The sequence below is a fragment of the Ovis canadensis genome, chromosome 5 (genome assembly GCF_042477335.2).
Source record: "Ovis canadensis isolate MfBH-ARS-UI-01 breed Bighorn chromosome 5, ARS-UI_OviCan_v2, whole genome shotgun sequence".
In the NCBI taxonomy this organism is placed as follows: Eukaryota; Metazoa; Chordata; class Mammalia; order Artiodactyla; family Bovidae; genus Ovis; species Ovis canadensis.
The window spans coordinates 55,035,183-55,107,271 of NC_091249.1; the positions used below are offsets into that span (position 1 = coordinate 55,035,183).

Below are 72,089 nucleotides of genomic sequence, written 5' to 3' on the forward strand. Positions count from 1 at the left end.
AAAAAAAAAAAAGAAGAAGAAAAGAAAGAAAGAAAATCTGCCTGTCAATGGAGGAGACATGGGTTCTATCCCTGGGTCAAGATGATCCCCTGGAGAAGTAAATGACAACAAACTCCAGTAACCTTGCCAGGGGAAATCCCATGGACAGAGGAGACCGGCAGGTTACAGTCCATGGGGTCCCATAGAGTTAGATATGACTTAGCAACTAAAACAACAAACAAAATACAAAACTTATCAGAACCATGTTTAAGTGTACAGTACAGTAGTGTTAGGTATATACATAGGTGGTGCAACCAGTCTTTAGAATTTGCAAAACTGAAATTCTATGCACATTAACAAATAGCTCTCCATTTCAATCTACCCCAGGTGTTAACAACTACCATTCTACTTCCTGTCTTTAAATATTTGACTATTCTGTGCAAGTAATATAAGCAAAATTATCCTGCGTTTGTTATTTCGTAACTGGCCTATTTCATTTAGTATAATTTCTGCAAGTTTCACCCATGTTGTGGCATATGTCTGAGTTTCCTTCTGTGAAAGCCTGCATGACATTCTCTTGGGTAGATGTGCCACATTTGGCTTATCACTCATTCAGTTCAGTTCAGTCACTCAGTCGTGTCCAACTGTTTATGACCCCATGAACTGCAACATGCCAGGCCTCCCTGTCCATCACCAGCTCCAAGAGTTTATACAAACTCATGTCCATTGTGTCGGTGATGCCATCTAACCATCTCATCCTCTGTCGTCGCCTTCTCCTCCTGCCCTCAATCTTTCCCATCAGAGTCTTTTCAAATGAGTCAGCTCTTCGCATCAGGTAGCCAAGATATAGGGGTTTCATTTCAACATCTGTCCTTCCAGTGAACACCCAGAACTGGTCTCCTTTAGGATGGACTGGTTGGATCTCCTTGAAGTCCAAGGGACTCTCAAGAGTCTTCTCCAGCACCACAGTTCAAAAGCATCAATTCTTTGGTGCTCAGCTTTCTTTATAGTCCAACTCTCACATCCATACGTGACTACTGGAAAAACCATAGCCTTGACTAGGTGGACCTTTGTTACAAAGTAATGTCTCTGCTTTTTAATATGCTATCTAGGCTGGTCATAACTTTCCTTCCAAGGAGTAAATGTCTTTTAATTTCATGGCTGCAATCACCATCTGCAGTGATTTTGGAGTCCAAAAAAATAAAGTCAGCCACTGTTTTCACTGTTTCCCCATCTATTTCCCATGAAGTGATGGGACTGGATGCCATAATCTTAGTTTTCTGAATGTTGAGCTTTAAGCCAACTTTTTCACTCTCCTCTTTCATTTTCATCAAGAGGCTCTTTAGTTCTTCACTCATTAAGATTTTAGTTTTTACACAGATCAGGCAATGTGCTAGGTGCTAGGGGTCTGGCAGGACAAAGATAAACTAGATTGTCCCATTCCCTGACCTCATGGAGGTCACAATCTTGAGGAAAGGGGGATAAATAATAAATGTTTGTATAGAAGATAACCAGGGTTGTGATATGTTCAGCATTGGATATTGTGGGTACCAGAAATAGTCCTTGACCTAGTGTGGGAGAGTTCTTGGGGGAGCAGGCATCTAAGTGAGGACCTGAAGGATGATCAGGAAATTACCCAGATAAGGAAAGAAGAGGAGAAACATCCAGACAGAAGTGACTGCATGTGCAAAGATCCCAAGATAAGAATGTATGACAGGGTGGAGAAACTGTAAGTGGTTCAACAAGGCTGGAAATGAAGTGTACAGTGATGACAAATGGAGAGATTCCAAGTGAACTGCATCCCCCAAAGGTCAACCACCCCTTCCCTGGGCCAGTGAGGGTAAAAGGGCATATAGCAAGCAAAAATGGGGGCAAAATGGGTGGGGGCAAAAATGTGTGGACAAAAATGTAATGAGGGTCTCTTGTTGGAGATGGTCTCATGTTGGAGAGGTGGGTATAGAAGGGTCATTTCTAATCAAAAGGCAAGGAGTTCCTTTATAATAGAGATGACATTTACGTCTGAATAGAAGATTAATAAATGTTCACCTGATACAGAGAGAATGGCATCTCTAAAGGAGCCCCACATGGACAAAGAAATCTGGGGTTCTTTCACCTCTCCTTAATGTGTACATTTTTGTCTCCAGGTTTTAATGGACATGGTCTGAATGAGCCTCCTACAAGTAAATATCTTTGCATCCATCTTTCATTTCAGCCTCCATGGGTCTTTTGCCAAGCTTTTCTTTTCACTCAGAAAGGGAGCTTTCCCCAAACTCAGACTGGTCTCCTGAGTGGAGCCAAGATGTCAGTGGGAGGAAAAATGCTGAGCCTTTGGTCTCTTTTTGCAACTGCAGCAATGGTACTGGCTTGTCAAATTTTATTTTCTATATTTTTCTGGCTTAGAAGGATATATTTGAGCAATGATTTCCTACAGAAATGAGTTGAAGTTCTATAATGAGCTTATAATTTATGACTCCTACTAACAAAATTTCCTCTGGGTGCCGCAGAAGTATCAAGGTAAAGATGTAAACACTGGTGACTATTCACTATTAATGGTGAAATTTGCATTTTTTATTCAATGCCTCCCTAATGTATTTTTCAATCCATTTTTCTATCCTACCATTATCTGTTCTCTCAAATACTAATCTCCCTCTCTCATTCCTTCTTTTCTTTTTCCTTCATTTCTTTCATCCATCCAAATAACCGTTCACTCGTTTGTCCTTCTTTTGTTCTGTACTTCCATTCATCTCTCAACTTTTCTTCCTGGTATTTATTCTTCTTTCCTCCTCTTTGGCTCTCCTTATGTCTCTTCCTTCACCCACCCAGGTATCCCATTTCTCTTTCTCCATCTATCTGTCCTCTTTGTTTACTCTCTTTCTTGTTTACCCACTCACACTCTCTTGGATTCATCTCATTCATTGTGTGAATAAGGGGCTTGCTTTACTCACAAAATCACTCCTATTTATACAATCACTCTTTCCCTCACTCTGATTAGTGGTACACCTTTAAATGGTTGTCCTTGGACAAATTTCTGGAACTCAGGTGAGCCTGGGGGGCTTTCTTCCATTCTATGGGGGACTTAGTTTTTCAAGTTGATTAAATTAATTTTTTTTCTTTTGAAATCTGGTTCATTTAGTACCATATTACCATATTTAAGAAGCCAAAAGGTCAAGAAGATTTACTCATATGTTTTTTTCCCCAGGGCTTTATATTTTTGTCATTTAATTTAGGTCTTTATTTTCAATTAATTTCTTGTAAGTTGTAGGTTGGGGGACCAACTTCATTTTTTTTTTTTTTCACATGGATATCTACTTGTTGCAGTGTTTTTTGTTAAATCATCTATTTTTTCCCTGCTGTCTTGAAACTTCTATTGAAAATAAATTGTCTATAAATGTGTATTTGTTTCTGGACAAAAAATCCTACTCTATTGATCTAAATGTCTATATTAGGCAACTGGGTTGGGAAGATTCCCTGGAGAAGGGAAAGGCTAACAGCTACAGTATTCTGGCCTGGAGAATTCCATGGACTGTATAGTCCATGGGGTCGCAGAGTCAGACATGACTGAGTGACTTTCACTTCACTTTATGCAAGTGGAATGCTCTTTTGATATCTGTAGCTTAGTAGCAATTTTTATAATTGGGAAGTGGAATTTTCCAAGTTTATTATTCTGCTTATTGGTTTGGCTTTTCAAAGTACTTTGCAATGTTATATGAATTTTAGGATCAGCTTCCAAATTTCTATAGAAGAGCCAGCTGCAATTTTGACAAAGATTGTATTTAATCTGTAAATTAAGTTAAGCAGTGTTTCCATCTTAATAATATTAAATCCTTGATTTATGAATATGAGATGCATTTCTGTTTATTTAGGTCTTTCTAAATTTTTTCAACAAAGTTTTGTATGTTTCAGGTATGAATCTTAACAGTAGTTTTGTTCAATTTCTCCCCAAATTCTTGATATTTTATTCTTTGATTAATTATTTTTTAAATTTCAGTCTCAGAATGTTAATACCTGGCATTTAGAAATACAGTGTTTGCATATTTGTCTTATATTATCCTGAACTAATAGAATTCAGTAGTATTTACTTATATTTCTTAGAAATTTTAATATACAATATCTTATCATTTGTGAATAGAGAGAGATTAAGTACCAGAATACCTTATCTGTCTCCTGAGAAATCTGTTTGTGGGTCAACAAGCAATAGTTAGAACCAGACACAGTACAATGGACTGGTTCAAAATTGGGAAAGGAGTACAACAAAGCTTATATTGTCACCCTGCTTATTTAACTTACATACAGAGAACATCATGTGAAATGCTAAGATGGATGAATCACAAGATGGAATCAAGATTCCTGGGAGAAATATCAGCAGCCTCAGATATGCAGATGATACTACTCTAATAACAGAAAGAAAAGAGGAATTAAAGAGCACCTTGATGAGAGTGAAAGGACAGAATGAAAAGGCTGACTTGAAACTCAACATTATAAAAAAAGAAAAGAATCTTAAAGTCATAGCATCCATTCCCATCACTTCATGGCAAATAGAAAGGGAAATAGTGAAACCAGTGACAGATTTTATTTTCTTGGGCTTCAAAATCACTACAGATGGTGACTGCAGCCATGAAGTTAAAAGAGGCTTGCTCTTTGGAAGGAAAGCTGTGACAAACCTAAACAACGTTTTACAAAGCAGAGACATCGCTTTACCAACAAAGGTGTATATAGTCAAACTTATGATTTTTCCAGTAGTCATGTGTGGATGTGAGGGTTGGACTATAAAGAGGGCTAGGCACCAAAGAATTTATGTCTTTGAACTGTGGTGTTGGAGAAGATTCTTGAGAGGCCCTTGGACAGCAAGGAGAGGAAACCAATCAATCTTAAAAGAAAATCAATCCTGAATATTATTTGGAGAGACTGATGCTAAAGCTGAAGTTCCAATACATTGGCCACCTGATGTGAAAAGCTGATTCACTGGAAAACACCCAGATGCTGAATTTGAGCAAATTCTGGGAGATAGTGGAAGACAGAGGAGCCTGGCATGCTGCAGTCCATGGGGTCACAAAGAGTCAAAAATGGCTTAGTGACTGAGTAACAGCAATTACAGTTATTGCATGAACTACGTTTATAGTTCAAATTCCTTCCAGGTAGGATCCATGCGTTACTCAGATTTTAAACTAATTTCACTTATTTTTTAAAAATTATAATGTAATATAAGAAATGTTTAATAAAATCATTTCCATGAGTAAGATATCATGCTGTGTGACCATTAGCTCTGGACCTAAAGAAAGGCCAGTTCTAGGGCAAGATACATTGTTGTACAAGGCTTAAGAAAAGCATGAGGGAGAATGCTCACCTCCTACTGGAAGGGCCCTGCACTGCCTATCAACTCTCTCAGGGATGAATATGGGATGATACATCATGGCACGAAAATCTGAAGAATAATATTGGCATGAGACTATACATTTCTGATGTACAGTGAAGGAAAATAAACCATTACTACAAAAATGTCTTACTTTACAGTATTGTGACAGATCCCATGTTTAACATTTTCTTTAGAGCCCCTGTGACATCCTTATTCCTAAGACTATAGATTAAAGGGTTAAGAACAGGAGTGAGTATGGTGTAAAATACAGATACAAGCATATCCCTCTCAGGGGTGTGGTAGGAACTGGGGAGCATGTAGGTATAGACTGCAGCTCCAAAGAACAGGATGACCACAGTCATGTGGGAAGAACAAGTAGTGAAAGCCTTCTTCCTGCCCTCTGCCGAATTCATCCTGCAGATGGTGAGGAGGATGAATAAATAAGAGCTTGAAATGACTGTCACAGGGATGAGGAGCATGAGGACACAGCACAGGTACATGAGTGTCTCATACAGGGAAGTGTCTGAGCAGGAAAGCTTCATTACAGCAGGGACTTCACAGAAGAAGTGATGGATCTCCCGGGATCTGCAGAAGGGGAAGGTCATGGTGACTGGTGTGAGCATGAAGCCATCCACTGATCCCAGGAACCAGCAGCCAGACACCAAGAAGTGACACACTCTATGGTTCATGAGAATAGAATAACGGAGTGGATGACAGATGGCCACATAGCGGTCATAGGCCATGGCAGCCAGAAGGAAAAATTCTGAACCTACTAGAGTCAAATAGAGAAACATCTGTATTCCACATTCAGAGGCTGAAATCTCATTCACACCCATGACCTGGTCCATGAGCATCTTCGGCACAGTGACAGAAATGTACATCACATCCATGAGGGACAACTGACTGATAAAAAAATACATGGGAGTTTGGAGATGGGCATTAGAATGTATCAGAAGGATCAGGATGCTATTACCAGACAAGGCCATCAGGAAAATCACAAAAATGACCACACAAAGGAGAGCTGGGTGCTTGGATTGACTGAAGAATCCCACGAGGATGAAATCCAACTGGCCAGTGTAGTTTGCCACCCAGGTGGAGTTGTCCATAAAGTTTCACCTAGATAAGCAAGGAGAGCTTTGTAATTAATAGATTGCTCATGCAATGTGACCACCTGATATTAATGTTTAGTGAGCTTCTGCTGCATGTGTGTTTGTGTTTTTGTCTGTGTGTGCACACACACCTGCATGCACAGCCATGTATACAATCCAGTTGTGCTAATAAGAGGAGATGTCATGGGGTTGTAGATTTGAGGATTGTAAGATTCCTGCAACTAATACATTCTTTGAAAGAGAAAGAATTCAAAACTTGTCTTTCAGTGAATATATTGTGGGTTAAATTAATCAGTTACTAATAGTAAGTTTGCCAAAGTTCAGTGTCATGAGATATCCTGATGCAAACTCTACATAAATACATATTTAAGCGAATAAGAGTATATAAATATAAATAAGTACAAATTATATTTCCAGTTTTAACTGTGGGTAAGCAGAGTTTCATAGAGAATCCCATCTCTGTTTTATCTAGTACATGCTTCTGCAACATCATCTCCTTACAGTTCCTACCATTTGTTTCAAATATCAGGGAACAGAACTAGCATTTAGAAGGTCACAGCCATTTACAAGACAAGGCATTCATTGTTTTGCAAGCATTATCTGCTTTATTGCCTACAGCAATCAAGTTTTCATGGAAAAAGAGATGCGTAAAGAAAAACTGAAAAACACTGAGAAGTCTCTGACTCCATGTAATGTTCTGTCCCCTATCTTGCTGCTCACAGTACATATCTGCATTCAATGCTGAAGAAAAAAAAAAAAAAAAACTTGGTTACACTTAAGGTCATAATCAGTCGATGAGGGAGAAATATTACATAAATATGATTTAAACTAGAATATTAAAAGACATACAAAATAAATTATTAAGAACAGTAGGAAAAAAAATACACCTGAACTTTCTTAAGAGAATTCGTAGTTTTTTCTAAAATTTCTACCAGGCAGATTACATTTTGGATCTTTTCATTTTCTGACATGTTAAATGTTAAGTTTTATAAGTCCTTATCAACAAAAGGAAATATTGGCTCTACTTTCTGGAAAGAGTTTAGAAATGCTTATGATGCAGTAATATTTCAAGTAGAATTTCCAAGTTTCAAATATATTTTATGTTCTCGTGATAATCCCAAGACTAATTACAATATTCAGTTTATTAACAATCCCATGTTCTGGAGTGATGAAGCTGCAGACAACTTTGAAAGTGAATTTGGTGATTTAATATAGATATACAACAAATTTGCCACAAATTGCATTAACATATATTTCTGTCAGTTTCTACCTTCACTGGCAGATGAATGCTGAGCTCCATCTGTGTAAAATTTTAAAACTGTACAATTAAGACAAAATTACACCTGTGACTGTCTATTTGTGGTCAGAATGAAGGACCAGTACAGTGGCTGGTACAAGTGAAGACCTCAGATCTATTTGTTGAGCAAATAAAAAGAGAGTAGAGGGCAAGTGGGAAGTGGGACTTTCATTTCTTTGGTAAATGAAAGTCACTGTGTTCAAGTGACACTGAATACCTAGGACACCAGACAGATAAGGGAATTCTGTTTGTACCACAAAACACAATTGGCCTCCCTATTCAAAAGGGAGGCCAATTTTTTTCTTACTTTTCTCTACCAAATTGCCTGAGCTCAAAATCAACAAAAACGGTGCTTATTAAACTTAGTAATTAATAACAGTAATAGTAGAGTAGTAACAAATCTTACATTAATCTGGCAGCTTCTAAGCAATTGTTTTATTGCATTACTGGGCTTTTTGTCCCCAAGAGCCTAGGAAGTACTTACTCATCTTATTTTCTCCTTTTACAAATTAAATAATTCAGGTTCTTGGGGCATCTGCCTAGACTTGTGTCTCAGCTCAGGAGTTGGGACACAGAGTCTGTAATACTGCACAAATACTGTAGAACCCACTGTCCCCTCCACAGTCTACAATTTGGGTATTAGCCACCAACTGTAGATTTCCTCTAGGAAACAGATACGATTGAGACATTTATTTCAATGTTCTAACATCCAGAAATAACACCCATACCAAGTAAAATTAGTCCCTTTTCTTCTATTAATTTCAGTCTCAAGAAAAGAAATTACAATAATGTAGGAGGGTGTGTATTCTTTTGTCTGTATATAACTGGAAATCAAAACTTGTATCCTAATATGTTGCAGTAAATAAATGTAATATGAAAGATTCAAGAAAAAAAAAAACATTTGCTTCTCTCCAGAGAAATAGATGATAATGAAAAATATTAGAAATAAGTTCAAACATTAACAGAATGTGACAGAAACCCAAGTAAAAATGATATTAATTACCCTTTTGATTCTTTTTTCCTGTCTTCTTATCTGATTGACCCCAAAATCAGATGATGCCGAAAACCTCATCTAGATGGACTAATGGGAAGTGGCCACAATTAACTATATAAAAAGAAACTGGAGAGTGACATCATAGCTGGTTTTACTATGCCCATTAAGGGAGTGGAACATGGGCTTCTATAGATAAATTCCCTCTGGGTCTTTGTAGAATAATGAAATCAAGAGAGTTAAAAGTAACAAATATCTGTACTGCAATTTCTGATTTTTTTCTCATTTTTAGCCACTTTTATTATTAAAGTAGAACTCTTAACCAATATTAACAATAATCTTAAATCTTTACCATCATCAATAAATTATCTATGAAATAGATATTAGCTTATATATCTAATATAAGCCTTAGCCTTTTCACATTAAAAGTATTTCATGTATACATATATCCCCATGTAATCTTCAAGAATATTTTGTGAAGTATCGGTGTTTGCCTTATCTTTCACAGATATAGACCCTGAAACTCATAGTCTAATTGATATGTCAAAAAGAGTACCAATAATCAGTAATGTAGTTGAGATAAATTTGAGAGGGTCTCCTTTATATCTTCATCTGGATCACTCTTCATTATTAATGCTTTGCTGATTGTGTTCTTTCTTTTGTTACTCAGCTGCAATCTGTGTTGCATTGCATTTTAGCGTATTTTTTAAAAATTGAAATGTCAACATCTTGTTTATAGAAAAATATATATAAAAAAAAAAACAGAAACCATTACAAAGAAAATATTTTAAAGGGGCCATAATCTAATCTATCAGACAAACATCATGCTTTAACAGTTTTATTTTGCCTTGAGATTACAAATATCTTCAAATTGTATATCACACACCAGGTAGTTGGGATAAACAAGGCAACAAGAAGCAACCCCACCATCATGAAACTTGCAGGCAAATTCTTCTGAACCTTTTTCTATATGTGTGCCCTCAAACTATGTTGATTATTTTTCCATGCAATCTTTTGTCCATGACATCCTTGTCTAGAGAGTGACTCCTGTTTAAAAGGCCTACGCTCGGGGGCTGGAGCCTCCCACATCCTCCAGGGTTTCAGCCTGAAAATGGTTTATTCTCACCACTTTGTCACATGGTTTCCCAGAAGACTCTGATGGTGCAAGCCCTGGGAGGCTCTAGATAGTGAGAAAAAAGGAAGAAATTGCATCTTTTTTCTTGTTTCCGATGAATATCTCTGGCAGCAGCTGTAAGCTATTGAGAAACATGCAGGAACTGGAGGTTCCAGTATCTCAAAGGCAGTTTCAGTGTTATTAGTGCAAAGCAGGACTGGGCTGCAGCAAGGAAGGGTCCCCTCTGTAACTAGAGTATGCACCATCTCAGTCGGCTCAGTAGTGTGGGGAGTGTGGGGCTCCAGTGTTTGGCAGACTTGACATTTCCTTCACTTTTCCCCCAGCTTTCACTCCAGTCCATGGACATCCCCATAACCAATCCCCTGAAGTAAATTTCTTCACTTCAAAGTGTGTAAAATAATGAGGTTAAGGTTCTATCAAATGAATATACATTAATTACAATTCCCCATAATATTGAATACTTGTGTTTCATTCACATTCTAAATTACAAGTTACACTGTGACAAAGATGATAAAAATATATATATATAACATTCTCTGAATGTAATTTCCCCTGAGATAATTTATCAGAGGGTATAGAATACTTGTGGGCTTCCCTGTGAAAAGTTATTGCTGAATCACGCAAAGATGCCAGGATTCTTGGCCTCCAAAGGAGAAAAATTCAATCCGGGGCCAGAGATGAGGCTTGATCGCTCAGAGCTTTTGTGTAATAAAGTTTTATTAAAGTATAAAGGAGATAGAGAGAGCTTCTGACATAGACATCAGAAGGGGGTAGAAAGAGTACCCCCTTGCTAATGGTAGCAATGGAGTTATATACTCTCCAATGAATCCAAAGAATGTCTGGAGGTTGTAAAGACCACACCAGACCTACACCCATAATTTACATTTTAAGATAACAGAATTAGCTGGAAGGTTTAGTCCAGAGACTGCCTTCAGGCAGGATACATTATTATATAATCCTTGTAAACCTACTCCCATAATTTACATTTTAAAATAACTTGATTCAGTTCAGTTCAGTTCAGTCTCTCAGTCGTGTCTGACTCTTTGTGACCCCATGAATTGCAGCACGCCAGGCCTTCCTGTCCATCAACTCCCGGAGTTCACTCAGACTCACGTCCATCGAAACAGTGATGCCATCCAGCCATCTCATCCTCTGTCGTCCCCTTCTCCTCCTGCCCCCAATCCCTCCCAGCATCAGAGTCTTCCAATGAGTCAACTCTTCGCATGAGGTGGCCAAAGTACTGGAGTTTCAGCTTTAGCATCATTCCTTCCAAAGAACACCCAGGACTGATCTTTAGAATGGACTGGTTGGATCTCCTTGCAGTCCAAGGGACTCTCAAGAGTCTTCTCCAACACCACAGTTCAAAAGCATCAGTTCTTTGGCACTCAGCTTTCTTCACAGTCCAACTCTCACATCCATATATGACCACTGGAAAAACCATAGCCTCGACTAGGTGGACCTTTGTTGGCAAAGCAATGTCTCTGCTTTTGAATATGCTATCTAGGTTGGTCATAACTTTCCTTCCAAGGAGTAAACATCTTTTAATTTCATGGCTACAATCAGCATCTGCAGTGATTTTGGAGCCCCCCAAAATAAAGTCTGCCACTGTTTCCATTGTTTCCCCATCTATTTCCCATGAAGTGATGGGACCAGATGCCATGATCTTCGTTTTCTGAATGTTGAGTTTTAGGCCAACTTTTTCACTCTCCTCTTTCACTTTCATCAAGAGGCTTTTTAGTTCGTCTTCACTTTCTGCCATAACATGATTAGCCAGGTTTAATCCAGAGACTGTCCTCAGGCAGGATACATAATCCTAAGGAATGTAGAGAAAAAAAAGAAAGTTTGTCCTTTCTTCCTCCTTGAGAATTCCCCTCTCTCCTTGGGGACCCCTAGACTTCTTATCAACTTGCCTAAGAAATGACTCTCTCACCTGGTAGTTCAAATGGTAAAGAATCTGCCTGTAGTACAGGAGACCCAGGTTCAATCCCTGGGTCAGGAATATTCCCTGGAGAAGGGAATGGCAATCCTCTCTAGTATTCTATCCTGGAGAATCCCATAGACAGAGGAGCTGGCTGGAAATACTTCACGTTTCTTCATACACAACACAGAACTGCTTTTCCAGAAATGTCTTCAAATGTGCTATGATATCAAATTTCACTTGAACTACATTAAGTTGTATGTGCTTTTCCATCTCAGTCAATTTGATAGGCATATAATTAATACCTGCTACATTGCTGATCTTGTTTGTGACACCATTTGTCTTGCTGTTCACACTATTCACACTGTTTGCTGAACCCAGGGTAGACAAGGCATGAGCTAAGAGGCTAGAAGACTCAAGGAACCATAGGAATGGCAGACACACTTATTCTCTCCTAGCTGGCACAGCAGCCATAAAACAGCATCTCTCCTTGCTGAAGCAGCAGCAGTCATAACATAACACAACATAACCACACACAACACTGTGAGCAAGTGTGTACCTTGTGACATGCATGCACAATGCTATAAGCAGTCTCAGCTGTTACACAACCATGCAAAGTCATTGTTTACAGAACATGGAGCAAGAGAGCCTGACCATGCCTTATTGGCTAATTTGCCTTTATCCACACCTGCCTTTCTTGATTACTAATGTGGTAACTTTACCATATGGTAACATAACTTTTCATATGTTTATCCATCTAACTACTGCTTATGTGAAACATGTTTATATCTTTTGCACATTTAATTTTTAAAAGTTTTTCTTTAGAAGTATGAAAGTGTTACTATATTAAGAATAGTAACTCTTTGTGAGTAGTGTTTTTTTTTTCCTAAATTTTTGATTGTGATATTTTATCTCATCAGAATATTTTATTTAGTTTAATGTGTGGTTTATTTTAACATTTTTGTATTTAGGAAGTCCTTACACAGTTTGGAATCATTAAAAATAATCAATTTTGCATTTTTTTTAAAAGAATGAGTTTCACGGTATTTTTGAACAGTTAATTTCTAAACCAGCAATAACTTCTTGGGGGTGTAATATGGAGTGGATTTCTAATGTGGTTTTCAAGTAGAGACTAACTTCAAGGACTAAAGAATTCGATCTTTCATTCACTCATTCCAAAAATATATATTCACTACCATTTATGTGCCAGCTGCATTTATCTTTCTCAAGATTGCTTTGGCTTTTCAGGGTCTTTGTGTTTCTATAAAAATTGCAAAATCTTTTGTTCTAATTCTATGAAAAAATACCATTGGTAATTTGATAGGAATCATACTTGTTTTGGGTAGTATGGTCATTTTCACAATAGTGATTCTTCCAATCCAAGAATATGGTATATCTATCATTATGTTTGTGTCGTCTTTGGTTTCTTTCATCAGTATCTTATAGTTTTCTGCACACAATCTTTTGCCTCCTTAGGTAGGTTTGTTCATCAACAGGTGAATGGATAAAGATACAGTATATATGTACAATGAAACAGTATTCAAAAAATAATGCCATTTTCAGCAACATGGACGGACCTAGAGATTCTCATGGTGATTGAACTAAGACACAGAAAAACAAATATCATATAATATCACTTATATGTGGAATATTTTAAAAGGGTACAAATTAACTAAGTTACAAAACAGAGCTGAGTCACAGATGTACAAAACAGACAAATGGTTACCAGGGGATGAAGAGAGAAGGGATAAATTGGGAGACTGTGTTTGACATACTCACACTGTGTGCATGTATGCCAAGTCACTTCAGATGTGTCTGACTCTTTGTGACCCTATTGACTGTAGCCTGCCAGACTCCTCTGCCTAGGGATTCTCCAGGCAAGAATACTGGAGCAGGTCACCACGCCCTCCTCCAGGGGATCTTCCCTGACCCAGGGATCGAACCAGCATCCCCTGCAGCTCCTGAATTGCTGGCAACTTGTTTACCACTGAGCTGCCAAGGAAACCCGTATACACACCATTATATAAAAAATAGACATCTAATAATGAACTGCCATTTAGGACAAGGAACCCTACTCAATACTCTGTAATGGCCTCTATGGGAAAAAAAATAAATTTAAAAAAAGAGTTGATATATGCATATGTGTATCAGCCTCATACCTGCCAAAGATCCTCGAAGCACTCAAATAAAACCTTGTGTGCACCAGGACGCAGAGACCCCACAGAAACTGAGCCAGACCTGCCTTTGAGTGTTTGCATGTCTCTTGAGACAGCATGGATCAGCACTGGCCTGTTGCAGGGACAGGGCCTCTGGCTACAGCAGATCTGGGAGGTGTGACATGTGACATAACTCCTCTGAGAGGAGATTGCCATTAGTCCCACCATACAGCCACCAAGCAGATTACCCACAAACCGGAGAACAATTATACCAAAGATATTCTTGCACTGTTGCAAAAGTTCTAGGGCCCATAGCAGTTTTCCCAACCTGGGGATCCAGCAAAAGCACTGAGAACCCCCAGAGAATTTGAATTTGAAGACCAGTAGGATTTTATTACAGAAATTCCACAAGACTGTAGAAGCACATGCTTGGAAGGCACAAACAAAACCTTGTGTGCACCAGGACACAGGAGAAAGGAGCTGTGACCCCACAAGAGACTGATCCAGACTTGCCTGTAAGTGTCCAGGAATCTTCAGCAGAGGTGTGGGTCGACAGTAGCCTGCCAATGGTTCAGGGGCACTGAATACAACAGTCCTCGGAGCTGCAGCATGCTGACATAAGTCCTTTTGAAGGAGGTTACCATTACTGCCATGACCCCTACCATAGTTTGTTCTCAGGTCAAACTACAGGGAGGGAACAAGCCCCACCCATCAGCAGAAAGTTGAAGTAAAGATTTACTGAGTATGACCCACCCCTCCGTCAGAGCAAGACTCAGTTTGCCCCACAGCAGGTACCTCCCATCAGGAGGCTTCCACAAGCCTCTAATCCTTATCCATCAGAGGACAGACAGAATGAAAACCACAGTCACAGAAAATCAACCAAACCGATCACATGGATCACAGCCCTGCTTAACCCAATAAAACTATGAGCTATGCTGTGTAGGGCCACCCAAGATGGACGGGTCATGGTGGACAATTCTGACAAAACATGGTTCACAGGAGAAGGGAATGGCAAACCACTTCAGCATTCTTGCCTTGAGAACCCCATGAACGGTATGAAAAGGCAAAAATATATGACATTGAAAGATGAACTCCCCAGGTCAGTAGGGGCCCAATAGGTTACTGGAGAAGATCAGGGAAATAGCTCCAGAAGGAATGAAGAGGCTGAACCAAAGTGGAAACAATGCCTAGTTGTGGATGCGACTGGTGTGAAAGTAAAGTCCAGTGCTGTAAGAACAGTATTGTATAGGAACCTGGAATGTTAGGTCCATGAAACAAGGTAAATTGGAAGTGGTCATACAGGATATGGCAGGAGTGAACATTGACATTTTAGGAATCAGTGAACGAAAATGGACCAGAATGGGAGAATTTAATACAGATGATCATTATATCTACGACTGTGGGCAAGAATCCCTTAGAAGAGATGGAAAAGCCCTCATAGTCAAAAGAACAGTCCAAAGTGCAGTACTTGGGTGCAATCTCAAAAATGACAGAATGATCTCTGCTCATTTCCAAAACAAACCATTCAATATCACAGTAATCCAAGTCTATGCCCCAATCACTAATGCTGAATATGTTGAAGTTGAACAGTTCTATAAGGACCTACAAGACCTTCAAGAACTAACACCAAAAAAACAACAATCTTTTCCATCATAGGGTACTGGGATGCAAAAGTAGGAAGTCAAGAGATACCTGGAGTAATGGGAAAGTTTGGCCTTGGAGTACAAAATGAAGCAGGGCAAAGTATAACAGAGTTTTGCCAAGAGAATGCACTGGTCACAACAAACACCTTCTTTCAAAAACACAAGAGAAGTCTCTACACATGGACATCACCAGATGCTCAATACTGAAATCAGATTGATTATATTCTTTCCAGTCCAAGTTGGAGAAGCTCTATTCAGTCAGCCAAAACAAGACTGGAAGCTGACTGTGGCTCAGATCATGAACTCCTTATTGCAAAATTCAGACTGAAATTGAAGAAAAAAAAAGGGGGGGGGAACCACTATACCATTCAGGTATGACCTAAATCAAACCCCTTATAATTATACAGTGGACGTGACAAATAGATTCAAGGGATTAGATCTGATAGAGTGCCTGAAGAACTCTGAAAGGAGGTTTGTAACATTGTGCAGGAGACAGTTATCAAAATCATCCCCAAGAAAAAGAAATGCAACAAGGCAAAATGGTTGTCTGAGGAGGCCTTACAAATAGCTGAGAAAAGAAGATAAGTGAAAAGCAAAGGACAACAGGAAATATATACCGATCTGAATGCAGAGTTCAAAAAATTAACAAGGAGAGATAAGAAAACCTTCCTCAGTGATCAACGCAAAGAAATCGAGGAAAGCAATAGAATGGAAAAGACTAGAGATCTCTTCAAGAAAATCAGAGATACCAAAGGAACATTTCATGCAAAGATGGGCATGAAATAAAGGACAATAAAGGACAGAAATGGTATGGACCTGAAAGAAGCAGAAGATATTAAGAAGAGGTGGCAAGAATACACAGAAGAACTGTACAAAAAAAGATCTTCATGACCCAGATAACCATGATAGTGTGATCACTCACCTAGAGCCAGACATTCTGGGATGTAAAGTCAAGTGGGCCTTATGAAGTATCACTATGAACAAAGCTAGTGGGGGTGATGAAATTCAAACAGAGCTATTACAAACCCTAAAAGATGATGTTAAAAATGCTTCACTCAATATGCCAGAAAATTTGGAAAATCCAGCAGTGGTCACAGGACTGGAAAAGGTCAGTTTGCATTCCAATCCCAAAGAAAGGTGATGCCAAAGAATGTTCAAACTACTGCACAACTGCACTCATCTCACATGCTAGCAAAGTCATGCTCAAAATTCTCCAAGCCAGGCTTCAGCAGTACATGAATCATGAACTTCCAGATGTTCAAGCTGGATTTAGAAAAGACAGAGGAACCAGAGATCAAATTGCCAACATCCACAGTATCATCGAAAAAAGCAAGAGAGTTCCAGAAAAACATCTATTCCTGCTTTATTGACTATGCGAAAGCCTTTGACTGTGTGGATCACAACAAATTGTGGAAAATTCTTCATGAGATGGAAATACCAAACTACTTTACCTGCCTTTTGAGAAATATGTATGCAACTCAAGAAGCAAGAGTTAGAACCAGACATGGAACAACAGACTAGTTCCAAATGGGAAAGGAGTATGTCAAGGTTGTATAGTATCACCTTGCATATTTAACTTCTACGCAAGGGCTTCCATGATAGCTCAGTTGGTAAAGAATCTACCTGCAATGCAGGAGACCCCAGCTCGATTCCTGGGTCAGGAAGATCTGCTGGAGAAGGGATAGGTTAACCTCTCCAGTATTCTTGGGCTTCCCTTGTGGCTCAGCTGGTAAAGAAACCACCTGCAATGCAGGAGACCTGGGTTTGATCCTGGGGTTGGGATGATCCCCTGGAGAAGGGAAAGGCTACCCACTTCAGTATTCTGGCCTGGAGAATTCCTTGGACTGTATAACTTGTGGGGTTGCAGAGAGTCAGACATGACTGAGAGACTTTACTTTCACTCTCACACAGAGTACATCATGTGAAATGCTGGGCTGGATGAAGGACAAGCTGGAATCAAGATTGCTGGGAGAAATATTAATAATCTCAACTATGCAGATGACACCACCCTTATGGCAGAAAGCGAAGAAAAACTAAAGAGCCTCTTGATGAAAGTGAAAGAGGAGAGTGAAAAATTTGCCTTAAAACTCAACATTCAGAAGACTATCATCATGGCATCTGGTCCCATCACTTCATGTCAGCTAGATGGGGAAACAATGGAACCAGTGACAGGCTTTCTTTTCTGAGCTCCAAAATCACTGTAGATGGTGACTGCAACCATGAAATTAAAAGACGCTTGCTCCTTGGAAGAAAAGCTATGACCAATCTAGACAGCACATTAAAAAGCAGAGACAACACTTTACTGACAAAGGTACATCTTGTCAAAGCTATGGTTTTTTCAGTAGTCATATATGGGTGTGAGAGTTGGACTATAATGAAAGCTGAGTGCAGAAGAATTGATGTTTTTGAGCTGTGGTATTGGGGAAGACTCTTGAGAGTCCCTTGGATTGCAAGGAGATCCAACCAGTCCATCCTAAAGGAAATCAGTCCTGAATAGTCATTGGAAGGACTGATACTGAAGCTGACACTCCAATACTCCGGCCACCTGATGTGAAGAACTGATTCACTGGGAAAGACTCTGATGCTGGGAAAGATTGAAGGGAGGAGAAGGGGACAACAGAGGATGAGATGGTTGGATGGCACCACCGATTCAATGGACATGAGTTTGAGCAATCTCCAGGAGTTGGTGATGGACAGGGAAGGCTGGCGTGCTCATTCCATGGAGTTGCAAAGAGTCAGACACAACTGAGTGACTGAACTGAACTGAACTGAGCTGAACTGAAATGGGAATGCAAAAATGAGGTTCAACTATCTTAAAATCCTAACTGCCCTTTGCATAGCGCAGAAAAATTTGAGGTAAATATATATATATATATATATGAGATAAGGTATTTCACACAAAGTAAAGCTAAATAAAGTTGGTTCATTGGACAAATTAGGGGAAATTCATTAATAAATACAAAGAAAGTTACTTAAACATAATAAAATGTATGATAGCCTGTTAAAATGTTTTATAAACCTAATAAAATATCCCTAAAACACATCAACTGGAGAAGGCAATGACAACCCCCTCGAGTATTCTTGCCTGGAAAATCCCAAGGACAGAGGAGCCCAGTTAGCACCAGTCTATAGGGTTCCAGAGTCAGACACAACTTAGTAACTAAACACAAAGACAATATATCAAACAAAACAAAAAACTACAGAGAGAACAAAATAGCAGGAGGGGGATTATAACACATTCCCTTCTCTATTATAGACAGAAGAAATAGATAAAAATTAATAAAATTTGAATGTCAGAATTCCGAATGAACACATGAAAAACATTACACTCAATGACAGAGGAAAATATAGAATTTTCACCAAAAAAATGATCACATAAGGCCCATAATATAAGGTGTAAAACACTTCAGAAGATTAAATCTCTATACTCAGAGTTTGAATTCAGAATGCATTAAAACATAAATAAGAATGTCTCATGTGTTTGTAGATGATAAAATATTATTTTAAATAATATTTGGGCCAAATAAAATATTCACATATCAGACCTATAGGATACTTCAAAGGCACCAAGTAAAAGGAAATTTAGAGGCTTAAATATGTATGTTAGCCTATTTTTTTTAATTCAATGACTTAAACATCCTTTTAAAAAATATCATATAGCACTGAAACATGTATATTATCATATGTGAAATAGATCGCCAGTCCACATTCGATGCATGAGAAAAGGTGCTCAGGGCTGGTGCACTGGAATGACCCTGAGGGGTGGGATGGGGAGGGAGGTGGGAGGGAGGGTCTGGATGGGGAACACATGCACACCCATGGCTGATTCATGTGACTGTATGGCAAAAACCACCACAATATTGTAAAGTAATTAGCCTCCAATTAAAATAAATTTTTTAAAAAACTAAAAAAAGATGTGTATAACGGACCTTTGGACTCAGAGGGAGAGGGAGAGGGTGGGATGATTTGGGAGAATGGGAATTCTAACATGTATACTATCATGTAAGAATTGAATCGCCAGTCCATGTCTGACGTAGGGTGCAGCATGCTTGGGGCTGGTGCATGGGGATGACCCAGAGAGATGTTGTGGGGAGGGAGGTGGGAGGGGGGGTCATGGTTGGGAACGCATGTAAGAATTAAAGATTTTAAAATTAAAAATTAAAAAAAAATAAATTAAAAAAAAATAAAAAACTAAAAAAAGAAAGTATGTCATATAATGGCAAACATAAACCAAAGAGAGTAAAAGAAACAAAACATACAATAAGGCACTTCAACAAACTAAATGATAGTTCTTCGAAAAGACAAACAATACTGATAAACTTATGCTGAAAATGATCAAGAAATAAGAGAGAAACCACAATCATAAACTATTATCAGCAGTGAAAACAAGGACATCAGTAGGGGAGCCAGAAAATTACATGATACTTACTGATTCTGTAAACTGTTTATTGATTATGGGATATAAGAATTCATACCGCCAGGACACATATACAAAAATAGCAGCATTGTTTGTAACTGCTAATAAAATGAAGACAATATATGTATTCATCAGCACAAGAGTGCATGATTAAAGTATAGTCAGAAAATTCTATTTTATACAGCACAGAAAATGAATAAATCCATGATTCAACAACATGGATGAATTAAACATAATAAAAAGAGATTCTAAGAGAAAGGCAAAAATACAAGCAACATGATTAATCCATATGTAAACCAAATCAATTGACATTGTTAGATACAAAAACAGGTAATAAATCTGTGAATAAAAACAATAAAATGATTTTTTAAATAAAATTCAAAATAATGACTACCTGGCATCAAGAGCTGGTCTTGAATAAACAGGTTGAGAGCTTCCAGGCACCAGAGTAATTCTCATTCTAGGTTTGGGGGATGGGCTCTGGATGATTCATTTGCAAATATTCCATAAGATGCATCCTTAAAGTCTTTACACGCTTTTCAATACTATTTTTTACATTAAAATTTTGTTATAGAAATTATGCAATAGATTGGAAGAATATAGAAGGCTAGAGATTAGGATGATTTGCTTTATTCTTTAATAAAAAATATTGTTCAATTACTTCACAGATGGAATTGTTAAAAAAGAGAAAAGCTGGGGAAAATTTTTAGGAAGACCTTTCAGAAATCTTTCAGATGGTTGTTTATGCAAGTAGGGTATCCCATATCTCACCCTTGAGGATGGACAACCACTTTCTCTTAAGTATGCCTGTCTCTATCCTTGCCCTCCTTCAATCTCCAGGTACTCTAATTTTAGAATAAATATTGTAAAAATGTTTATTAATATACTTAATATATATTTAATTTTATATAAATTAATAGTTCAGTTCAGTTCAGTCGCTTAGTCGTGTCCGACTCTTTGCGACCCCATGAATCACACAGCACGCCAGGCCTCCCTGTCCTTCACCAACTCCCGGAGTTCACTCAAACTCATGTCCATTGAGTCGGTGATGCCATCCAGCCATTTCATCTTCTGTCATCCCCTTTTCCTCCTGCCCCTAATCCCTCCCAGCATCAGAGTCTTTTCCAATGAGTCAACTCTTCACATGAGGTGGCCAAAGTACTGGAGTTTCAGCTTTAGCATCATTCCTTCCAAAGAACACCCAGGGCTGATCTCCTTTAGAATGGACTGGTTGGTTCTCCTTGCAGTCCAAGGAATTCTCCAGAGTCTTCTCCAATATTGCAGTTCAAAAGCAGTATATGAACATAATTATTGCACATAATTTACTCTGCATTTAGAGTAATCAAAAATTGAATGATATTAAGAATTTTGTATATGTTATGTATATAATATATGATATTCAAATAATATGCATATAATATGTAAAATATGTGTTCTTACAGCTTCCCTGTTCATGCCACTCTACATGCATATTTAATTCCACTGTTTCATTTATATTCATATTTCCTCACAAGCATTTCCTCTTTGAAGTGTTCCTTTGTCTCTTTACAAATATATATTCTTTATTTTGGAATCACTGTTCAAATCTGGTGTCCCCTACTAGATGCTGTAAGGTTCTCATAGTTTTTATGACTGGGATCCCAAATCTGCACAGCTCTCTTCTCTACTAGGAAATAAAACCCTAGATATAAGGGCTTGCATTCTGGCCACTGCTGTGTCCCTCACAAACTTCAGAGTTTCCATAACATTGCAAGTAATCTATAAAGGTTTAATAAATGATTAAATAAGCCAAGTGCCTAGGAAGAATTTCAAAGAGTTTAATTAGCAGAATGACACTGATATTAAATGAAAGAACATTGGTTAAATACTAGACTTGTGATGAAAAGATAAAATAAATGTTTTACAAGATGGTTTTATAGGTTAACCAAGTACTTACATTGACCTTTCTAAAAGAAAGATTTTAAAAGGCCAGCAATACTGTTCTTTAATTCAACATCAGCTCACGAACTTTCCTCATGAGACAGAGTCTACACTGGCTCCTTCATGCTCATGAAGAAGCAGGGCCAGGGCTCTGACATACAGAGTCAGAGCCAGGGGTAAAGCCACGTTTATCCAGTCGTACCTAAGAGGGGACAACAGACCGTTGAAGGGACTGAGCCCTGGACTGGACAAGTGAATTAAATTCACTTACTGTTCAAAGTACCATGGTGATGTTCTGTTACTAGTTCTATTAGTGGTAGAGAAATCAAGATAGTGGGGTGGGGGGGGGGAGGAATTTGATATTAAAGCTGCTGTGTAGCAAGCTAGGATTTAGCTAGAGGTCTCCTTGATCCTACACCCTCTCTCACAGCTCCACCACTTGAAGGCAAATAAAAAGAATAGAAAATACAGAGGTGGGAATAGAAATCAGTTTGCAACAGGTATTAGGGACTGCCTGTGCATATTACCTCCATATTTGTCAAGGAACTTGAATAGCAAATTTTGCTTTCCCCATCTCAAAAGTGATTATAAGGCAACTGTTAGGGCTTGGGCAGGTTCACAAATGCCACATAGCTCTTGAGAACTAAAGAGGCAGATTCTGAACTAACCTCAAGACTAATTCTTTTCACTTTATTGCATCTAATCACAACAGTCCCTCTATTTGTGGGTAAATTCAAAATCAATATTTGTTTTTCTTTGCACTTTGTGTTCCCGGATGACAAATACATAAATCAAACACTCATTAAAAACAAAAATCAAACTGATTGGAAAGATAATACCTAAGACTTATCTAATGATATTGTTAATAATAAGATTATTAAAATTGTTTAATTGATAGTATCAGTTTGGGCAGTTTTGCTTGTTTTATCTATGTAATCACAGCAGTGTCTAAAACTAAAATTTTACCTGCCTCTAGATAAAGCTCTCACTTTTTAGGTACAGGTTCTTTCCCCTCATTGGTGGAGTTATTTCCATGTTCAGACAATTTCCTTATGTAACACTATAGGAATAATCATAAACGAGTAGCAAAAGCATTGAGTTGACATGCCATGTAAAGAAACTGCTTGTCAGTCTATTGACATGCAGCAGGTATGAGGTATGAGAATACCCAATGTCTAACCTTTGATAGCAAGATAAAGGTTCTGTTCCAAGTGGTGGTACCTCAACAATTGAGAATCCAAGTCTCCTTCTTGTACGTTAATCAGAGGAAATGTACATTTTCCTAATTTCACATATTCCCAAAACACTGTATCATTTTGTTCATGAATATAGTAGTTCCTGAAGACTTCATAGTAATTCATTTTTACTGCTATTGTTCCAAATCAAGTCTCATACTAAAATGATTGATAAACTTGGGATGTGAGATGAGATAGTTTATGTCAATGTTGACAAAAAGGATGAAAGGACTCATATATAAAAGGACCGTAAGAATGTTACATTTAATGTGATAAATTAGGATGAATAAACAGGATGGAGGAGAAACGTCACAGGCACAGGAAAGAAGAAAGACATGACTAGACTTAGTTTGGGGGACCCTGTAAACAGCAGACAAATGAAAGCAGAAGAAAGGAAAGGAGGGATAATATAAAAGCTGAAAGAGTTGTGGTCATTCCTAGACTTTCCCCTTTACAACTTTCTCTAGGCTCAGTCCTAATTGCATCCTGCTCCTCAGAGCCCCTGTGACTTCTTTATTGTGGAAGCTGTAAATGAGGGGGTTCAGCACAGGGGTGATGATGGTATAAAAGGCTGACACCATCATGTCCTGCTCAGCTGTGTGGTAGGAATCTGGAAGCATGTAGGTGTAGATGGTGGCACCAAAGAAGAGTAACACTACAGTCATGTGTGAGGAGCAGGTGGCAAAGGCCTTCCTGTGGCCCTTGGCTGAATTAATGCTGTGGATGAGGTGCAGGATGAGGGCATATGAGCTTGAGATAACCACAATGGGGATGAGGAGCATGAGAATACAACATAGGTACATGAGCATTTTATACAGGGAGATGTCACAGCAGGAGAGCTTCAGCAAGGCAGGAGCCTCACAGAAGAAACTCAGGATTTTTCTGGAATGACAAAAGGGAAAGCTCATGGCTATGGGTGTGAGCAACAAACCATCCACCATTCCTAGGAACCAGCATCCAGACACCAGGCATTCACAGACCCTCTGGTTCATCAGCAAAGGATAATGGAGAGGTCTGCACATAGCAGCATATCTGTCATAGGCCATGGCAGACAGGAGAAAAGTCTCAGCTCCAGCGAGCATCAGATAGAAGAACATCTGTATCCCACAACCTGAGGGAGAGATTGTATGATCTCCTGTCACCTGGCCCAGGAGCATTTTGGGCACAGTCACAGATATGTACATGAGGTCCATGAGGGAGAGCTGGCTGATGAAGAAGTACATGGGGGTGTGCAGGCGGGGCTCCAGGCGGATGAGGATGATGAGGAGAGCATTCCCAGCTAGGGCCATCAGGAAGAAGATGAAGGTCGCAGTGTAGAGGAGGAGGGCGTGTTTGGTTTCACCAAAGAGCCCCACAAGGATGAAATCAGTATTCAACGTTTGATTCTGTGAATTTTGATTTCCTGAGCACATGGTTACAGTTCTCACTGAAGAAGAAAAGAAGAGCCATCACTTTTAGAAATTTCATATGCACATATTTGTTTAAGATTTTTCCAAAAAAGTACTTAGAACTATTTTTTTTAATATGAGATTGTACTGATGTAAAATCAAATGTTCAAATTTCTGAAAGGCCAGGTTACACTTTGGCCATAAGCTTTGAGGAGATTATGAAATGGACCTGGGGAGGTGACAACTATACCAACAGACAAGTTGTTTACACTCTGTAAATTACTTATTTTTCCCCCAAACTGAGAATATAAAAGGACTCATCTCATAGGATGATTAGAAAACTAGAGTAAGAAACACGCAATAAGTTTTAACACAATATGAATATAGAATGAAATCATTCACTAAAGCTCCCACTCCACTTTTGAACACAGTAGGCCATCCAGGACTCAAAAATTGAAGTCAAAGCTGGTGCGAATGTCAACATTAATATTGTTAATTGTACTAATATAAATTAAGTTTACTGAAATTTGAAATACCATTAAATATTCTTCTGTCATGTTTCCATTAATTCCACTTCCCTTACTAAACATTTCAATTTACTCAACTGTTTCTTGCACAATGAAGCTCCATAAAGCAGGACCACCGTGGGTGTCAGAGCAGAGACTGCCCAGCCTGACTGTGGAGAGCAGCTCTAGGTGAAGACCTCTTGCAGGACAGAAAGCAAGAGGGGATCAGTCTTATACAATACGGGAGCCAGAAGATGTATAGATTTGGTGCAGCACAGAAGGGTACTCAGTGTGCAGACCTTGTACAGAGCAAGGAGGGCAATCAGGATACAGAGATGATAAAGGCCAGGAGTCCAGGAATGTCCTGCTTGGTCCCCTTCAAAGCCCCAAGATAACATCTAAGGCATTTAATATGTTAAGTTTCATTTAGACAAATGATTTTTACAGGAATTTTTTTAAAAAGTAACATATGTCCTGAATAGCAATTATTTTAGTTAAGAATGAATTGAATAACATTTTTTCTCATGCCATTTATTCTCCCCAAACAGTGTCTAAAATATTAGATATTTCATGCACAGTGAATGAGTGAGTGATAGGAGTTAATAAGATTGGATGGAGTAGCTGATTTAACCACACTCAAAGCTGCAACCTAATCATGATCCCTCTAGTCCTGTATCTCAGTTTTCTTAGGAAACTAATAAAATTCTCTTGTCTAAAAATTATCAGTTTTGTTCAACAACTGCTTTGCCTGAATATTTCAGTTTTCAACTTTCTGAATTATACTTAACCTAATTATCCTATACTTATTTAAGTTAGGGATAGTGTTCCAGGTTATGGAAAGTTCAAGTGCTCAATGAAAGACTTTTTATCACTCTCAAGGTTAGAGAAATTTGTATAACAGTTTGAAGAAATTTATAGAGGAAAAGTTCACATAATATCTGAAATACATGGATAAGTAAAGAGTAATGTAGTGAACTTAGAGCAAAATTTAGAGTTTAGAACTTAGAGCAAATAAGTAAATAAAAGTGTGTGACTTCAGGAAATCTAAAATCAGAATTACATTAAGGATAGCAACAGAAATCAGATGTCTTTGCTCCTTACTTTGTTTGCTCCTTTATCAATTTCTGAGGAAACATGCTGGCAAGCCACATCCCAGGAATGAGACAAGCGAATAATATAGTGCATATACCTTTTAAGTCCTACCTGTTCCTTCAGAGAGTAAATCTGAGCCACACCAGTGAAGCTGCTTTTACAATTCCAAAGCCAAGGCAATCATATTTAAATTCAGGAGAAAAAGTGGGAAAGTTACATCATCAGTTTTTTCACATTAGGGAATTGGGATAAAATTTTGTTCTTCAGCCCTTCATAGCATTAAACAAGCATAAAAACTAACAAGACTGGAGAAGCAAAGAGGAATTTTGAAGTTTCTTATTTATTCATATTACCCACCCTCAGCTCATCCTTGGAACTCTACTTTTTTTAAGGCACTCTCATAATCCACCATTTTGTTTTTTGTTTTTCCATTTGCTTTACCAGTTACATTGTATATTTCCACTCCTATACATGGGAATTGAATGTGTTTCCCACTTGGGTGCTGCACCTATCAAAAAGCAATCTTCCTTTTCCAAAAGGATATTGTACATTAAGTTTAAAATATACTACTCAGATTAAAATCACATTTTTCCTTTTTCATGCTTATTTAAAATGTTCTCTTTGTAAATACAAATCTTAATTAATACTTGAAGATGCAGGTGTTGTATCTTCAGTTCATATCTCTTCTCCATACCACATGACAGATTTAAAAACCCATTATAGCTTTATATGAAACACTATTCAATTTGTATTTTCTAATTGTGCATCTAAATTCATTAATATGACTCTCAAACTCAAAGAAACCTGAGTTTAAAATGTGATCAACAACTCAACTTTCTGATTCTGCTCAGTTTTCTATTTTCATGCAATTGGGATAGGATAGAGGAAGCCAGATGGCAGCAAAGGGGATTTTATAATAGAAAAAAAATTTTGGTTTAAACTTGCAGAACTGTTGTTCAAGTATTACCTTTACTTCTAACTGCATAATCTTAGTCATGCCACTAAAATCTCTGGGTGTCAGTTTCTCAGCACCAAACAGAAGAGGCAACATTTATGCACCTCCTATGCGTCTGTGAATCTCAAGACATCTATAGCTCTAATGTGCAAATGTGGTCTAAGCTTTCTCCATGACAGGGTGATCTTCCTTCCCCTTATTCCTAACCTCAAAGGCTCAAAGATTTCCCTTGAAGGTCTGCTGCATCAAACTTAGAATACATAATTCAGAAATGGAAAAGACCGTGAAAAAAATAATTAATATTTACCAGTGCTGACTTGGTTCTGGGCACTGTGCTGTACCTTTCTCAGCACGTCACGGGTACAAAGACTGAATAATTCATTTCAGGCCCCTATCTGACCCTGTGGACAAGAAGGTCCAAACACCAGGAATAAGAATCAGCTCTTTACAAGAGTCCATCCTGCCCTCCAATTTTGTTACCCTTAGGTCTCTGGTACCTTCAAATTGAACCCTTCTTGTATCCTTCCTTTCTGTGAACTTAATCCCTTGGTTTCTGCCTAAATTCTAAGAATCCCTACATGTTCAGCTAAAACGAAAACTTCTGCATTCTCTATCCTCAATCACTGAGAACTCTCATACATTTGAGATATCACTGCTGCTGCTGCTAAGTCGCTTCAGTCGTGTCCGACTCTGTGCGAACCCATAGACGGCAGCCCACCAGGTTCCCCCGTCCCTGGGATTCTCCAGGCAAGAACACTGGAGTGGGCTGCCATTTCCTTCTCCAATGCATGAAAGTGAAAAGCGAAAGTGAGATATCACAGTGCATCATTTATACTACTCTCATGGGCTTTATATCACTTATCCCTATAGTTTAGTTATTTTTAAATTTCAGCAAAAACTCCACATAAATTATGTGTTTATAGTTGAAGATAAAAAATGTAAATTCTGTGTAGATAAGAAAGTTTAAAATGTAAAACAAATCTTTTTAAAATTTTTATTTTGGGCGACATTGGGTCTTCATTGCTGTGTGTGAAATTTCTCTAGTTGCAGTGAGCAGGAGCTACATTTTAATTGCAGTATGAGGTCTTATTGTGGTGGCTTCCATGTTTGTTGAGCACAGGCTTCAGTAGTTATGGCGCATGAGCTTCACTGCCCTGAAGCATGTGGAATCTTCCCTGACCAAGAATAGAATCCAAGTCCCCTGCATTGGCAGGAGGATTCTTTACCACTGGTCCACCATGGATGTCCTAAAATAAATCTTTAAAAATCACAGGTGGAGAGTTAATATATTTGAATACATCAAGTTGTGAAATTCTCTCTCAATAAATTTTAATTAATATGATGACATCATGAATGAGCTGTACATATGAATGTTTTGTGCACATTTTACCTCAATTAAGGTAAGGAATCAGTGGTAAGGAATCAGACTACCAAGAGAGGAGTTGCGGGATGGATTCTTAAGTCAGGAAGACCTCCTGGAAAAGGAAATGGCAATCCACTTCAGTATTCTTGCTGGGAAATCCCATGGACAAAGGAGCCTGGTGGGCTACAGTTCATGGGGTCACAAAAAAGTCAGACAAGACTTAGTGACTAAAAAACAATAAAGGTTCTTCTATAACTACAAATATGAAAAGATTTAATAAAATAAAATGTCAAAATAGTCAATGAAGAGCTTTGTCATCCTGAGTCCCTGAGAGATTTTTGGTGAGCAGAGCCCCAGTCCCACTGAACACACTCACAGTGTGGGTACCTCATAGACACTTATTTGTTGAAAGTCAATGGTGCACTGGGATGACTCAGAGGGATGGTACAGGGAGGGAGGAGGGAGGGGGGTTCAGGATGGGGAACACGTGCATACTTGTGGCAGATTCATGTTGATGTATGCAAAACCAATACAATATTGTAAAGTAATTAACCTCCAATTAAAATAAATAAATTTATATTAAAAAAAAGAAAGTCAATGATAAGTTGAAGTTGTTTTTACTCCAGCACAACATTGTCCATTACGATTGACCCACCCCCTTACTTATAAGTGCAATACTGTCTCCCCTTAATCCTCACCTACCTCCCTTTCTTTTTTCTGCTTTCATTACACATATCAGCTTCTAACATAATGATATTACATTGTTTTATACTTGATAGGCAAATGGGTTTATTTTATTGTTTTCCCCTAGCACAGCACTATGACTGACATGTAATACATACTTATTAATATCTACTGAATGAATGAATAAATGAAAGAGAGAAAAGGAGAGAGGAAATCAGTGCAACCCTTCCAGAGGAGAATTCAGTACTCTCATAAATTTAAAGAAGTTATTACTAACTTAAGACTTCTAAGAAGATTATACAAAAATATACATCATAAACACTATTATAGCCATGAAAAATAAAGAAGAAGCCTAAATATTTAATAAAATAAAGTAGATACATCAATAACCAATATTAATACTGATTTATTTAAAATATTTTAAAAATAAAGTTAAGGAGAAAGATACATTACAAAATGACCAGTGTGATACCATTTAGTAAAAACCTCTGTTAAATATTAAATTTGGACACATGCATACAATAAAAATATTTTGTAAATGACAAGTAAGGTGCATAACTTCTATAAGGAAAGTGCTCTCTCTGAGAACACTGAGGGGAGATGATCAAAGAGGACACAGAGCTTCAATGCATCTATAATGTATGTTACACATTCAATGTATCTATAATGTATCAACTTGAAATAAATATACCAAAATAATTTGATTTTTTGAAATTGATTTGGAACATGATGGACACTGTATATGCATTTGTCAATAGCTATTCTTTAAATGAATTTTATACACTTCTTGAATCAAAAGCTTAATCACGGGTAGCTTTTCAAGTTTTCAATTTGCATTAATCCAAATTTCAAATTTTCAGTTTATATTAGTACATGCTGTTTTTTATGCCTTGCATAATCCCATGTTCTTTCAACACGTTATTGAAAGAACTTAGACTCCACAAATATACAATGAACATTTCTTACACTTTCTCAGATACTGTTTTGTCTCATTTATGTCATTATCTCTTATAGGTGGTGGTGAAGTCGCTCAGTTGTGTCTGACTCTTTCCGACCCCGTGGACTGTAGTCTACCAGGCTCCTCTGTCCATGGGATTCTCTGGGCAAGAATACTGGAATGGGTTGCTATTTCATTCTCCAGGGGATCTTCCCGACCCAGGGATCGAACCCAGGTCTCCCGCATTGGAGGCAGATGCTTTAACCTCTGAGCCACCAGGGAAGCCCATCTATATGCTATGTTGGCAAGGCACTTTCTATTATTAAAACTGGAAACTCTCATTGTCCTAGTTCCCAAAGTAGCTTACAAACTCTTTGAGATAAATGATATGAAAATGAAATCAATAAACAAACTTTCCTATAAGAGATAGGAAATCAATAAACAAAGGGATAGGAAAAAATCATAATAAGAGATATGAAAGTTCCTATAAGAGATAGGAAAGTTTGTTTATTGATTTCATTTTTTATATCATTTATCTCAAAGAGTTTGTAAGCTACTTTGGGAACTAGGACAATGAGAGTTTCCAGTTTTAATAATAGAAAGTGCCTTGCCAACATAGCATATTTTTTAAATTAAAAAACTGAAAAAAAAGATGCTTTTTTAATACTTGACTATCTAGTAGACATTTGAAGTAAATTGAGTTTCCCCATGCCCAGCCTCCTATCCACCATCCTTCCTGGAGATCTGAAATATAGTTGTGAATCTTACTGGAACCATGGCTTGCCTCCAGAATCCCTGAGGAACATGATCTTGGGTTTGCAAACTAAACTGAAGAGATGGTTTTCTAATTTTTGATCATAAGAATTGAGTTGCTGGGCAAATTCTCTCCCCTAATAATCAACAAAAGAGCACAAAATGCACTATTTCACTGCTCTGTTACATGATTGAAGATTATATAACAAGTTTACAAGTGTTTGTTCATGAAGACTACTAAAATCTGTGTAAGAATAGCTTGTTTGTGGTGTTTTGATCCAGGCTGTGTCCATTGCCCACCTTCAGCTACTTTGAGTGGTTGTTCAAAAAGGACAGTGAAACAAGGCAGTGAAAACCAACAGCTTTGCCACTGCTTGCTAAAGAGGTCTCACATAATTAGACAATTGTTGTGATCTTAGTGCAAATGAACACAGAAGTCTAGTAGCTGCAGTAATCTGGGATGTGGTCCAGCTCAGTGCATAAAATAGATGTGCAAACTAGCAAGATAATTTAGAGGGCATCCCAAGAAGAAAAACTGACATAGGAGCTTTAAATTTTTATACATATCCTGTCTACAACTTGGCCCTCAGAGAAAAGTGAAAGAAATACTCATCATACATCCCAGCCTTTGGATCACAACCCAAGGGACCAATTTCTGCTTAAACTTCACTAAGAGGACTAAGACATCCAGCATAGTTTAGATGCTAGGTCCAAGCTAAAAGCAAAGACAAAATATGGGGCCTAACAGCAGTCCGCATGATACTGTAGGATTAAAAAAGTAAAAGGGCAGTCACTCAGTAGTGTCTGACTCTTTGTGACCCCATGGACTGTAAACCAAGAGGCACCTCTGTCCTTGGAATTCTTCAAGCAAGAATACTGGAGTGGGTAGTCATTCTCTTATCCAGAGGATGTTCCCCCATCCAAGGATTGAATCCTGGTCTCCTGCATTTCAGACAGATTCTTTACCATCTGAGCCACCAGGAAAGCCCTGGTTTGAGAAGAGGTGTGCAATTCTGAGACTTCTTCCTAAAAAGGGAAGAAAATCTCATACCAAGTTTCTCTGCATTTCATTGCATCACTCTAAAGAATAGATGTAGATGGATCTCAGACATTTGCATGTCTCTGGAATATTGAGAAATGGTGCATGATTCTTTCAGGAGAGGAAAGAGCAATGAGGCTTGCACCCAGCCTGCCAGCATACCATTTATCTCCTAGATAAAGAGGGAGAAAAGGTTATGATAGTCAATATAGCTCAATGAGATTGGAAGAAGTTGCAAAACCCTGAAACTTGAGGGAGAGTAGTGAAGTATGCACTGAGATGTCTGAGAAATGTCTGAGAGATTTGCAGAATCTCTATAAAGAGTTATTGCTGAAGGCTTTTATCTGTAAAACTAGAACAGGCAGCTTCTTCAAATACTCAAACATTAACATAAAGCTACAAGGAACACAAAGAATCGGGAAAATATGATACTACTGGAGAAATAAATTTCTAGTAACTAACCCTGCCCCAAAATGGAGATCTGTGATTTGCCTGACAAAGAATTTAAAATAATGATTATTTGAAAAGCTCAGTGAGATAGAAGAAAAGACAGATAACAACCAGAAAATCAGGAAAACTGTACCTGAAAAAAATAATATCAGTGAGATAGGAAGTATAAAAAGGCAAGCAAACAAGTTCTGGAACTCAAGTATACAATAATACAAGTGAAAAATTCAGTTGAGAGTTTCAGTATAATACTTAAGCAGAAGAAAGAACTGGTGAACTCAAAGACAAGTTACTCAAAATCATGTAGTCAGATAAGCAAAATAAAAATTAATAAAAAAGAGAAAAAGGCTGCAGAACTGAAATGGCACAATCATGAGAACCAGTGTATGCATTATGGATGCTGAACAGATGTGTACCCTAAAATGCATATGTGAAAACTTAATTCCCAGTGTGATAGTACTTAAAGGTGGGACTTTGCGGAGGTGATAAATCATGAAGGCAGAATCCTCATGAATTGAACTGGTACCTTTAAACAAGAGAAGTGAGCTCTTACCAGACACCAAATCTTCTGGCACCTTTATCTTGGACTTTTAGTCTCTAGAAACAGAAAAATAAATGTATCTTATTTATAACCCGGAGAAGGTAATGGCACCCCACTCCAATACTCTTGCCTGGAAAATCCCATGGATGGAGGAGCCTGGTAGGCAGGCTGCAGTCCATGGGGTCGCTAAGAATCAGACATGACTGAGTGACTTCACTTTCACTTTTCACTTTCAGGCATTGGAAAAGGAAATGGCAATCCACTCCAGTATTCTTGCCTGGAGAATCCCAGGGATGGGGGAGCCTGGTGGGCTGCCATCTATGAGGATGCACAGAGTCGGACATGACTGAAGCAACTTAGCAGTATTTACAAGCCACCTAGCCTATGGTATTCTGGTATAACATACTGAACAGATTAAGACAATGGTATCCCAGGAAAAAATGGAAAAAGAAAGGACTGGAAAATTTACTTAAAGAAATAATGCTAGAAAACTTTACAAATCTGGATGGAAAATGGACATCAAGATTCATAAAGTCTAAAAATACCAAATAAAAGAAATACAAAAAAAAAACCATAAATCAAAACACATTGTAAACAAATTGTTGAAATTCCAACACAAAGAGACTTTTAAAAGGAGCAAGAGGAATATTACTTGTTATATTACAAGTTACAAGAGAGTCCCTGCAAAACTAATAAGGGATTTCTCAGCAGAAATAGCAAGGAGGGAGTGAAATTATACATTTAAAATGCTGATAGAAACAAACCAGCAATCAAAAATATATGAGCAAAAAAAAAAAGAAAAAAATATTCAAAAATAAGGGAAAGAAGCTCTTCCCAAACAAATAAAAATTGAGGGATTATGTCAACACTAGACATAGATTTGAGTAGAAAGGGAGGAGAAGCAATCTGGCCAGGGCCTACACCCCTAGCAGGGGACACAGAGAAAGATGGGGATATCACAGGCTTGTGGGTTTTCTCTGGGGAGTGATGAGTTCAAGTCACATATTCAGAAACTCAGCTTCAGGATAGTTGGCTTGAAAATCAGTGGGACTTACCAGAAAGCTATAAGAAATTAAGGCTCAACGCTTGAAGAGTATGCACACAGGCTTGTTTACTTCAAGACACAGTGCTTGCTGAGACAGCAGATTAAAAACTGCTTGGAACTCTGACCAGCTTGCATGAATGACCCTAGTGCACACACCCCAGGGAGCAATAGGCATTTGCTCTAGCCTATCTGGCTTCAGCATTGCTCTCCACTAAGGCAGATTCTTCCAATACCAAGGAGAGTGCACAAACTTAGAGATAATGGAATTAGTTCAACCTTGCCTCAGAAAGGATGGAGACAGCCTTTGCCAGTGCACATATCACTACATGAAATTAAAAGATGCCTGCTCCTTGGAAGAAAAGCTACGACAAAACTAGATAGCATGTTAAAAAGCAGAGATACTACTTTGCCCACAAAGGCCCATATAGTCAAAGCTGTGGATTTCCAAGTAGTCATGTATGGATGTGAGAGGTGGACCATAAAAAAGGCTGCGCACTGAAGAAATGATGCTTTCAAACTGTGGTATTGAAAAAGAATCTTGAGAGTCCGTTGGACGGCAAGGAGATCAAACCAGTCTATCCAAAAGGAAATCAGTCCTGAATATACTTTGGAAGGACTGATGCTGAAGCTGAAACTCCAATATTTTGGCCACCTGATCCAAACAACCAATTCATTAGAAAAGACCTTAATGCTGGGAAAGATTGAAGGCAGGAGGAGGGAATGAGAAGGGGATGATGGAGGATGAAATGGTGGGATGGTATCATCTACTCCATGGACATGAGTCTGAGCAAACTCCCGGAAGATGATGAAGGACAGAAAAGCCTGGCATGCTTTAGCCCATGGGGTCACAAAGAGTCGGACATGAATATATGACTCATGCTCACTTCAGATCCAGCTCCCCAAACAAAGCCACAAGGTAGATGCTGACTCGTTTAGTCACTAAGTCATGTCCAACTCTTTTGCAACCCCATGGACTGTAGCCTGCCAGGATCTCCTATCCATGGGAGTTCCTATCCAAGAATACTGGAGGGGGTTGCGTTTCCGTCTCCAGGGGATCTTCCCAAACCAGGGATGAAACCTGTGTCTCCTGCATTGGCAGGCAGATTCTTTACCACTGAGCCACCAGGGAAGCCCACATGGTAGCTATATAGGGACATTACTATCTGGGTCTTATAAAGGAAACAACCTAGATGTCCATCAGCAGATGAATGGATAAGAAAGCTGTGGTACATATACACAATGGAGTATTACTCAGCCATTAGAAAGAAGACATTTGAATCAATTATAATGAGATGGATGAAACTGGAGCCGATCATACAGAGTGAAGTAAGCCAGAAAGAAAAACACCAATACAGTATACTAACACATATATATGGAATTTAGAAAGATGGCAATTATGGCCCTGTATGCGAGACAGCAAAAGAGACACAGATGTGTAGAGCGGACTTTTGGACTCTGAGGGAGAGGGAGAGGGTGGGATGATTTGGGAGAATGGCATTGAAACATGTATACTATCATGTAAGAAACAAATCACCAGTCTATATCCGATGCAAGATACAGGATGCTTGGGGCTGGTGCATGGGAATGACCCAGAGAGATGTTATGGGGAGGGAGGTGGGAGGGGGGTTCATGTTTGGGAACGCATGTACACCCGTGGTGGATTCATGTCAATGTATGGCAAAACCAACACAGTATTGTAAAGTAAAATAAAGTAAAAATAAAAATTAAAAAAAAAAGACCCACAAGAGTAATTGTTTTACCTAATTGCAGAGACAATGAGAATTAAAATGAGAAAATAGAGGAATATGTTTCAAATGAAAGAATAACTTTAAAAAAACTTGCAGATAAATAACTCACCACATACAGAATGGAAAGCAACTGAACATGGGAAAAAATATATGAACACAGTTAGGATTTAAACAAGGAACAAAGAAATGTTAAAAGACAAGGCTGAAGAGTACAATAACTTAAATGAAATATATATGAGAATAAATTAATAGCAGATTAAGTGATTCAGAAAAATGCATAAGCAATCTGGAAGAGAGAAAAATGGAAATCACCCAATCCACAAACAAGAACAAACCAAATTTTTTTAAAAATAGTTTAAGGGGCCTTTGGGGCATCAAGCACACTAACACTCACATTGTAGTGGTCTCAGGATAAGAGAGAGGGAAAGGGAACACAAGTGTATCTGATAAAATTATGGCTGAGAATTACCCAAACCTGAAGAAAGACATGGATTTTCAGGTACAGGAAGCACAAAGTTTCCTAAATGAGATGAACCCAAACAGACACACAACAAGATTTGTCATAATTAAAACTTTAAAAAGGTAAAGATAGAGAATTCTAAAGATAGCAAAACAAAACAAAACAGTCACATACAAGGACACTCTAATAAAACTAACAGCTGATTTTTAGCAGAAACTTTGCAGGTGAGAAGGCAATGGCATGATATGTCTTAAGCAATGAAATGGAAAAATCTGCAAACTTAGATATTCTACTCAGCAAGGTTATCATTTTGAAGGAGAGATAAATGGATGCCAGATAAGCAAAAACTAAAAGAATTAATCAATACTATTTCAACATTATAAGAACTGTTAAAAGATATTCTTTAAGTGGAAAAGAAAAGGCTACAATAAGAAGTATTATAAGAAAGGAATAATCCCACTAGTAAATGCAAATAAATAGTAAAGGCTGTGAATTGACCACATAAAACACCTAATACAAAATTTAAATTCCAAAAATTATAAAATGAATAAACAAAACAAAACAAAAAAAAACAGTTAAGGGATGAACAGAAAGATGCAAAATATGACATCAAAAACATGGGGGGTAGAATTTAAAAAATATAGAGCTTTTAGAATGTGTTAGAATTTAAATGACTATCACTTTAAAACAACATACTGACACATATATACGGAATTTAGAAAGATGGTAATGATGACCCTGTATGCAAGACAGCAAAGGAGACACAGATGTAGAGAACGGACTTTTGGACTCTGAGGGAGAGGGAGAGGATGGGATGATTCGGGAGAATGGCATTGAAACATGTATACTATCATGTAAGAAACAAAGTGCCAGTCTATGTTTGATACAGGACACAGGATGCTTGGGGCTGGTGCATGGGGATGATCCAGAGAGATGATATGGGGTGGGAGATGGGAGGGGGATTCAGGATTGGGAGCTTGTATACACCCGTGGTGGATTTATGTCAATGTATGGCAAAACCAATACAGTATTGTAAAGTAAAATAAAGTAAAAATAAAAAAATTTTTTTAAAAGTGGATATACTTATAGTCCACATATATGAACCCTTCAGTACCACAAATCAAGAATCTATAATAAATGTTCAAAGTTAAATAGAAGAAAACACAGCACAACATTGAAAAACTAGCCAAACCAGAAAGGAAGATGATAAAAGGAAAAAACAAAGAACTATAAAAGCAATAAGAAAACAAAAAAGAAAACAGCAATAAGTACATACCAATCAATAATTCCTTTAAGTGTCAGTGAACAAAATGTTCAAACAAAAGAGAGATAGGGTGGCTGATTGTATTAAAAATAATCTGCATGCTATATATACAGACTCACTGTAGACCTAAACACACAGACAGACTAAAAGTGAGGAGATGAAAAATGATATTTCATGCAAATGGAAATGACAGGAAAGTGGAGGGTGGAAATACTCACACAAAATAGACTCTAAAGCAAAGTCTATGACAAAAGACAAAGAAGGGCAATAAACTGATAAAGAAGAAAAATACAAGAAAAAGATATAACATCATAAATATATGTGTACCTAATATATGAGCCCTAAATATAGATAAAATATTAATAGACAGAAGGAGAAATTAATAGTAATACTATAATCGTAGAGGATCTTAACCCCCTCACCACTTATATCAATGGTCAGATCATCCAGACAGAAAATCAATAAGGAAACATATTAGATGACATGCCAATCCAGTTGAATGGAAGATATATCTACAGGACATTCCATCCGGAAACAGGAAAATGCCCATTATTTTCAAGTGCACATGAAACAGTCTCTAGGAGAGATCACATGGTAGGCCACAAAAGAAGTCTCACCAAATTTAAGTGGGTAGAAATTTTTATCAAGCAACTTTTTGAACAACAACAGCTTGAAAGTGCCAATTAATTACATGAGGGAAAATGGAAAAAATGAAAATATTTGGATACTCAGCATGCTAACCAACTAATGGGTTAATAAAGAAAAAAGTGGAAGTCAGAAATACTTCAGGATGAATGAAAATGAAAACACAACTCTCCAAAATCTGTGTGACACAGAAAAATTACTGATGGTATAATAGAAATAGGACAGGTTCATGACCATTACCTTGCAACCATTACCACAGGACCATTAATGCATGATCCTTAGCATGGCAGTTAGAAGTCACATTGTACCCATGGTCAGCCAAACAGTGGTCCTCATGAAAAAGTGTGAAGTGAGAATCAAATCTAGGACTTCTTCATGGGTCTTTGAGGCCCTCTGGCCCCAGGGATAGATGGTGAGCTGGGGCGCCCATTGACCAAAGAAGGCCTGTGCCCTTCAGAGTTTCAGAGACCTCATCATAGCCACTGAGATCTACGTCTTCAGTTGGACCTAGGAACTAGAAGAAGGATCCAGCCTGGGTACTTGAGGAAATGGCCATGCAGGGATCTCTTCCTCTTAGCTAGGGCCTGGACCTTGGAGGGCAAAAGTTGAGCCTTGGGATTTGCTCATTCTTGTCATAACAGGGAATAACATTTCTTTTGGTAGAGATTTACAGGAACATCTTGACCTACTGTGACAAGACCTCAAGAGAAAAGAATCTGACACCAAGAAGTTTGCAACAACTAACCATGCCACTCTCTCACCTTTCCTATAAAAGGAATTTGCTGAAAGCTTTTGGGGAGTTTGGGAATTTTAAGGCATGAGGCACCTGTCTCCTTGTATGGGCCTGAAATAAATGTTTCTCTACTCCAAACTCTGAAGCTTTGGTATGGTTTGGTCTCACTGTGTGTCAGGCACATGGACTTGCATCCAATTAAAATAAATAAATTTATATTAAAAAAATAACACTACAAGGGAAGTTTGCAGTAATGGATGAATACCTTAGAAAACAAGAAAAACCCCAAACAAACACCTTAACCTACAATATGAAGAATTAAAGAAGAAGAATAAACAAAGTCCAAAGTCAGTAGAATAAAGGAAATAATAAAGATCAGAGTGAGATATATAAAATAGAGATTCAAGAGCAATAGATGATCACATGATTTTATTTTTCAATTTGTTAATATTGATGTGTCACAGGGATCAATTTGAATACATTGAAGATCTTTGCATCCTTGAGATAAATTCCCCTTGATCATGGTGTATGATTCTTTTTATGAGTTAAGTTCAGTTTGCTATCATTTTATTGAGAATTTTTGCATCTATGTGCATCAGTGATATTGGCCTGTAATTTTCTTTTTTTTTTTTTTGTCTCCTTGTCAAGATAGCCTTGTCTGATTTTTGACATCAAGGTGATGGTGGTCTCACAGAATGAGCTTGGGAGTGGTCTTTCCTTTGCAAATTTTGTAAGAGTCTGAGAAGGATAGAATGGGAAAGACTTGAGATCTCTTCAAGAAAATTAAAGATACCAGGGAAACATTTCATGCAAAAATGGGCTCAGTAAAGGACAGAAATGGTATGGACCTAACAGGAGCAGAAGATATTAAGAAGAGGTAGCAAGAATACACAGAACAACTATGCAAAAAAGATCTTCACAACCCAGATAATCACGATGATGTGATCACTCACACTCACCTAGAGCCGCATCCTGAAATGTGAAGTCAAGTAGGCCTTAGGAAGCATCACTACGAACAAAGCTAGTGGAAGTGATGGAATTCCAGTTGAGCTATTTCAAATCCTGAAAGATGATGCTGTGAAAGTACTGCATTCAATATGTCAGCAAATTTGGAAAACTCAGCAGTGGCCACAGGACTGGAAAAGGTCAGTTTTCATTCCAATTCCAAAAAAAGGCAATGCCAAAGAATGCTCAAACTACTTCACAATTGCACTCATCTCACATGCTAGTAAAGTAATACTCAAAATTCTCCAAGTCAGGCTTCAGCAGTATGTGAACCGTGAACTTCCAGATGTTTGAGCTGGTTTTAGAAAAGGCAGAGGAACCAGAGATCAAATTGCCAACGACCACTGGATCATCACAAAAGCAAGAGAGTTCCAGAAAAACATCTATTTCTTCTTTATTGACTATGCCGAAGCTTTTTCCACAATAAACTGTGGAAAATTCTTCAAGAAATAGGAATACCAGACCACATGATCTGCCTCTTGAGAAATCTGCAGGTCAGGAAGCAACAGTTAGAAGTGGACATGGAACAAAAGACTGGTTCCAAATAGAAAAAGGAGTATGTCAAGGCTGTATATTGTCACCCTGCTTATTTAACTTCTATGCAGAGTACATCATGAGCTGGGCTAGAAGAAGCACAAGCTGCAATCAAGATTGCAGGGAGAAATATTAATAACCTCAGATATGCAGATGACACCACCCTTATAACCAACCTAGACAGCATATTAAAAAGCAGAGACCATTACTTTGTCAACAAAGGTCCGTCTAGTCAAGGCTATGGTTTTTCCAGTAGTTATGTATGGATATGACAGTTGGGCTATAAAGAAAGCCGAGTGCCAAAACATTGATGCTTTTGAACTGTGGTGTTGGAGAAGACTCTTGAGAGTCCCTTGGACTGCAAGGAGATCCAACCAGTCCATCCTAAAGGAGATCAGTTCTAGGTGTTCATTGGAAGGACTGATGTTGAAGCTGAAACTCCAATACTTTGGCCACCTGATGCAAAGAGCTGACTCATTGGAAAAGACTCTGATGCTGGGAAAGATTGAGGGCAGGAGGAGAAGGGGATGATGGAGGATGAGATGGTTGGATGGCATCACCGACTCAGTGGACATGGGTTTGGGCAGACTCTGGGAGTTGGTGATGGACAGGGAGCCCTGGCATGCTGCAGTTCATGGGGTCGCAAAGAGTCGGACATGACTGAGCGACTGAACTGAACTGAACTGTGAAGGATAGGTATTCAGTTCACTTCAGTTTAGTCACTCAGTCATGTCTGACTCTTTGTGACCCCGTGAACCGCAGCACGCCATACCTCCCTGTCCATCACCAATTCCTGGAGTCCACCCAAACCCATGTCCATCGAGTCGGTGATGCCATCCAACCATCTCATCCTCTGATAGGTATTAGCTCTGCTCTAAATGTTTGATAGAATTTGTGTGTAAAGCCATCTGGTCCTGGACTTTTGTTTGTTGGAAGATTTTCAATCACAGTTTCAATTTCATTAGTTGTGATTTGTCTGTTCATATTTTCTATTTCTTCGTGGTTCACTCTTGGCAGGTTGTATTTTTCTAAGAATGTGTCCATTTCTTCCAGATTGTCCATTTTATTGATATATAGCTTCTTGTAGTAGTCTCTTAGGATGCTTTGCATTTCTATGGCATTAGTTATAATTTCTTTTTCTTTTCTAATTTTGTTGATTTGAATCCTCTCCCCACCCCTTTTTTTTTGATGAGTCTGACTAAAGGTTTATCAATTTTGTTTGTCTTCTCAAAGAACAAACAAGCTTTTATATTCATTGACATTTGCTATTATTTTCTTCATTTCTATTTATTTCTGCTCTGCAAAAAAGAGGAGTATAGGACCCAAATCTATATTTTATTTCTTGATTATCTGTCAGTTTGTCCTTTTTAGTATCCCTAGTAATTAGGGTTTTTCTTTTTTTCATTTTTAGTCATACATTTTGGAGTTTCTCACTATTTCATCTTCATCTATAGCATATAGAAATAAATATAATCACATATAACTGGTTAAATTATAGGGCAGATATATTAGCAACAGATCACTTTGATCCCCCAGAAGATTGCACTAAAGCTTTGTGAAGGCACATTTATTTCAGCTTTTCCCTTCCGCCTCATGCAAAGACCTTAATGTATGGCCTTATTGAAATCTTACATAAATAACCAGCGTGTTATAAAAGACTGTTCCATGTTAGGAGGATCTGAACTTCAACATGTTTCCAGCAATGGCCTATCTTTGAAACTTCTCAGCTTTACGAGCACTGTTATCTTCTAAATGTTGTGAAGTACTGACTGAGCACCTTAGCATTTACTACAAACTCAAAACTAAAAAAGTTAAGACTTTGGGTCTCTTCTTCAACTTCTTCCTTTCCCATAACCAAAAGGAAAACCGCAAATTTCAACCACCTTGCAATCTTACTCTAATCTTTTCTTCTCTGTCCATTCATTCTGCTGTTCTTATGTTGAGATTAAGTTTTCTGATACATAGTTGAAAAACAAAATGACCTCAAGGAAAAATGTACTTTTTTCCCTTGTTTATAAATGAATAGTAAGTCTGATATCAGGTACTTTTTTTGTAACTAGGAACAAATCCTCACAGTCTAAGCCATCTTGTTCTTGTTGTCTTTTTTAAAATAATGCTTTAACCATGCCCCTCATTCCTCCTTGGAATAAATATTTTATATTCAGCAATATCATGGGGGATATTTTGGGCTTTGTGCATCATAACCAACTGGCTTTTCCAGCTTTGCAGACTATACAATTTTTAGCATTAAGCAATTTAAGTCACAGGAAGAAATAAGCTCCTCTTAGAGACACTCAGTTTTCTTTTATCTATGCTCACAAGATGTCCAGTTTTACCAGTACACATCTTTAATGTGATTGCTTGCTAACAGTATCAATAGGAAGTCAAAATGCTTAAATATTCTACATTTTAATAACTGCTGCCCATACAGCTGCAAGTTCTAAGAACATGGACTCTGCCTTTAAATTATTTCTGATCACATCTTATTAATTTTCATAGCACAGCACAATAAAATGTCCTGATTTCCTAGCATGTATTTTTGGTTCCTTATGCTCCTACAATAGTGCTAAGTTAGTCGCTGAGTCATGTCCAACTCTTTGAGATCTCATGGTCTGTACCCCTCCAGGCTCCTCTGTCCATGAAGTTTTCCAGCCAATTATACTGAAGTGGATTCTCCAGTATTTTTCTCCAGTGGATCTTCCTGACCCAGGGATCAAACCCAGGTCTCCTGCATTGCAGGCAAATTCTTCTGCTAGTAAATGTCACATGTTTTTACTGATTTTAATTACAGCAACTGCATTCCAAGAATGGCAGTGACAAAGAGATAAAGAAATGCAGTGAATCAGTTAAGAAAGAGATCTTTTTTCACAAGATAATTCAGAGTAAATATAGCTAGATTATGTTCCACCAAATTATATAAGGACAATGTCTCTCTTTCTATATGTCTTCAAATAGTTATTTCAGTTATTACCGTTTCCAGCTAGTACAATGAGGAGAAAGAAAGGGTCCAGGATTAGAAGACTTTTCATTAAAGAGTTGGCCAGAAATTGAAACCGTCATTTCCATTTATATTCCCCTTATCTAAACTTTGTTATGTAGCCATCTATACCTGCAAAGGAATCTGAGGAGTGTATTTTCTGGCTGAGCTATGTGTCACCATTTAACATATATATATGGTGCCCAACTCATTCCAGCTTGCCAGAGACTTTCTTGGTCTTAGCACTTGAAATTCCGACATTCTTTCAGTCTTAGGAATATATTCCTATATTCCTTCAGAATATCCTTCAGTCTTGGATAAACTGAGATGGGTGGTGACAATTTATTGATCTGTAAGTAGAATAAATAAGGAGAAATGATATTGGAATACAATTAACATTTTATTGAAAACAACTAAGCTGAATCTAACAGAAGAAAAAATCTGGACAATTCTAGTTGATAGAACACCTTAGACTTCCCAAAAAATCTATTTCAACACTCTCTTCTTTGACCTTACTGATTGTAGTGACCAAAAAGCTAAAAAGTCCAACTCTACAGCCACTAGTGCAACTAAAGTTTGCCAGCTGTGAAAGGATATGTGCTAAACTTTGCTTGCACTGCCTTCTCTCCCATGCTGCTTGGTGGACTCAGACTGAAGATTGGGTGTTGATGTTCAATCACTCAGTCATGTCTGACTCTTTGTGATGCCATGGATTGCAACCAGGAAGACTTTCTGTCTCCTTTGTTGTCTCCTGGAATTTGTTCTAACTCATGCCCGTTGAGTTGACGATGCATGCAATGAGCTCATCCTCTGTGGCCCTTTCTCATCATGCCCTCAAATCCTTCCCAGCATCAGGGTCTTTTTCAATGAGTCGGCTCTTGGCATCAGGTGGCCAAAGTATTGAAGCTTCAGCTTCAGCATCAGTCCTTCAGATGAATACACAGGGTTTATGTCCTTTAGGATTGACTGGTTTGATCACCTTGCTGTAAAGGGATTCTCAAGAGTCTTCTCCAGCACCACAGTTAGAAATCATCAAGTGTTCGGCATTCTTTATGGCCCAACTCTAACATCTGTACATGAATACTGGAAAAACCATAACTTAGACTATATGGTCCTTTGTCAAAAAAAGTAATGCCTCTGCTTTTTAAAACACTGTCCAAGTATGTCATACCTTTTCTTCAAAAGAGCAAGTGTCTTTTAATTTTGTGGTTGCTGTCATCATCTGCGGTGATTTTGGAGCTCCCAAAAATAAAACCTGCCACTGTTTCCATTTTTACCCCATCTATTTTCCATGAAGTAATGGAACCAGAAGGAGAAGCTCTATACAGTCAGCAAAAACAAGACTGGGAGCTGACCATGGCTCAGATCATGAACTCCTTATTGCCAAATTCAGACTTAAATTGAAGAAAGCAGGGAAAACCACTAGACCATTCAGGTATGACCTAAATCAAATCCCCTATGATTATACAGTGGAAGTGAGAAATAGATTTAAGGGACTAGATCTGCTAGACAGAGTACCTGATGAACTATGGATGGAGGTTTGTGACATTGTACAGGAGACAGGGATCAAGATCATCCCCATGGAAAAGAAATGCAAAAAAGCAAAATGGCTGTCTGAGGAGGCCTTACAAATAGCTGTGAAAAGAAGAGAAGCGAAAAGCAAAGGAGAAAAGGAAAGATATAAGCATCTGAATGCAGAGTTCCAAAGAACAGCAAGGAGAGATAACAAAGCTTTCTTCAGTGATCAATGCAAAGAAAGAGAAGGAAAGAACAGAATGGGAAAGACTAGAGATCTCTTCAAGAAAATTAGATATACCGAAGGAATATTTCATGCAAACATGGGCTCGATAAAGGACAGAAATGGTATGGACCTAACAGAAGCTGAAGATAATAAGAAGAGGTGACAAGAATACACGGAAGAACTGTACAAAAAAGATCTTCACAACCCAGATAATCATGAAGGTGTGATCACTCACCTAGAGCCAGACATTCTGGAATGTGAAGTCAAGTGGGCCATAGAAAGTATCACTACAAACAAAGCTAGTGGAGGTGATGGAATTCCAGTTGAGCTATTTCAAATCCTGGAAGATGATGCTTTGAAAGTGCTACACTCAATATGCCAGCAAATTTGGAAAACTCAGCAGTGGCCACAGGACTGGAAAATGTCAGTTTTCATTCCAATTCCAAAGAAAGGCAATGCCAAAGAATGCTCAAACTACTGCACAATTGCCACTCATCTCACACGCTAGTAAAGCGAAGCTAAAAATTCTCCAAGCCAGGCTTCAGCAATACGTGAACTGGAATGAACTTTCAGATTTTCAAGCTGGTTTTAGAAAAGGCAGAGGAACCAGAGATCGAACCAGAGATCAACATCTGCTGGATCATGGAAAAAGCAAGAGAGTTCCAGAAAAACATCTGTTTCTGCTTTATTGACTATGCCAAAGCCTTTGACTGTGTGGATCACAATAAACTGTAGAAAATTCTGAAAGAGATGGGAATACCAGACCACCTTACCTGGCTCTTGAGAAACCTGTATGCAGGGCAGGAAGCAACATTTAGAACTGGACATGAAACAACAGACTGGTTCCAAATAGGAAAAGGAACACATGAAGGCTGTATATTGTCACCTTGCTTCTTTAACTTATATGCAGAGTACATCATGAGAAATGCTGAGCTGGAAGAAGCACAAGCTGGAATCAAGATTGCCAAGAGAAATATCAATAACTTCAGATATGCAGATGACACCACCCTTATGGCAGAAAGTGAAGAAGAACAAAAAAGCCTCTTGATGAAAGTGAAATTGGAGAGTGAAAAAGTTGGCTTAAAGCTCAACATTCAGAAAACGAAGATCATGGCATCCGGTCCCATCACTTGATGAGAAATAGATGGGGAAACAGTGGAAACAGTGTCAGACTTTATTTTTTGGGGCTCCAAAATCACTGCAGATGGTGACTGTAGCCATGAAATTAAGAGACGCTTACTCCTTGGAAGAAAAGTTATGACCAACCGAGATAGCATATTGAAAAGCAGAGACACTACTTTGCCAACAAAGGTCCATCTAGTCAAGGCTATGGTTTTTCCAGTGGTCATGTATGAATGTGAGAGTTGGACTATGAAGAAAGCTGAGCGCCAAAGAATTGATGCTTTTGAACTGCAGTGTTGGAGAAGACTCTTGAGAGTCCCTTGGACTGCAAGGAGATCCAACCAGTCCATCCTAAAGGAGACCAGTCCTGGGTGTTCATTGGAAGGACTGATGCTGAGGCTGAAACTCCAGTAGTTTGGCCACCTCATGCGAAGAGTTGACTCACTGGAAAAGACCCTGATGCTGGGAGGGATTGGGGGCAGGAGGAGAGGAGGATGACAGAGGATGAGATGGCTGGATGTCATCACCAACTCAATGCACATGAGTTTGGGTGAACTCTGGGAGTTGGTGATGGACAGGAAGGCCTAGCGTACTGTGATTCATGGGGTCACAAAGAGTCGGACATGAATAAGCGAGTGAACTGAACTGGAACTGGATGCCATGATCTTAGTTTTATGAAAGTTGACTTTTAAACCAGCTTTTTCACTCTTCTCTTTCACCTTCATCAGGAGGCTTTTTAATTCCTTTTCACTTTCTGCCATTAGAGTGTTATCATCTGAATATTTGAGGTTGTTTATATTTTTCCCAGCAATCTTGACTTCAGATTGTGATTCATCCAGCCCAGTATTTCCACATGCTGTACTCTGCATATAAGTTTAAATAAGCAGGGTGACGGAGGAGGTAATGGCCCCTCACTCCAGTACTCTTGCCTGGAAAGTCCAACAGGGGAGGAGCCTGGAAGGCTGCAATCCATGGGGTCACTAAGAGTCAGACATGACTGAGTGACTTCTCTTTTACTTTTCACTTTCATGCATTGGTGAAGGAAATGGCAACCCACTCCAGTATTCTTGCCTGGAGAATCCCAGGGACGGGGGAGCCTAGTGGGCTGCCGTCTATGGGGTCACACAGAGTTGGACATGACTGAAGTGACTTATCAGCAGCAGCAGCAAGCAGGGTGACAATATGCAAACTTGCTGTACTTCTTTCTCAATTTTGAGCCAGTCAGTTGTTCCATGTCCAGTTCTAACTCTTGTTTCTTGACCTGCATACAGTTTTCTCAGGAGACAGTTTAAATGGTCTGGTATTCCCATCTCTTTAAGAATTTTCCACAGTTTGTTGTGATCCACACAGTCAAAGGCTTTAGCTTAGGGAATGAAGCAGAAATCGATGTTTTTTGGAGTTCTCTTGTTTTATCCATGACCAGTGAATTTTGGCAGTTTCCTTTCTGGTTCCTTTGCCTTTATAACCAAGCTTGTACATCTGAACATTGAACTGCTGAAGCCTATCTTGAAGGATTTTGAGCATAACCTTGCTAGCGTGTGAAATTAGCACATTTGTTCAGTAATTTGAACATTCTATGACTGATTCATATTCATGTACAAGACAGACCACCACAACAATCATGTTGATGTATGGCAAAACCAACACAATATTGTAAAGTAATTAACCTCCAATTAAAATAAATAAATTCATATTAAAAATAAAATAATTTTGAACTAAAAAAAATTGTAAAACAATTATCCTCCAATTCAAAAAAACATTGTTTGTTGAGGGTTGGTAACTGGTCCTACTTCAGTAAGCTTATAACACTGTATGCGAGACAGCAACAGAGACACAGATGTATAGAACAGTCTTTTGGACTCTATGGGAGAGGGAGAGGGTGGGATGATTTGGGAGAATGGCATTGAAATATGTATAATATTATATACGAAACAAGTTGCCAGCCCAGGTTCAATGCATGATAGTGGATGCTTGGGGCTGGTGCACTGGGATGACCCAGAGGGATGGTATGGGGAGGGAGGAGGGAGGGGGGTTCAGGATGGGGAACACATGTATACCTGTGGCAGATTCATGTTGATGTATGGCAAAACAAATACAATATTGTAAAGTAATTAACCTCCAATTAAAATAAATAAATTTATTTTAAAAAATATTGAATTGCTGTTGTATACCTGAAACTAATATTGTATGTTACTTATAACTAAATTTAAAAATAAGCATAGCTAAAATAAGTTTCTTGAAACTTAGAAAATCTGACTCCAGAGTCAATGCTCAATATGTGTCCTGGGAATGCTTTCAGTGGTTCTGTGGAGTTAAAACTACTTTTCATATTAACACTAAGACAGCATTTGACTTCTTTACTGTCATTCTCTGGTGAATATGCATTAAAGTTTTTCAGCAACAGATTGGATGCAGAAGTATGGGGTTTGCAAAAAACAAACAAACAAAAAAGTAAAACAGCACTACTCTTCTCACTACCTTTGTTTTTATTTGGAAAAATAAAGTTTCATTTTAAAATATTTGTTAACATGGCTTCTTATTTTGTTTAAAGGATTAATAAAATTTGTAAAGTGTTAAAAAGATAAAAATAAATTCATAGCCCTAGGCTTGTCTTTAACTATTATGGTATTTGCAAAGAAATTATCAAAAATGTAAAGAATAAAGTCTATCAAGCACAAGCTGGAATCAGGATTGATGGGAGAAATATCAATAACCTCAGATATGCAGATGACACCACCCTTATGGCAGAAAGTGAAGAGGAACTAAATAGCCTCTTGATGAAAGTGAAAGAGGACAGTGAAAAAGTTGGCTTAAAGCTCAACATTCAGAAAATGAAGACCATGGCATCCGGTCCCATCACTTCATGGGAAATAGATGGGGAAACAGTGGAAACAGTGTCAGACTTAATTTTTTTGGGCTCCAAAATCACTGCAGATGGTAACTGCAGCCACGAAATTAAAAGACGCCTACTCCTTGGAAGAAAAGTTATGGCCAACCTGGATAGCATAATGAAAAGCAGAGACATTACTTTGCCAACAAAGGTCCATCTAGTCAAGGCTATGGTTTTTCCAGTGGTCATGTATGGATGTGAGAGGTGGACTGTGAAGAAAGCTGAGCACTGAAGAATTGATGCTTTTGAACTGTGGTGTTGGAGAAGACTCTTGAGAGTCCCTTGGACTGCAAGGAGATCCAACCAGTCCATTCTGAAGGAAATCAACCCTGGGATTTCTTTAGAGGGAATGATGCTGAAGCTGAAACTCCAGTACTTTGGCCACCTCATGCGAAGGGTTGACTCATTGGAAAAGACCCTGATGCTGGGAGGGATTGGGGGCAGGAGGAAGAGGGGATGACAGAGGATGAGATGGCTGGATGGCATCACTGACTCGATGGACATGAGTCTGAGTGAACTCCGGGAGTTGGTGATGGACAGGGAGGCCTGGCGTGCTGCGATTCATGGGTTCACAAAGGGTCGGACACGACTGAGCAACTGAGCTGAACTGAACTGAACTGAAAGTCTATCAGCCTATTGATGGGAAGAGTCTTATTTAGTCAATGTTGTATATACTTTGTATCTTGCAATCATGTGGCAATATTTGTGAATTCCTTATTTGTTGAGGATGAATCACTTTCTAGTGATTTTTTCTTTTATTTTAATGCATAAATTTGCATTATTTTTTTATTTAAATAACCATTTATTTGTAGCTATGAATACAGCAAAACTTGCTAACCCAAACCTCTTTGTTAAGGAAAATTATGTTTATAGAGTAAATATTCAAAGAGATTGTATTTGTCAGAATGTTTATTTCAGGAAATGCAAATATTAAAAGCAATGTGTAGATTAATCTAGCTTCCCTTGTGGCTGCATTTATTATACAGCTCCAACTTTTGATAAATGAGTTTGCTGTCTTTAAGTTCCTTTTAATTGGTTTTCTCCTTAGACACTTAAGATTAAAAATATGCTGGGGTTCTAGCATTCAGTTTTAAACACAAATTTAATGCTAATTTTCTTGTAGTTAATATTGCTTGTGACAATATAATTTTTTCAATAAAAATCTCTCCCAGAGCTTAATATTTAAATTATTTCTCAATTTTTACTAATGAAAAGATATCCTGTGGTGAATATCTTTAAAGAGAAATTTTTTATTCCCTTGACTATCTTTTTTAATATGATAATTTTTTTTAAAAATTTTATTGGAGTATAGATTTACAGTGCTCTGTTAGATTCAAGTATAGAGCAAAATTAATCAGTTATACATATATCCAGTCTTTTTTAGATTCTTTAAATAGGATTTATAAGTAGAAATTTGATTCAGTGTATACACACTTATGAATTCACTAAGGAATTATTCTGTTGTTGCTGTTTAGTTGCTAAGTAATGTCCAAATCTTTTGTGACCCTCTGAATGGTAGCCTGCCAGACTTCCAGGCAAAAATACTGGAGTGGGTTGCCATTTCCTTCTCCAAGGGATCTTCCTGACCCAAGAATCAAACCAGCATCTCCTGTGTTAACAGGTGTATTCTTTACCACTGAACCACCTGGGAAGCCCTTATGGAATGAGGGCTGTTCCAAAGAGAATGTTCATATTGATAATTCCAGTATAAATCTCATTATTTATCTGTAAATTCACCTACAGATAAATGGAAAAGCCAGTCCTGGAAAATAGCCTGTGTAACCCAGACATTGGGGTTACTTTTCCACACAACGGGAAGAGAGCCCTTGGTTATGTTTTTAAGGGATCTTGGGTTCTCTAAATAATAAACTAAGAGAGGTTTCAGCTTCATATCACGGGAAGCATTGCCACCAAAAAACAGAGACAGCTTATCCTTTGCTGCTTTATAGACAGGCATCAACTTCTCTTCCTTGCTAATGTAACTTCAGACTGGCATCCTCTTCCTATATAGTCCCGTCTCTTCCACATTAAAAAAAATTATTGTGTAAATGAGTGCTTTCATCAGTAATTTCTCAGTGTTACAGGAAATTCCCAGGCAGCTCCCATATCTGAACTCATTGCCTCACCACTGGCAGTATTTTTTCTTAGATGTTTTTATGCAGTTTAAATAATTAATATAATTTACTTGTAAAATATGGTACCTATGTTTTATGTGTCTTTGAAATTTTTTTTTTAATTCCACAGATCAGTAAACTTTTTTTGCATCTATGTTCATCAGTGATATTGGCCTGTAGTTTTCTTTTTTGGTGGCATCTGTCTCAGGTTTTGGTATTAGGGTGATGGTGGCCTCATAGAATGAGTTTGGAAGTTTACCTTCCTCTGAAATTTTATGGAAGAGTTTGAGTATGATAGGTGTTAGCTCTTTTCTAAATTTTTGGTAGAATTCAGCTGTGAAGCCATCTAGACCTGGGCTTCTGTTTGCTGGAATGTTTCTGATTACAGTTTCAATTTCTGTGCTTATGATGGGTCTTTTAAGGTTTTCTATTTCTTCCAGGTTCAGTTTTGGGAAGTTGTACTTTTCTAAGAATTTGTCCATTTCTTCCAAGTTGTCCATTTTATTGGCATACAATTACTGATAGTAGTCTCTTGTGATCCTTTGTATTTCTGTGTTGTCTGCTGCAATCTCTGCATTTTAACTTCTAATTTTATTGATTTGATTTTTCTCCCTTTGTTTCTTGATGAATATTTTATCTAATAGCCAAAGCAATATGTAGTCAAAGTTAAATTTTCACACTACTAAATATTCAGATAAATTCTAAATTTTTGATTATTATTAATGTTGAATATACTTTTGCAATAAAATATTTCATATTGAGACTATAAATATTTGAGGGCAGTTTATTAATGATATGAACATTTTAACTGTAATTTTAATTTAAGTTAGAACAGTTCTTGAAAATTTGAAAGGCACATAATCACATAAATAATAAAAATAATATCTCCTACTTTTATCCCCTAGAAACACTAAGATAAAGATACTGGAAAGTAGTTTTCTTTTTTTTGTTTTGCATTTACAACATAAGATTTAAAAAGATTTCTTCCCACACTTTATTGCAAATTATGCTAAAAATTTAACTGATAAAGTGTAATGCCTGGAAAAATCTTAAATTAAATGACATTTATCTTAAACCTTCTGAGTGTTTCTCAAGTTTCTAATATGAGTGATGCTTTAGTGAATAGTTCTATATGTTACTTCTGGTAAAGGTAAGGGTTGATAACCAGGTTCTAAGGTCAAGGTGTATATATAGCCACCATTAATAGTTTTATTACAAAACTTCTGGTTTCAAAAGCAAAATATCAGTTCAGTTCAGTTCAGTTCAGTTCAGTTCAGTCGCTCAGTCGTGTCCAACTCTTTGCGACCCCATGAATCGCAACACGCCAGGCCTCCCTGTCCATCACCAACTCCCGGAGGTCACTCAGATTCGCGTTCATCGAGTCAGTGATGCCATCCAGCCATCTCATCCTCTGTCGTCCCCTTTTCCTCCTGCCCCCAATCCCTCCCAGCATCAGAGTCTTTTCCAATGAGTCAACTCTTCGCATGAGGTGGCCAAAGTACTGGAGTTTCAGCTTTAGCATCGTTCCTTCCAAGGAAATCCCAGGGCTGATCTCCTTCAGAATGGACTGGTTGGATCTCCTTGCAGTCCAAGGGACTCTCAAGAGTCTTCTCCAACACCACAGTTCAAAAGCATCAATTCTTTGGCGCTCAGCCTTCTTCACAGTCCAACTCTCACATTCGTACATGACCACTGGAAAAATCATAGCCTTGACTAGATGGACCTTTGTTGGCAAAGTTATGTCTCTGCTTTCCATTATGCTATTTAGGCTGGTCATAACTTTTCTTCCAAGGAGTAAGCGTCTTTTAATTTCATGGCTGCAGTCACCATCTGAAGTGATTTTGGCGTCCAAAAAAAAAAAAGTCTGAGACTGTTTCCACTGTTTCCCCATCTATTTCCCATGAAGTGATGGGACCGGATGCCATGATCTTTGTTTTTTGAATGTTGAGTTTTAAGCCAACTTTTTCACTCTCCACTTTCACTTTCTTCAAGAGGCTTTTTAGTTCCTTTTCACTATCTGCCATAAGGGTGGTGTCATCTGCATATCTGAGGTTATTGATATTTCTCCCGTTCATCTTGATTCCAGCTTGTGTTTCTTCCAGTCCAGCGTTTCTCATGATATACTCTGCATGTAAATTAAATAAGCAGGATGACAATATACAGCCTTGATGTGTTCCTTTTCCTATTTGGAACCAGTCTGTTGTTCCATGTCCAGTTCTAACCGTTGCTTCCTGACCTGCATACAGATTTCTCAAGAGGCAGGTCAGGTGGTCTGATATTCCCATCTCTTTCAGAATTTTCCACAGTTTATTGTGATCCACACAGTCAAGGCTTTGGCATAGTCAATAAAGCAGAAATAGATGTTTTTGTGGAACTCTCTTGCTTTTTCCATGATCCAGCAGATGTTGGCAATTTGATCTCTGGTTCCTCTGCCTTTTCTAAAACCATCTTGAACATCTGGAAGTTCATGGTTCATGTATTGCTGAAGCCTGGCTTGGAGAATTTTGAGCATTACTTTACTAGCATGTGAGATGAGTGCAATTGTGTGGTAGTTTGAGCATTCTTTGGCATTGCCTTTCTTTGAGATTGGAATGAAAACTGACCTTTTCCAGTCCTGTGGCCCCTGCTGAGTTTTCCAAATTTGCTGGCATATTGAGTGCAGCACTTTCACAGCATCATCTTTCAGGATTTGAAAGAGCTCAACTGGACTTTCATCACCTCCACTAACTTTGTTCATAGCTATGCTTCCTAAGGCCCACTTGACTTCACATTCCAGGATGCCTGGCTCTAGGTGAGTGATCACACCATCGTGACTATCCGGGTTGTGAAGATCTGTTTTGTACAGTTCTTCTGTATATTCTTGCCACCTCTTCTCAATATCTTCTGCTTCTGTTAGGTCCATACCATTTCTGTCCTTTATTGAGCCCATCTTTGCATGAAATCTTCCCTTTGGATCTCTAATTTTCTTGAAGAGATCTCTAGCCTTTCCTATTCTATTGTTTTCCTCTATTTCTTTGCATTGATCACTGAGGAAGGCTTTCTTATCTCTCCTTACTATTCTTTGGAACTCTGCATTCAAATGGGTATATCTCTTCTTTTTTTCTTTGCTTTTTCCTTCCCTTCTTTTCACAGCTATTTGTAAGGCCTCCTCAGACAGCCATTTTGCTTTTTTGCATTTTTTTTTTCTTGAGGATGGTTTTGCTCCCTGTCTCCTGTACAATGTTATGAACCTTGGTCCATAGTTCTTCAGGCACTCTGTCTATCAGATCTAGTCCCTTAAATCTATTTCTCACTTCCACTGTATAGTCATAAGGGATTTGATTTAGGTCATATCTGAATGGTCTAGTGGTGTTCTCCACTTTCTTCAGTTTCCATGATCTGAGGCACAGTCAGCTCCCAGTCTTGTTTTTACTGACTGTATAGAGCTTCTCCATAGGAAGTATAAAGTATTGAGAACTCACACAAAGGAAACCACTTGAATACAAGACCCAGCATCATCCAGCCACCGGTGGCACTCTGTGTGGGATGCCTCATCTAAACACCAAACAATAAAATCATCAGCAGAAAAGATTACCACCTCACTCAACCTTGCTCACCAGAGGAAAAACAAACAATAAAGAACTCAGAACAAATCTCACCCTATAGGAAGCTTATACAAACCACTGGACCAACCTTAGGAGTGCAGAAACCAAATGGAAGAAAGAATTCAACCTTGAAGCCTGGGGAAAGGGGACCTCAAACACAATAAGTTTAAAAAAAAAAGTAATGAAAAAGCAGAGAAATGCTACAAAAATGAAGGAACAAACTAGAAACACAGAAGACTATATAAATGAAGAGGAATGTATCTGAGTCAGTTCCATACTCTATCTATTGTAGTGTTTCAATGAGCAATGGGATACATGTGTGGTTTTCAATTTTGGTTTTCTCAGGATATATGCCTAGGAGTGGGATTTCTGGCTCATATGGTGGTTTTATTCCTAGTTTTTTAAGGAATACCTATACTATCTTCCATAGTGGCTGTATCAATTTACATTCCCACCAACAGTGCAAGATCATTCCCTTTTGTCCACACCCTCTTCAGCATTTATTGCTTGTCAGCTTTTTGATGATGGCCATTCTAACTGGTGTGAGGTGATATCTCATTGTAGTTTTGATTTGCATTTCCCTAATAATGAGCAATGTTGAGCATCTTTTCATGTGTTTGTTAGCCTTCTGTATGTCTTCTTTGGAAAAATGTCTCTTTAGGTCTTTTTCCACTTTTGGATTGGGTTGTTTGTTTTTCTGGCATTGAGTTGTATGAGTTGCTTATATATTATGGAAATTAATCCTTTGTCAATTGTTTCATTTGCTATTATTTTCTCCCATTCTGAGGGTTGTCTTTTCATCTTGCTTATAGTTTCCTTTGCTGTGCAAAAGTTTTTAAGTTTAATCAGGCCCCATGTGTTTACTTTTGTTTTATTTCTGTTACTCTAGGAGGTGGGTCTTAGAAGATCTTGCTTTGATTTACATTATTGAGTGTTCTGCCTATGTTTTCCTCTAAGAGTTTTACAGTTTCTGGTCTTACATTTAGGTCTTTAATCCATTTGGAGTTTATCTTTGTATATGGTGTTAAGAAATGTTCTAATTTCATTCTTTCACATGTAGCTGCCCAGTTATTCCAACACCATTTATTGAAGAGACTGTCTTTGCCCCATTGTATATTCTTGCATCCTTTGTCAAAAATAAGGTATCCATACATGCATGGGTTTATTTCTGGGCTTTATATCTTGTTCCATTGGTCTATGTTTCTGTTTTTGTGCCAGTATCACACTGTCTTGATGACTATAGCTTTGTAGTATAATCTGAAGTCAGGAAGGTTGATTCTTCCAGCTCCATTCTTCTTTCTCAAGACTGCTTTGGCTATTGGGGGTCTTTTGTGTTTCCATATGAATTGTGAAATTTTTTGTTCTAGTTCTGTGAAACATGCCATTGGTAATTTGATAGGGATCAAATGGAATCTGTAGATTGCATTTGGTAGTATAGTTGCTTTCACAATATTGATTCTTCCTACCCAGGAACATGGAATATCTCTCCATCTGTTTATGTCATCTTTGATTTCTTTCATTAGTGTCATAATTTTCTGTGTACAGTTCTTTTGTCTCCTTAGGTAAGTTTATTCCTAGATATTTAATTCTTTTTGATGCAATGGTGAATGGGATTGATTCCTTAATTTCTGTTTCTGATTTTCATTGTTAGTATATAGAAATGCAAGTGATTTCTGTGTATTGATTTTGTATCCTGCAACTTTGCTAATGCACCGATTAACTATAGTAATTTTCTTATACTGTCTTTAAGGTTTTTTATATACAGTATCATGTCATCTGCAAACAGAGCTTTACTTCTTCTTTTCTGATCTGGATTCCTTTTATTTCTTTTTCTTCTCTGATTTCTGTAGCTAAGACTTCCAGAACTGTGTTGAAAAATAGTGGTGAAAGTGGACACCCTTGTCTTGATCCTAATCTTAGTGGGAATGCTTTTCAGTTTTTCACCATTGAGAATAATGTTTGCTTTAACCTTATCATATATGACCTTTACTATGCTGAGGTAGGTCCCTTCTGTGCCCATTTTTGGAAGAATTTTTATCATAAATGGGTGTTTAATTTTGTCAAAGGCTTTTTCTGCATCTATTGAGATTATCATGAGTTTTATCTTTCAGTTTGTTAATATGGTGTATTACATTGATTGATTTGTGTATTTTGAAGAATCCTCGCATTCCTGGAATAAACCCAACTTTATCATGGTGTATGAGCTTTTTGATGTGTTGCTGAATTCTGTTTGCTAAAATTTTGTTGAGGATTTTTGCATCTATGTTCATCAGTGATATCGGCCTGTAGTTTTCTTTCTGTGTGTTGTCTTTTTCTGGTTTTGGTGTCAGGGGGATGGTGGCCTCATAGAATGAGTTTGGAAGTGTTCCTTCCCCTGCAATTTTTTGAGAGTTTTAGAAGGATAAACAATAGCTCTTCTCTAAATGTTTGATAGAATTCTCCTGCGAATCCATCTGGTCCTGAGATTTTGTTTTTTGGGAGATTTTTGATCACAGCTTCTATTTCAGTGCTTGTAACTGGGTTGTTCGTAATTTCTCTTTCTTCCTGGTTCAGTCTTGGAAAATTGAACTTTTCTAAGAATCTGTCCATTTCTTCCAGGTTATCCATTTTATTGCCATGTAGTTGTTCATAATGGACTTCCCTTGTGGCTCAGCTGGTAAAGAATCCACCTGCAATGTGGGAGACCTGGGTTCAATACCTCAATTGGGAAGATCCCCTGAAGAAGGGAAAGGCTACCCACTCCAGTATTCTGGGCCTGGAGAATTTGATGGACTATGTAGTCCATGGGGTCTCAAAGAATGAGACACGACTGAGCAACTTTCACTTTTTCACTTTTGTTCATAATAGTTTCTTATAATGCTTTGTATTTCTGCATTGTCTGTTGTAGCCTCTCCTTTTCCATTTCTAACTTTCTTGATTTGATTCTTCTCTCTATTTTTCTTGACGAGTGTAGCTAAAGGTTTGTCAAATTTTTTTATCTTCTCAAAGAACCAGCTTTTGATTTTATTAATCTTTACTGTTGTTTCTTTTATTTATTTTTCATTTATTTTTGCTCTGATCTTTATGATTTCTTTCCTTCTACTAATTTTTTCCCTTCTTTTTCTTGTTTTTTTAATGTGTAAAATTAGGCTGTCTATTCGATGTTTTTCTTGTTTCTTGAGGTAGAATTGTATTGCTATAAACTTCTCTCTTAGAACTGCTTTTGCTGCATCCCATAGGTTTTGAGTTGTCATGTTTTTATCGTCATTAGTTTCTAGACATTTTCTGACTTCCCTTTTTATTTCTTCAGTAACCTGCTGGTTATTTAGAAATGGTTTCTTAATTCGATGTATTTGTGTTTCTTACAGTTTTTTTTCTTGTAATTGACATCTAGTCTCATCATTGTGGTTGGAGAAGATGCTTGATAAGATTTCAATTTTCTTAAATTTCCTGAGGTTTTATTTGTGACCCAAGATGTGGTCCATTATGGAGAAAGTTCCAAGTGCACTTCAGAAGAAGATGTATTCTTCTGCATTCGTTTCATTTTTTTTTTTTTTGAGGAGGTAGAAAATACTTTTTAAAAATCCAAACAAAGGTGATGAATACAATAATTAAAATGAAAAAAATTCACTAAAGGAATCATCAGTAGACAAAATGATACAAAAGAATGAATCAGTGACATTGAAGACAGAGAAGTAGAAGTCACTGATATTTAATAACAAAAGAAAATAAAATAAATAAGACCTAAATAAGGACGGTTTAAGAGACCTATGGGGCAATATTAAGCACGTTCATATTCACATTATAGAAGACCCAGGAGAAGAGAAAGAAAGAGAATGTATTTGAAGACATCATAGGTAAAAAAAAGAAAATTGTCATCCAAATACAGGAATCACAAAGAGCCCCAAACAGGATTAACCCAAAGAGGAACACACCAAGGTACATTATATTTACAATTGCAAACATTAAATAAGAATAAATACTAAAAGCAGCAGAGGAAAACCAAGAAATAACATACACAGCAACTTCCATAAGGCTTCCATAAAAACAGAAACACTGCAGGAAAAAGAGGGCATGATATATTTAAAGTGGTGAAAGGAAAAATCTCACAACCAAGATTAGTCTAACCAGCAAGACTCTTGTTCAGATTTGATGGGGAGTTGAAAAGATTTAAAGAAAAGAAATAGCTAAAAGATTTACCATCACCAAACCAGCTGTTCTGTCCATGCATTTCCCAGGCAAGAATACTGGAGTGAGTTGCCATTTTCTTTTCCAGGGGATCTTCCTGACTCAGGGATCAAACTCCAGTCTCCTGCATTGCAGGTGGATTCTTTATGGACTGAGCTACCAGGGAAGCCCTATTAAAACAAATGCTAACTTCTATAAATGAAAAGAGAAACCAAGAAACATGAAAATTACAAACAGAAAAAAAAATCATAGAGAAATGGAAACATACAGCAAAGTAAAAAATAATTCATGCACAAAGCTAGTAGAAAAGTCAAAATACAGAGGTAGGAAAATTATCTACACTCACAATAAGCAGTTAAGAGATACACAAAGCAATTAGATGTAAAATATGATGTCAAACCATAAGGAAAGTACAAATGCAAAGTTGTTACTATTCATTTGAAATTAAGTGATCAGCAACTTAAAACAATCAGTGTGTGTGTGTGTGTGTGTGTATAACTATATATAGATATTGCTATATCAAAACCTAATGGCAACCACACACACGCACAAACCTATATCAGATTTTGTTTTGTTGTTTAGTCACTAAGTCAAGCCTGACTCTTTTGCAATCCCATGTATTATAGCCCAGAAGGCTCCTCTGTCAATGGAATTTCCAAGGTAAGAACACTAGAGTGGATTGCCATTTCCTTCTCCAATATTAGACACACAAACACATAAAATTACATTTAAACATAACACTAATGATAGCCATTGAATCACAAGAGATCACAAGAAAAATGAAAAAAGAAAGACCTACAGAAAAAAACCCAAAACAACTGAAAACATGGCAATAAGAACATACATACCAATAATTATCTTAAATGTGAGTATACTAAATACTTCAGTAAAAAGACATAGATGATGTCTATCAACAGATGAATGGATAAGAAAGCTGTGGTACATATACACAATGGAGTATTACTCAGCCATTAAAAAAAATACTTTTGAATCAGTTCTAATGAGCCGATTATACAGAGTAAAGTAAGCCAGAAAGAAAAACACCAATACAGTATACTAACGACTGAGGGACTTCACTTTCACGTTTTACTTTCATGCATTGGAGAAGGAAATGGCAACACACTCCAGTGTTCTTGCCTGGAGAATCCCAGGGACTGGGGAGCCTGGTGGGCTGCCGTCTAAAGGGTCGCACAGGGTCGGACACCACTGACGCGACTTAGCAGCAGCAGCAGCAATGCGTATATATGGAATTTAGAAAGATGGTAACCATAACCCTGTATGCAAGACAGCAAGAGAGACACAGATGTATAGAACAGTCTTTTGGACTCTGTGGGAGTCCAAAAGAGAGGGTGGGATGATTTGGGAGAATGGCATTGAAACATGTATAATATCATATAAGAAACGAATCGCCAGTCTAGGTTCGATGCAGGATACAGGATGCTTGGGGCTGATGCACTGGGATGACCCAGAAGGATGGTATGGGGAGGGAGGTGGGAGGGGGGTTCAGGATGGGGAACATGTGTACACCCATGGCAGATTCATGTTGATGTATGGCAAAACCAATACAATATTGTAAAGTTTAAAAAATAATAATAATAAATAATAAAATTAAACTAAATTAAAAAAAAAAAGACATAGAGTGCCTAAATGCACTCTTTGGATAGGAAAAAAAGAAAAAAGTCCTGTATATATGCTGCCTAGAAAGAGTCACTTTAGATTTGAAGGCACAAAGACTGAAAGTGAGAGGTTGAAGAAAACAAACTCCAAGCAAATGGAAATCAACATAAACCATTTGCTTAGAGTTTGTTTTTTTCAACCTCTCACTTTAGACAAAACAGCATTTAAAATAAAAACTGTTACAAGAGACAAAGAAGAATAATACATAATATTTAAAAGATCATTTCAAGAAGAATGCATAACAATTTAAATGTATATGCACCCAACATATGTGTACCTAAATACATAAGGTAAATATTAAGGAACATAAAGAATCTGACAGTAACACAATAAGAGTAGGGGAGTTTTACATGCCACTTACATCAATGGACAGATCATACAGACCAAAAATAAATAAGAAAAACATTGGCCTTAGATGACACCTCAGATGATTTAATTGATGTACAGAGAGCATGCCATATGAAAGTAAAAGAATACACATTCTTCTTAAGCGCACATAGAACATTGTCCAAGGTAGATCACATGTGAAACCATAAAACAAGCATTGGTAAAATTAGGAAAGCTAAAATCACATTAAACATGTTTTCCAGCCACAATGCTGTGAGACCAGAAATCAACACAAGGAAAAAACCTCCTTAAATCACAAACACATGAAAGCAAGAAAATATGCTACTAAACCACTAATGGATCATTGAAGAAATCATATAGGAAGACAAAAAATGTACCCCGAGACATATAAAAACACAACTGCAATGATTCAAACTCTATGGATCAAAGTAAAACCAGTTCTAAGAGTTAAGTGTACAGCAATACATGCTTACCTTAGGAAAAGGTAAAAATCTCAAATAAAATGCTGGTACACATAAAGAAACTAGAGAAAGAAGGACAAACAAAATTGAAATTAGCAGCAAAAAAAGAAATCATCAAGATGAGACAGAAATGAATAAAGACTAGAAAGCAATAGAAAGACCAATGAAACTCCAGCTGGCTCTTTGGAAGATAAGCAAAACTAATAAAACTTTAGCTAGGCTTATCAATGAAAAATAGAGAGGCCCCTAATTAATAAAATCAGAAAAAAGAAGTTACAAACAACCCCACTGAAACACAAATGATCATAAGAGAGTGCTATGGAATAAAAATATGCCCCCAAAATGGACAAACTAGAAGAAATGGACATTCTTAGATATGTCTAATCTCCCAAAACTGATCCAGGAAAAAATAGAAAATATGAACAGAATATTACCAATAATGAAATTGAATTAGTAATTTAAAAACTCCCAAACAACAAAAATCCAGGACCATAGGATTTCACTGGTGAATTGTACTAAACATTAAGAGTAAACACCTTTAGTTCTTAAACTATACCAAAACATTTTAAGAAAGGAATACTTCTAACCCCATTCCATGAGGTCAGCATCACCCTGATACCAAAAACAGACAGATACATCACAACAAAAAATTACTGTCCAGTGATTAATATAGATGCAAAAATCTTCAGACAAATAGTAGCAAACTAAATCATACAATACATTAAAATGACTATAGACCATTATCAAGGAGATTTATTCCAGGGATCCAAAGATTTTTCAATATCCACAAAACAATAATTGTGATAAACCACATTAAAATTGAATAATAAGATCTATGCAATCAGATCAAGATATGCAGGAATAGTTTTGGGCAAAATTCACATCCATTTGTAATTTTTTAAAAAGCATTTCCTTTAGGATGAAGAACAAGACAAGAACACCCACTCACACCACTTTTATTCAATATAGTATGGGAACTCCTAGCCAAAGCAATCCAACAAGAATAAGAAATATAAGAAATCCAAATTGGAAAGGAAGAAGTAAAACTCTCACAATATCAGATGACATTATACTATGCATTGAAAATACTGAAGACACTATCAGAAAGTACTAGAACTCATTAATGAATTCAGTAAATTGGCAGGATACAAAACTAATACATGGAAATCTGTTGCATTTCTATATGCAAGCAATGAGCTATCAAAAAGAGAGCTTAGGGAAGCAATCACATTTACCATCACATCAAAAATAATAAAATACCTAGGAATAAACCTAAGTAGGTAAAAGACCTGTACTCCAAAAACTGTAAGACACTGATGAAAGAAACTGAAGATGATACATACAGACGGAAAGATATATCATGTTCTTGAATTGGAAGAATCAAGATTGTTAAAATGACTACACTACCCAAAGCAATTTACAAGATCAATTTTGAGCAATCCCTCTCAAAATCCAATGGGATTTTTCACAGAACTAGAAAAAACTTTTTAAAATTTATATTGAAACACAAAAGACCTGAACTGCTAAAACAATCTTGAGAAAGAATAACAAAATGAAAGGACTCACACTCTCTGACTTGAGATGGTAGAAAAAAATGCTACAATAATTAAGAGTTACTGGGTTTCCCAGGTGGCTCAATAGTAAAGAATCTGCCTGCCAATGCTTGAACCACAGGAGAAATGGGTTCAATCCCTGGGTTGGGAAGATTCCCTAGAGAAGGAAATGGCAACCCATTCCAGTGTTCTTGCCAGGATAATCAGCCAGACAGAGGACCCTGGTGGGCTACAGTCCATGGGGTCACAAAGAGTTGGACAAAACTGACTGATACAAAAACAGACATATAGATCAATGCAATGGAATAGAGAGCCCAAATAAGACCACACATTTATTATCACCTGATCTATGAGGAAAGAGTTAAGCATATACAGTGGGAAAAAGAGTCTCTTCAAAAATTCGTGCTGGGAAAACTGGACAACCACATGTAGAAGAATGCAGTTAGAACATACGTTAACATTGTGTATAAAAATAAAATAAAAATGGATTAAAAAACTAAATTTCAAACCAGAAACCATAAAATTCCTAGAAAAGAATATAAGTAGAACTCTCTTTGACATAAATCATAGCAATAATTTTTTGGATCTGTCTCCTTACATAAGCAAAACAAAAGCAAAAATAAAGAGTACCTAATTAAAATCAAAATCTTTTGTATAGCTGTTAGAGAAATTAAAATGGAAGAAGTCTTGTTCAAGCTTCAGAACAGGTCTCTGACCTTCTGACCTCCCTGGAGACTGCCCAGATTCCGTGCCTGCCTGCAAGCACAGCAAATCAGGCAGCACTTTATACAAGAAAGGGAGCGGGTCTTGAAATCTCTCAAGTCCCTGTGGGCCTGGCCAGACACCTGAGGTCTAAGAAGTCTTATGACTCACAAGGTGAAACAAACAGCATTATAAAAGAAGGAAGAGCAGCACTTTTGCATTCAAACTGATGAGTTTGCAGCCTAGGATTATAAGCAGGAGGCCCCAAACCTGCAATTTGAAATCTCACCCAGACTCTTTCCTAGTTGGAACTCCAGATTGCTGTTGACGAGGGACTTCTCAGCACTGTTTAAGTCTAGAAGCTGGTCAACACAATTTGATGATGTATGTGCTATTACTGGGGCTTCCTTCATAGCTCAGTCAGTAAATCATCTGCCTGCAATGCAGGAAACCCAGGTTAGATTTCTGGGTCAGGAAGATCCGCTGGAGAAGGAAATGGCAACCCACTCCAGTATTCTTGCCTGGAGAATCCCATAGACAGAGGTGCTGTTACTTTTCTCTATTGTTTCTATTTCTTTTCTTTTAATGACTATCTATTGAAATTAAGTCAAATAATCTTCCTTAAAAATTTTACATTGATTATTTGTGTGTGACAAATGTTTCTTTGGTTGATGAATCTTTCAAACCTAAAACAAAAGTAAAACTTTTGGCAAAGCAACAGTAAAGGAAATCATCAACAAAAGGACAGCTTACTGAATGGGAGAAAATATTTTCAAGTAATATAATTAATAAAGATTATTATCCAAAATACATAACCAGCTCACAGAACTCAATATCAAAAAACAAACAATTCAATTAAAAAATCGGCAGAAGATCTGAATAGACATTTTTCCAAAAAGGACATGCAGATAGCCAAAAGGCACATCAAAAGATTATTCAACATTGCTAGTCATCAGGAAGACGAAAATTGAAACCACAATGAGATTTCAATGCAAAACTGTTAAAATGACTATGAGCAAAAAGAACACAAATAAAAATAATGTCAAGGATATGAAGAAAAGGGAACTCTCATACACTATTTCTGGGAACATACAGTAGTACAGCCACTATGGAAAAATTATGTAAGTTTCTCCAAAAACAGAAAATTGGAGTACTGTATGACCCAGCAATTCCACACCTGGGTGTATATCCAAAAAATAAAAACACTAATTCAAAAAGATATATGAACCCCAGTGTTCATAGTAAGACTGTTCACAATTTCCAAGTTATGGAAACAAGTTAAGTGTCTATCAACAGAAAAATGGAGAAAGAAAAAGTGATATATATATATATATATATATATATATATCTCACTACTCAGCCATAAAAAAATGAAATTTTGCCATTTTCAACAACATAAATGGAGTTAGAGATGATTATGTTAAGTGAGATGTCAGGAAAGGGGAAACATTGTATGATATCAAATTTATGTGGAATTTAAAAAATAAACTAGTGAGTAAAACAGCAAGGAAATAGACACACATATAGAAAACAAACTAGTAGTTAACAGTGTTGAGAAGGAATGGAAAGGGTGATATATGCTGAGGTTTTCAGAAATATAATCTATTAACATTACGTGTAAAATAAGATAAGGATATATTTTGTATAATCAAAGAATAAAACCAATATCTTATAATAGCTATAAATGGAGCATAAACTTTAAAAATTGTGAACCACTATAATTTTCTTTGGTTCCAAAATCCCCAGGGATGGTGACTGCAGTCATGAAGTTAAAAGATGCTTCTTCCCTGGAAGGAAAGCTATGACAAACCTAGACAGTGTATTAAAAAGCAGAGACATCACTTTGCCAACAAAGATCTGTATCATCAAAGTTATGCTTTTTCCATTAGTCATGTATGGATGTGAGAGTTGGACCATAAAGAAGGCTGAGAGCCAAGGAATAGATGCTTTTGAATTGTGCTGCTGGAGAAGACTCTTGAAAGTCTCTTGGACTTCAAGATCAAACTAGTCAGTCCTAAAGGAAATCAACCCTGAATATTCACTGAAAGGACTAATGCTGAAGCTGAAGCTCCAATACTTTTGCTACTAGATGCAAAGAGCTGGCTCATTGGAAAAGACCTTGAAGCTGGGAAAGATTGATGACAAATAAGAAGAGAACAGCAGAGGATGGGATGGTTAGATAGCATGACTGACTTAATGTTCATAGTGAAGTCGCTCAGTCATGCCTGACTCTTTGCGACCCCATGGACTGTAGCCTACCAGGCTCTTCCATCCGTGGGATTTTCCAGGCAAGAATTTGAGCAAACTCCAGGAGATAATGGAGGACAGAAAAGCCTGACATGCTACAGTCCATGGGGTCACAACGAGTCAGACAAGATTTAGAGACTGAACAACAACAGAACATACCTTTGAGATTTACATAATGTTTTACATCATGAACTATACTTCCAATAAATAAATAAATAATATGCATGTGTGCTCAGTCGTATCTAACTCCTTGAGACCCTGTGGACTTTAGCCCACCAGATTCCTCTGCCTATGGGATTTCCCAGGCAATGATACTGGTGCTATTGCTAATGCTAAGTCACTTCAGTCATGTCCGACCCTATGGACTGTAGCCTGCCAGGCTCCTCTATCCATGGGATTCCCCAGGCAAGAATACTGGAGTGGGTTGCCATGCCCTTCTCCAGGGGATCTTCCCAACCCAAGGATTGAATCCACGTCTCTTACGTCTGTATACTTGTGTTGGCAAGCAGATTCTTTACCACTAGCACCACCTGGGAAGCCCTGGAGTGAGTTGCCATTTCCTCCTCCAGGGGATATTCCCGACCCAGGGATTGAACCTGTGACTCATGTTTCTACTGCATTAGCAGGAGGGTCCTTTACCACTGAGCCACCTGGAAAGCCCGAAATAGAAAATATATATATATATATATATGCACCCTAAAGTTCATAGGAGCATTATTTGCTGTTGCTGAATTATGGAAGCAAAATGCTTACCAATAGATGAATGAATAAGGAAGATATGGTTTATGTATATTCAAAATATTACTCAACCATACAAATAGCAGAAATATTGCCATTTGTGACTAATAGAATGGCCTAGAGTTTATTACGCTAAGTGAAGCAACCCAGATAGAGAAAAACAAATGCTGTATGATTACATCTGTATGTGGAAGCTGGAACACAAATGAGGAAATATAACAAAGCAGAAATACAGTAATAGAAACAGAGAACAAATATGTGGTGGTCAGAGGGGAGGGGAAGAGGAAGAGGAAAAAAATAGTTGAAGGAGATTAAGAGGTAAAAACTTTCAGTTGCAAAATAAATGTGTGAAATATACAGTGAGGGTAACATAGTCAATAACATATGTAATAACTTTTATGATGACATATTGCAACTAGCATACATGGTGGGAATTTTGAAATATATGGAAATACTGAACCATTATGTTCTTCAATGGGAGCTAATGTGCTGTGCTTGATTAATTATACTTCACAACCAAAGAAACACACAAACACCTAACAAAAGAGGTCAGATTTTTGGTTAACAGAGGCTGAGGGTGCCCAGATGGGGAACTGAATGAAGGCAGTCAAGTGGTATAAAGCTCCAGTTACAAGATAAATAAGTACTAGGGATGTAAAATATAGCATGATAAGTAAAATGAACATTGTTGTTTGTTATACAAAACAGTTGCTGGGAGAGTAAATCCTAATAGTTCTCATCAAATATATATATATATATATATATATATATATTCTTTTACTTCTTTAAATGAAAAGTTAAATGGAAAATTAAAGAAATAAAAGAATAGTTTTTTCTTATGATGAGAACTATTAGGATTTACTTTCCCAACAACTGTTATGTGTAACAAACAACAATGTGTATCTTCATCTTTCATTGCATATATTTTTTATCTGACATTCTACTGGTATCAAATTCCCTTAAGTTCAGTTTCTCTGAATATATCCTTTATTATTGAAATGTGTTTTCATTTCTTAAGAATTTTAGGTTGCAATGTCTTTATAATTGTCTTTAATTCAAGGTTCAGTTGGAAGCAGAATAACACATTACATTATTTACTGTGACTTTAACTTTCTTTTAATTGAAATACTTATTCAATATTTAATTACATTTAAATTTTGAATTAAATAAAAACTAGCAATTTTTTTTACAATGACTTGAGAGGTCATCATTATCCCATAGTAATTGTAAGTGTGTCAGTTGATAGACTTTCTATAATGTTACATTCTTTTATTATAAGACTTTAAGTATCAAAATAGTCTAGTCTCCAATACTGCTCTTATTTTTCAACATTTTCCTGCGTTGAAACATTTACTTCCCATACAAACTTAATGAACAACTGTTCCTTAAAGAAGAAAAAAAAAGTATTTCTGATGAGTGTTTGTTATACACTGAAGGTCTGTAGTTCCATCCCCCAATTTATATGTTTAAACCCTAATCTGTAATCTGAATGTGTCTGGAGCCGGCTACCCAAAGGAAGCAAATAAGATTAAATGAGACCCAAAGTGTGCCATTCTGATCCAACAAGATTAGTCTTCTTTTAAGAAGAAATACCAGAGCACACTCTCTTTCCTTCTGCACACTGTGGAAAGTCGCAAAGGGGAAAATAACAAGATGGCTGTCTGCAAATAACGAGATGGCAGTCTGGTGAGGAAGAAATCCTCATCAGAAGTGAATTAAGCAAAATCTTAATATTAGAATTCTAATCTGCCAAATTATAGGGAAATAAAGTTCTTTTGTTTAAGATATCCAATCTGTAATAATTTGTCATGGCAGTTCAAGCTGATGACAAAGTTTTCATTCCACTTAATAACATTAAGCTGGTATTCACTTACATAGAACTGATATCTTCCTGATGTTAATTTGAAACAGCTCAACTGGAATTCTATCACTTCCACTAGCATTGTTCAAAGTGATGCTTCCTAAAGCCCACTTGACTTCACATTCCAGGATGTTTGGCTCTAGGAGAGTGATCACACCATTGTGGTTATCTGGGCCATGAATATTTTTTTGAATAGTTCTTCTGAGTATTCTTGCCACCTCTTCTTCTTAATATCTTCTGCTTCTGTTAGGTCCATAATATTTCTGTCCTTTATTGTGCTCATCTTTGCATAAAATGTTCCCTTGGTATCTAATTTTCTTGAAGAGAACTCTAGTCTTTCCCATTCTATTATTTTCCTGTATTTCTTCACATTGATGACTGAGGAAGGCTTTCTTATCTTTCCTTGCTATTCTTTGGAACTCTGCATTCAAATGGGCATATTTTCCATTTCTCCTGTGCCTTTAGCTTCTCTTCTTTTCTCAGCTATTTGTAAGGCCTCCTCAGAAAACCACTTTGCCTTCTTGTGTTTCTCTTTCTTGGGGTTGGTCTTGATCACTGCCTCCTGTACAATAGTTCTTCAGGCACTCTGATTATCAGATTTAATCCCTGGAATCTATTTATCACTTTCACTGTATAATTATAAGGGATTTGATTTAGGTCATACCTGAATGGTCTAGTGGTTTTCCCCACTTTCTTCAATTTAAATCTGAATTTGGCAATGAGGAGTTCATGATCTGAGCCATAGTCAGCTCCCAGTCTTGTTTTTGCTAACTGTATAGAGTTTCTCCATCTTTGACTGCAAAGAATATAATCAATCTAATTTTGATATTGACCATCTGGTGATGTTCATGTGTAGTCTTCTCTTGTGTTGTTGGAAGAACGTGTTTGCTATGACCAGTGCATTCTCTTGACAAAACTCTGCTAGCCTTTGACCTGCTTCGTTTTGTACTCCAAGGCCAAATTTGCCTGTTACGCCAGGAATCTCTTGACTTCTTACTTTTGCATTCCAGTCCCCTATAATGAAAAAGACATCTTTTGTAGGTGTTAGTTTTAGAAGGCCTTGTAGGTCTTCATAGAACTATTCAACTTCAGCTTCTTCAGCATAACCGGTTGGGGCATAGACTTGGATTGCTGTTATATTGAATGGTTTGCCTTGAAAACAAACAGAGATCATTCTGTCATTTTTGAGATTTCATCCAAGTACTGCATTTTGAATTCTTTTGTTAACTATGATGGCCACTCCATTTCTTTTAAAGGACTTTTTGCCCACAGTAGTACATACAATGGTCATCTGAGTTAAATTCACCTTTTCCAGCCCATTTTAGTTCACTGATTCCTAAACTGTTGATGTTTATTCTTGTTTGACCAGATGATGCTGTGAAAGGGCTGCACTCAATATGCCAGTAATTTGGAAAACTCAGCAGTGGCTACAGGACTGGAAAAGGTCAGCTTTCATTCCAATCCCAAAGAAGGACAATGCCAAAGAATGTTCAAACTACCACACAATTACACTCATCTCACCTGCTAGTAAAGTAAGGCTCAAAATTCTCCAAGCCACACTTCAACAGCATGTGTACAGTGAAATTCCAGATGTTCAAGCTGGATTTAGAAAAGGCAGAGGAACAAGAGATCAAATTGCCAACATCCGATGGATCATCAAAAAAGCAAGAGAGTTCCAGAAAACATCTACTTCTGCTTTACTGACTATGCCAAAGGCTTTGACTGTGTGGATCACAACAAACTGGAAAATTCTTCAAGAGATGGAAATACCAGTCCATCTAACCTGCCTCTTGAGAAATCTGTATGCTGTTCAGGAAGCAACAGTTGGAACCGGACATGAAACAACAGACTGGTTACAAATCGGGAAAGGAGTACATCAAGTCTGTATATTTTCACTCTGCTTATTTAACTTCTATGCAGAATACATCATGAGAAATGCTAGGATGGAAGAAGCACAAGCTGGAATCAAGATTGCCAGGAGAACTAACAATAATTTCAGATATGCAGATGACATCACCCTTATGGCAGAAAGTGAAGAAAAACTCAAGAACCTCTTGAGCAAAGCAAAAGAGGAGAGTGAAAAGGTTGGCTTAAAGCTCAACATTCAGAAAACTAAGATCATGGGATCCTGTCCCATTTCTTCATGGCAAATAGATGGGGAAACAATGGATATAGGGAGAGACTTTATTTTGGGGGTCTCCAAAATTACTGCAGATGGTGACTGAAGCCATGAAATTAAAAGACACTTGCTCCTTGGAAGAAAATCAATGACCAACCGAGACAGCATATTAAAAAGCAGAGACATTACTTTACCATCAAAGGTCCATCTAGTCAAGCTATGGTTTTTCCAGTAGTCATGAATGGATGTGAGAGTTGGACTATAAAGAAAGCTGAGCACTGAAGGATTGATGCTTTTGAACTATGGTGTTGGAAAAGACTCTTGAGAGTCCCTTGGATATCAAGGAGATCAAACCAGTCAATCCTAAAGGAAGTCAGTTCTGAATATTCATTGGGAGGACTGATGTTGAAGCTGAAGCTCCAATACTTTGGCCACCTGATGCGAGGAATTGACTAATTGGAAAAGACCCTGATGCTAGGAAAGATTGAAGGCGGGAGAATAGGGGGACAACAGAGGATGAGATTTTTGGATGGCATCACCGACTTGATGGGCATAAGTTTGAGTAGGCTCTGGGAGTTGGTAATGGAAAGGGAAGCCTGGCATGCTTCAGTCCATGGGGTTGCAATGAGTTGGACATGACTGAGCTACTGAACTGAACCTACCTGAACTGATGTTTATTGGTTTTCCTCAAAGAGAAAAATATTATATTAGTTAGGCATAACAAAGGACCACAAACTGGGTAGTGTTGTTGTTGTTAAGTTTCTAATGGGACCTTACCTTAACTAATCATATGTGCTACCAATCTGTTTCCAAATAAGACCACATTATGGTGCATTGGAAATTAAGATTTTAATATATGGATTTTGAAAGAAGAAATCAGCCCATTAAACTCTAACCTCTGCTCCCCCAAATCCATGTCCTTCTTAGCTACCCAATATAGTTACCTTATCCCAACATCCCCAAAAGTATTGATTCCCAATCTAGGATCAACTCCAAATCAAAAATTTTATACACTTATAAATTAGGTATAAATGAGTCTTCAAGTAAAAATCATCTTGGGGCAGAATTTCTTTTCATCTGTGAGCTTGTGAAACCAGACAACATGTTATCTCTTCTAAAAATACAATGATAGGACAGCTATGGAATAGATACTCCCATTCCAAAAAGAATAAATCCAGATAAAAGAAAAGTCATGAGATCCACTACCTTAGAATAATCAAAAGAAGTACTGTGGGAAAATATCAAGGAAAAAAATAAGCGTTTATTTCTAACATTTGAGTAACCTGACGTACCTACCATGAATATCAATACAAGTTTATAGCATTTAAACAATATCAATCCTTCCCAAATATTTTAATTATATGTTCGTACAAATTCTAATTAGATCTCCTGAATGTTATCAAATGAATTGAAAGATCAATTTAAATTAAAAAAAGTAAGAAAGATTTTTACATATTCACTGTAAATATAATAAAAACAAGGAAAATTGTTTCACC

At 37.5% G+C, this 72,089-nt stretch overlaps 2 protein-coding genes across 2 annotated transcripts; both read right to left on the reverse strand.

Moving 5' to 3' along the window:
• Positions 1-5,484: 5,484 nt before the first annotated feature.
• On the reverse strand, positions 5,485-6,438 carry LOC138441803 (olfactory receptor 2T29-like). Its single transcript, XM_069592867.1, has one exon. It carries the CDS (start codon positions 6,436-6,438, stop codon positions 5,485-5,487), a length of 954 nt encoding a protein of 317 aa, XP_069448968.1.
• A 16,956-nt stretch (positions 6,439-23,394) lies between these two features.
• On the reverse strand, positions 23,395-33,998 carry LOC138441805 (olfactory receptor 2T3-like). The gene is made up of 3 exons (XM_069592868.1): positions 33,914-33,998; positions 32,871-32,914; positions 23,395-24,579 (listed from the first exon to the last, which is right to left on the reverse strand). The coding sequence occupies exon 3, from the start codon at positions 24,563-24,565 to the stop codon at positions 23,591-23,593; it is 975 nt and encodes a 324-aa protein (XP_069448969.1). The 5' UTR covers positions 24,566-24,579; positions 32,871-32,914; positions 33,914-33,998; the 3' UTR covers positions 23,395-23,590.
• Between the last annotated feature and the right edge of the window lie 38,091 nt (positions 33,999-72,089).

Excerpts from the sequence above, each read along its gene's own strand:
- LOC138441805 (XM_069592868.1), bottom strand. The coding sequence starts at position 24,565 with ATGTGCTCAGGAAATCAAAATTCACAGAATCAAACGTTGAATACTGAT.
- LOC138441803 (XM_069592867.1), bottom strand. The coding sequence starts at position 6,438 with ATGGACAACTCCACCTGGGTGGCAAACTACACTGGCCAGTTGGATTTC.